General features: G+C 38.9%; 1 protein-coding gene across 1 annotated transcript; it reads left to right on the top strand.

Annotated features, from left to right (window-relative positions):
* Nucleotides 1–30,309: 30,309 nt before the first annotated feature.
* LOC100295645 (uncharacterized) lies at nt 30,310–59,521 on the top strand. The gene is made up of 4 exons (XM_002690542.6): nt 30,310–30,559; nt 30,675–31,183; nt 58,726–58,780; nt 59,226–59,521. Exons 1-4 carry the CDS (start codon nt 30,511–30,513, stop codon nt 59,519–59,521), a joined length of 909 nt encoding a protein of 302 aa, XP_002690588.4. The 5' UTR covers nt 30,310–30,510.
* Nucleotides 59,522–72,089: the final 12,568 nt, after the last annotated feature.

The raw sequence follows: 72,089 nt of genomic DNA, 5'->3' as shown, positions 1-72,089 counted from the left end.
AAACTTCAAGACAAGAAGCTTGCACCACTTACGTAGGCCGCAGGCGTCCTTCCGTTCTCCCGAAGGAGAGGAGACACTGAGGCCTCCCCAGTCGAATCTTAGAAGCCCAGGCATAAATAGCAAGCATGGCAGGTTCTGCGCTCCAGATGGAGACTCAGCAAGAATTTGAGAGAGAGAGAGCGACATGGGGAGACCAAGTTTCAGTGAACAAGGCCCGCACTTTATTTTCCAAAGTAGTTTTTATACCTTAAGTTGTGCATAGAGGATAATGGGGGAAGGGGTGGAGTCATGCAAGGACAGCAGTTCCTGGTCCTAACTTATCATATGCAGGCTTTCAAACTTATCATATGCAAAAGTTCAGGTGAATTACATCATCTTCTGGCCAGGAGGCCTGTTAACATTTTAAGAAACTTATCTTTCTCTAAAGGTGATTATTCCAAAGTCAGGCACCAGCCTCCAAAAAAGCATTGGACAAAGCTGCATTCCTATAGTGCAAAGGTGAGGTGGGCTCAATCAAGAAAAGAAACAAAGATGCCACAAAAAAAGAAAACTACAGGCCAATATCACTGATGAACATAGATGCAAAAATCCTTAACAAAATTCTAGCAATCAGAATCCAACAACACATTAAAAAGACCATACACCATGATCAAGTGGGCTTTATCCCAGGGATGCAAGGATTCTTCAATATCCGCAAATCAATCAATGTAATACACCACATTAACAAATTGAAAAATAAAAACCATATGATTATCTCAATAGATGCAGAGAAAGCCTTTGACAAAATTCAACATCCATTTATGATCAAAACTCTCCAGAAAGCAGGAATAGAAGGAACATACCTCAACATAATAAAAGCTATATATGACAAACCCACAGCAAACATTATCCTCAATGGTGAAAAATTGGAAGCATTTCCTCTAAAGTCAGGAACAAGACAAGGGTGCCCACTTTCACCATTACTATTCAACATAGTTTTGGAAGTTTTGGCCACAGCAATCAGAGCAGAAAAAGAAATAAAAGGAATCCAAATTGGAAAAGAAGAAGTAAAACTCTCACTATTTGCAGATGACATGAACCTCTACATAGAAAACCCTAAAGATTCCACCAGAAAATTACTAGAAATAATCAATGACTATAGTAAAGTTGCAGGATATAAAATCAACACACAGAAATCCCTTGCATTCCTATACACTAGTAATGAGAAAACAGAAAGAGAAATTAAGGAAACAATTCCATTCACCATTGCAACGGAAAGAATAAAATACTTAGGAATATATCTACCTAAAGAAACTAAAGACCTATATATAGAAAACTATAAAACACTGGTGAAAGAAATCAAAGAGGACACTAATAGATGGAGAAATATACCATGTTCATGGATTGGAAGAATCAATATAGTGAAAATGAGTATACTACCCAAAGCAATTTATAGATTCAATGCAATCCCTATCAAGCTACCAAGAGTATTCTTCACAGAGCTATAACAAATAATTTCACAATTTGTATGGAAAAACAAAAAACCTCGAATAGCCAAAGCGATCTTGAGAAAGAAGAATGGAACTGGAGGAATCAACCTACCTGACTTCAGGCTCTACTACAAAGCCACAGTCATCAAGACAGTATGGTACTGGCACAAAGACAGAAATATAGATCAATGGAATAAAATAGACAGCCCAGAGATAAATCCACGCACATATGGACACCTTATCTTTGACAAAGGAGGCAAGAATATACAATGGATTAAAGACAATCTCTTTAACAAGTGGTGCTGGGAAATCTGCTCAACCACTTGTAAAAGAATGAAACTAGACCACTTTCTAACACCATACACAAAAATAAACTCAAAATGGATTAAAGATCTCAACGTAAGACCAGAAACTATAAAACTCCTAGAGGAGAACATAGGCAAAACATTCTCTGACATACATCACAGCAGGATCCTCTATGACCCACCTCCCAGAATAGTGGAAATAAAAGCAAAAATAAACAAATGGGACCTATTAACCTTAAAAGCTTCTGCACATCAAAGGAAACTATTAGCAAGGTGAAAAGACAGCCTTCAGAATGGGAGAAAATAATTGCAAATGAAGCAACGTACAAACAACTAATCTCAAAAATATACAAGCAACTCCTACAGCTCAACTCCAGAAAAATAAACGACCCAATCAAAAAATGGGCCAAAGAACTAAATAGACATTTCTCCAAAGAAGACATACAGATGGCTAACAAACACATGAAAAGATGCTCAACATCACTCATTATCAGAGAAATGCAAATCAAAACCACTATGAGGTACCATTTCACACCAGTCAGAATGGCTGCGATCCAAAAGTCTACAAATAATAAATGCTGGAGAGGGTGTGGAGAAAAGGGAACCCTCTTACACTGTTGGTGGGAATGCAAACTAGTAGAGCCACTATGGAGAACAGTGTGGAGATTCCTTAAAAAACTGGAAATAGAACTGCCTTATGATCCAGCAATCCCACTGCTGGGCATACACACTGAGGAAACCGGAAGGGAAAGAGACACGTGTACCCCAATGTTCATCACAGCACTGTTTATAATAGCCAGGACATGGAAGCAACCTAGATGTCCATCAGCAGATGAATGGATAAGAAAGCAGTGGTACATATACACAATGGAGTATTACTCAGCCATTAAAAAGAATACATTTGAATCAGTTCTAATGAGATGGATGAAACTGGAGCCTATTATACAGAGTGAAGTAAGCCAGAAGGAAAAACATAAATACAGTATACTAACGCATATATATGGAATGTAGAAAGATGGTAACAATAACCTGGTGTACGAGATAGCAAAAGAGACACTGATGTATAGAACAGTCCTATGGACTCTGTGGGAGAGGGAGAGGGTGGGAAGATTTGGGAGAGTGACATTGAAACATGTAGAATATCATGTAAGAAACGAGTTGCCAGTCCAGGTTCGATGCGCGATACTGGATGCTTGGGGCTGGTGCACTGGGACGACCCAGAGGGATGGTGTGGGGAGGGAGGAGGGAGAAGGGTTCAGGATGGGGAACACATGTATGCCTGTGGCGGATTCATTTTGATATTTGGCAAAACTAATACAATTATGTAAAGTTTAAAAATAAAATAAAATTTAAAAAAAAAAAGAATTAACTCAAGGATCCAAGGTTAAAAACATTGAGGCTACTACTTACATTTCTATACACCCATTATATCAATCAATACACTGCCAAGGACACAGTAGGTAAGGAGTATGGAGACTTAGCAGCAAACATTGGCCCAATAAGTGAAAAACCCTTCACCAATACAATTTCTAATCAATCTTTTAACTACTCAAAGGAATCTGTGTTTAGACAGTTTAGAACATCTCCTGCCTCTCACAGTTGGGAGGCTCTGAACAATCACATGTGGCTGGAAAAACCTATTCAGGCAGGCTAGAAGATTTCCAAAGGAGTCTGTAGGTTAAACACTGTCACACCCAGGAATTATTAACTGGAGCTGTAAGCTAACTCTTTTTTCAGAGAGAGGTAGTGGGAGACAGCCCCCTGTAAAGTCAGAGGTGTAGGTGAAAGCACAAAGCAGAAAATAGGCAGACTCTGGTTTTGGGGGTAGATGCTCGAGAAATTCCAGGGAGACTCCTGAGGCTTGATCCCGCCTTTGCGTATGCCAAGCCTCCTTCCTCATGACCTTTGCCACGGGCAGAGCTCGCTCCCCACAGATGAGAATTTTTATCTCTTTACAATGCACAGCTCAGTACAGTTTTCTGGGATTAAACAATGTTTTCCACAAGCTTCATGGAACATTAGAAAATGTATTTAAAGAAGAAAAGAAAGAGCAATGGTTCTGGATAGGCACACCATCATGATCAGTGTTCCTTTTCCAGAGCCAGACTTTAAACTTCACAGAGGATGGCAGCACACACCCTGTGAGTTGGGGATATCTCTCCTTCTCTGGGGGACTAAAATAGGGCAGGAAGACCTAGACAAGGAACTGCTTGATCATTGGCTAACAGATCCTGGCAACAACACACTGCAACAGATACCTGCACTGGTTGTAAGTCTCTAACAGCAGCAGTTGTTTCTGTTCTCTGGAAACAAGCCTAGAAGCAGACACAAGTGTGAGCTCTGAGCCCACAATCCTGATTTGTCCTTGAAATATGAGGCTGGTGATTGGAGTAAATGTTTTTCTGACCTTGGTAAGTGTTCTGTGTCTACAAGGGATGACTTTGAGGCCAAGGAACTGTAAGGGTCATTTGCTCTCTACTCCTCTCCCTGTGTTTTATTCAGCATTATAGCAATAGAATTGAGAACAGATCTATGCATTTGGTAGGGAGTACAAACTTCTACATGACAGGTTAATTCATAGCCATGATGTGGAAGAGACCTTAGCAGTAAGCAGGTTGGAAGAACTCTCTGGGGTTATTGAGCCAAGGACCCCGGGATAAAGCCTATAGAGTTCTCAGATTCTTGCCGTGTGTCTTTGGTCCCTATAAAATAAGCACCAATAATATTTCTCAGGACATAGATAAAAACACTGGAGTAGGGGGTAGGTCCAGACAGTTTGGGGAGTGTTGTGCCCTTGATCCACAGAATTACACTGATTTGTTGTCAGGGGATAATTTTATTTTCTTGACCCTTTAGGGACTGTGATTGATGCTAAGACCACCCAGCCCAGCTCCATGGATTGTGCTGAAGGAGAGGATGCAAACCTGCCTTGTAACCACTCTATCATTGGTGGAAAGGACTATATACATTGGTATCGGCAAAATCCCAATCAGAGTCCACAGTATGTCATTCATGGCTTACGAGGCACAGTGAACAGAAGCATGGCCTCTCTGACCATAGCTTCAGACAGAAAGTCCAGCACCTTGGTCCTGCCCCAGGTCACCCTGAGAGACGCCGCTGTGTACTACTGCATCCTGAGAGAGGCACACTGGGACAGACGGGGCTGCACCTGTGCAGCATCTCTGGTGGGAAGAAGTGGGGACAGAGTGGGGAGAGCAGTCACAGAAGCAAATCTAGAGTCATCTAGAAGGAGAGTCAGAGAGCAGTAAGAGATGAGGAAAATGAAGGGAAAGGAAAGGGAAGAAGATGCATAAAGAAAAGAAGAGAAAAAGGACAAGGAATAAGCACCTAGTTTACTGATGAATCTGAGAAGAATTTTGAGGCATGTCAGAATCATAATTTTAACATAGCAATAAAGTAAGAGGTATTAATAATTTTTATGGCTCCTCCTCATGTCAATCAAATGTTGGTTTCAGTGTGCTAGTCCCAACATAAGAAGTGGGAAACATACAAATAATTCTCCTTGTACCAAAGGCTTCTCTCATTTGGCTCCAAGGCCAAGTCTAGACTCTGATGTGTTACAGTTGTTCCACTTACCAGAAACAAATTACTCTCTCTGAGAAAGATCTGAAATGTTATTGTTGCTAGTCTAGAACATTCATATTTCCCATGAAGAAGTTTTTTGAAAGAAACAAAAATTAAGTGAATAATAATTTTTCACTTCCTAGGCAGGTCTGGAAACCCTGCCTTTATAAGGCATTTTCATCAATTTGATAATCCCTAAGCAGCACATGGGGGTTCCACCGTGGCTTAGCAGTAAAGAGTCCACCTGCAATGCAGGAGCTGCAAGAGACCCGGGTTCAATCCTTGGTTCAGGAAGATCCCTTGGAGGAGGGGATGGCAATCCATTCCAGTATTCTTCTCTGGAGAATCCCATGGACAGGGGAGCCTGGCAGACTACAGTCTTTGGAGTTGCAAAGAATCGGACATGACTGAAGTGACTTAGCATGCAGGCATGCAAGCAACACATGGGGCTTACCCCGGTGGCTCAGTGGTAAAGAATCTGCCTGCCAATGCAGGGGACATAGGTTCGGTCCCTGGTTGGAGAACTAAGATCCCACATGCCTTGGAGCAACTAGGCCTACGTGCTGCTACTACTGAACCATTCTTGAACTGTCCATCTGAACGTTAGTGTCTGCAGATCACTTTACTTTCACTGCAGTGAAAATATACAGGTCTTCATCTTCCATCCCTTTTACCCCCAAATCTACTGATAGAGAATTGATATTATTTATAGAGTCTGAGATAAGAGCACAAACTAAAATTATCATCATATGGTTTCAAAAGCACTTATTTTTCTCTAAAATAGCCTACTAAAATTAAAAAGCATAATACAAAACTAGTAATCAACAGTTTAAAAATGTATTTACAATAGAAATTTAAAAAAATAATTTATTCACTTTCACTTTAATAAAAATAAAACTATTACAATTCAATTTTCGATGTCCACCTGGTGGTTAAGATAACTAATATTGCTCTCAATGCAGGCTGAGTCTAAAATAAATATATATAACTTTTAAAGTCATCAGTACCGTTTTTATAGCATCCATATATATGCACTAATATATAATTTTTTTTCTCTTTCTGACTTACATCACTCTGTTTAACAGGCTCTAGGCTCTCCACCTCACTAGAACTGTCTCAAATGCTTTTTTTTTTTTTTTTATGGCTGAGAAATATTCCTTTGTATATAAGTATGGCAAATTCTTTATCTGTTCATCTGTTGATGGACCCTATTTGTGGGGCAAAAATAGAGACACAGACATAGAGAACAGACTTTGGACACAGTAGGGGAGGGAGAGTGAGAAAAATTGAGAGAGAGGCATTGAAATATATGCTTTACCATATGTAAAAGAGATAGCTAGTGAGAAGTTGCTGTATGAAGCAGGGAGCTCAACACGGAGCTCTGTGACAACCTAGAGGAATGGGGGGAAGACTCAAAAGGAGGGGACATATGTATACTTTGATTCACATCATTGTATGGCAAAAGCCAACACAATATTGTAAAGCAATTATCCTCCAATTAGAAATAAATTAATTTAAAAAAAACAAATTTTAAAATAATACTGTTTAATAGAGCAAAGTGTTCCAGCCAATAGAAGCAACTTCTGATCATGCTGATTTCATAGGCAGCCTTCAGAACCACAAGTAAATGCATAAGAGAAGCAAAAGCTTCATCCTCAGCATTTGTAAGAAACAGTATTTCATTAAGGAAGAATCTACTGCATCCATGCCATGTGAGAGAAGGATGGGGCTATATAATTAATTTTCGCTTTCTTTCCCATAAAATTCTCCCAAATTCCTAATCAAGGTCTGCCTTCTCCAAAATGTTCTCAGAAAGTATCCCTTAAGTCATAAAATAATGACCTATTTCCTTCTCTCACTCTACCCCTGCCCGCACATTCTGAGTTGGTTGCAGTGGGAGGGTGGGGCGTCCTGTCAGTGTCACCTGAGCAGGATTTGTTGGGTAAGCTGATTGGCTGCAGGAGCAGGAATGACTTATGACACTCACTCCCTCAGGGTTTAGTCAAGTATCTTGCAGTGAAAATGTCCCAACAAGAAGAGGAATCATCATGAAGAGGCTAGCAGGCACTGTGCTGGGGCTTTTGTTTGCCCAGGTTTGCTGTGAGTTGGGGCTGACCCACAAGGAATCTGAAGGAATGAGGCACTGCTCTATTGTTGGGGGAGGGAGAGGAGCTGACAAGTCCTGCAGACTTTTTATCCTTCTCATCATCTATGGGGATGGGGAGGGCACTTTCAGGGTTTAGTAGGAGTTACAGTGACCCTCACCAGTGACTGTTTCTCTTTCCTCATCAGATGTGTGAGGAGTGGATGTGGAGCAGAGTCCCCCAGCCCTGAGTCTCCAGGAGGGAGCCAGCTACACACTTCGGTGTAATTTTTCCACTTACTCACAGAGTGTGAATTGGTATCTTCAGAAACCTGGGGGCCACATCATCCACCTGTTTCACATTCCTTCAGGGACAAAGCAGGATGGAAGATTACATGCCACGACAGTTCCTAAAGAAGGCCGCAGCTCACTGCACATTTCCTCTTCACAGACCACAGACTCAGGCACTTACTTCTGTGCTGTTCAGCACAGTGCTCCCCAGGTACCTGCAGCCTCTACACAAACCCTCCATGGGGCTCAGCCCCTCCTCCAGCCACAGTCACACCGTGAGGCCACCACAGGGCACCTGCAGCGCTTAATGTTACTCACCTTTATCAGTACAGTTTTAACCACAGACACCTTTTGGCCCTACAGATTATGGAGTTTGGTCTTTATCTTTCCTTCTCAACATGTATCTCCTTATGCACTAGAAACTTCTAACCGGGAACTGGCAGAGTAGTTGATAAGAGGATAGAATTAAAATAAATATTTGACCACAGCTTCCCAGTGGTAAAGAATTTGCCAACCAAAGGAGGAGATGCCGAAGACATGGGTTTGATCCCAGGGTTGGCAAGATCTTCTGGAGGAGGAAATGGTAACCCATTCCAGTATTCTTGGGAAACACTGGGAAATCTCATGGACAGAGGAGCCTGGCGGGCTCCAGTCCATGGGGTCTCAAAGAGTTGGACTGACTGAGTGACTAAGTACACATGGTGAACTCAAAAATGTTAAAAAGTGAAAGGAATTAAATGAAATCATTCCAATAAAGATATTATCCAGTTTGTGAGAGGGTGGGGCCTACTGAAAGAATTAAAGCAGATATGAACTTAGAGTTCTAGCTGGCTGAGAAGAGCAGAAGAGGAACTTGAGTTGCCACTGAGCACTGATGCCAGAAACGATGGACAAAACACGGGGCATCATTTTCGCTTCTGTGGCTTCAACTAGGCTGTGAGTTGTGGAGGAGAAAGCCTAGGATATCTCATCAATTAAGTGGACCCAGAAAACTGGATTACAAACAAGCTCATGCAGACAGAAACTCCAAGAAAGAAATAGATGTCTGTGGAACTAACTACTTTTTAATCTCTTTAAGTAGGGGTGAGTGGACAACAGCAGGAAAAAAGTGATCAAGAGCAGGTGAAACAGAGCCCTCAGTCTTTGACAGTCCAAGAAGGAGAGATTTCCATTCTGAACTGTGGTTATGAAAGGGTGTGTTTGACTATCTCCTGTGGCACTGGCAATATCCTGCTAAAGGACCTGCATTCTTGATAGCCATATGTTCAGTTATGAATGAAATGGAAGATGGAGGTTTCACAGTTTCCCTCAATAAGAGTGCCAAACAGCTCTCATTGCACATCGCAACTTCCCAGCCTGGAGACTCAGCCACCTACATCTGTGCAGCAAGTGCCAGGTGCTCCCCTGCAACCTGTACCCAAACCTGCAGCTGAGCTGCAGCCACACCCTGCTGTGTAGATGAAATACACAAGCACACACACACACACAATCTGTTTGGTCATAAAAATCTTAATATATTTAAGAAAACTGAAATTATATAAAATTTATTCTTCAAAATGGAGATAATACAGAATATCTAGTACAAAGAGATGTCTGTAGAAACTTTCAAATATTTGGAATACATACACTAACTTAAAAATAACCATAGGCTAAAGAAACAATTACTATGACTTTAGAAAATATTTTGAAAGTAAATATTGTGAAAGCACATTATATAAATATGTAGGAGATGCAGCTAAAATAATACATAAAAGGAAATTTATCTTTTAAAATGGTTATTTAACTCAAGAAAAAAGCTTGAAAAACTATCATCTAGGCTTTCAGCGAAAGATGATAGAAAAGTGAATTAAACACAACATAAACTGAAAGAAGTAAATAATAAAATGTTGGATTGGTGAAATACAGAGAAAGCTATAGGAATAGCTATGAAATACAAAGTTAATTTTGTTACAATGATCAATAAGATTTAAATATTTCTAGGTAGAATTTTCAAGGGAAAAAGAAAAAAACACAAATTATAAATACAAGTAACTAAAAAGAAAGTTATTCTACAAGTTCTATAATGTTAAAAGGGTAATAAAAGAATATAATTAACAAGTTTATGTCAATGAGTAAGTGTATAGAAGTAAATTTACACAAGTAGGGAAGATTTTTTTTTTTTTGACAAAGTGCAAAGACAATTCAATGGAGGCAACACAGTCTTATGAGCAAATGATGTTGGGACAATTGGATATTCTTGGGAAATAATTGAAACTCGGCCTAAATATCACACCTTATACAAAAATGTGGGTACAGCCTCAAAATGAACCATACATCCAAGTGTAAGATGTAAAATTGCCAAGTCTTTTAAGAAAAACATAAGAGAATATCTTCATGACCTAGGGCTAGACAAAAAGAATTTTGACATGACACCAAGAGCATGATCCATGAACAAACTTAGATTTCATCAAAATTAAAATGTTTGCTCTGCAAAAAGACACTGTTAAGAGAAGGAAAAAGATAAACCACAGAATGACAGGAAATATTTGCAAAATACATTTTCATCAAAAGATTGTGTTCAGAAAACAATGAACCTTCTAGACTCAGCAGGAAGAAAACAATCTAGTTGAAAACTGGACGATAGATTTACACAGACACTTCATCAGAGAGCTATGTGGTAAGGAAATAAGCATATAAAAAGATGGTCAGGCTAAGTCAAATATCTCTCTTAGTAAATGTCACATTGCACTGGAAAATATGTGGTTATTTTCAAATACCTTTTGATAGTGATTTCTAACATAATTCCAAGGTGATTAGAAAACAGACTGTAGGATTTCAATACCTTTAGACCATGAAATTTACACCTTGTTTTATGTCCCTGGATGTGTACCAGTGTCTCCTAGTTTATAGTCTATGGGACCTTGAATAGAATTTGCATCCTACTATTGTGTCAAGGCTGTATATTTTTACCCTGCTTATTTAACTTATATGCAGAGTACATCATGAGAAATGCTGGACTGGAAGAAACACAAGCTGGAATCAGGATTGCCAGGAGAAACATCAATAACCTCAGATATGCAGATGACACCACCCTTATGGCAGAAAGTGAAGAAGAACTAAAAAGCCTCTTGATGAAAGTGAAAAAGTGAAAGTGAAAAAGTTGGCTTAAAGCTCAACATTCAGAAACTAAGATCATGGCATCTGGTCCCATCATTTCATGGGAAATAGATGGGGAAACAGTGTCAGACTTCATTTTGGGGGGCTCCAAAATCACTTCAGATGGTGATTGCAGCCATGAAATTAAAAGACGCTTACTCCTTGGAAGGAAAGTTATGACCAACCTAGATAGCATTTTGAAAAGCAGAGACATTACTTTGCCAACAAAGGTCTGTCAATCAAGGCTATGGTTTTTCCAGTGGTCATGTATGGATGTGAGAGTTGGACTGTGAAGAAAGCTGAGTGCCGAAGAATGGATGCTTTTGAACTGTGGTGTTGGAGAAGACTCTTGAGAGTCCTTTGGACTGCAAGGAGATCCAGCCAGTCCATCCTGAAGGAAATCAGTCCTGGGTATTCTTTGGAAGGAATGATGCTAAAGCTGAAACTCCAGTACTTTGGCCACCTCATGTGAAGAGTTGACTCATTGGAAAAGACTCTGGGGCAGGAGGAGAAGGGGACGACAGAGGATGTGATGGCTGGATAGCATCACCGACTCGATGGACATGAGTTTGAATGAACTCCGAGAGTTGGTGATGTACAGGAAGGCCTGGTGTGCTGCAATTCATGGGGTCTCAAAGGGTTCAACGTGACTGAGCGACTGAATTGAACTGAACTGAACTGATGCCCAAGGAAGCACAGTGCTTGCCAACCCAAAAGTAGTGAACAGATTTTAAAAAGCCTTTTTTGATTTCTATTTTTTCATCTCTGTTCAGAAATAATCCTTACCAAAAAGAAAAAAAATCAAGTGCCATTCTTATACCAAACGTGTCCTGCTTTAAAACATTCTACTGAACTTATCTTTAGAAATTACAGAATTAATGAGTGCTGTTTAATAGAACTGTTGTTAGTTCTATCACTAATTCTACCAATAGAGATTCATGAGTATATGATCTCATGAGAAAAATAATAGGAGTTAGTAACTTGGAGCTCCATTGGCACACTGTGTCTTTTAACTGTTTTTCCCTGTAGCTAATACATTAATAAATTGAATCAGGAAGAGATTGTTGGCAGTGCACACTGAGGATTCTAATGTTTCACAAATTCTAGCTGTTTGCACATCTGAGGGACTGAATCTAAAGTTAGAAGAATATCTAATTTGTTCATTACACCAGAATTGCATAAAACTGGCAACACACTAAGTGATTTTTAAATAAACGAGTAACAAGTGTATACACAATGCAGAACATAGAGAAGAAGCATCCTGGGCACAAAGATGATGAGAAAACTTCAGAAAATAATTCATTTTAGTAGTTAGAACAAAAACTCAGAAAACTACATCACCCATGGAATAAATACACGATAACTATAAAAGGTAAAGAAAAATTCTAAAAATAGAAGAAAACCTGAAATAAAGGAGAATGATATGACCAGATGAGGAGGGTGACAAAGTAAAATTTTGTGATAAAATTGATACTGGAAAGGTATTACACTAAAAATTGGAAAACATTTGCATCCATGTGCCAAGGATAAAGGATTTATAAATAGCAGTCAGAATGCAGGTCTGAATGTAAGAATAATGCATGAAGTTAATAGAAAAAATTCAGAACTTGTTCATTACTTTGTGTTAGATACCCATTTCTTAAGCAAGACACAAGTATCGCTAAGCATCAAAATGAATCTATATTCATATATACATTCATTTTTTGTCACTTTTCTGTACAGCAGAGATGGGCACAACATTGTAAACCAACTACGCTTCATTAAAAAACTGATCTATATTAAAATTATTTCAAAAGTTAAAAAGATAACTGGAAAATCTATTAAAGGATAACTAGTGAATATATTTACAGTATTATTATCTTATGAAATTTAATATTGATTATCAAAAATAACATATTATCAAATATCGATCACATACATCATCAAAGGGATCATTTTAATTTAAAAATATCTCTTTCAAATCAACAAGAAACAAACAAATTGATAGAAAAGACAAAAGTCTGAAGTAGGTTTTTGACAACAGAAGATATGCAGATAGTCAATAAACATGTCATTCCTATAGGATACATAAGCTGATGTAGCTAATTTACACTGGCAGAAATCAGAATATTGTTATATGTGGGACAATATCATAAAGAGAGCACTGAAGGGCTGGTAATGCTCGTTTCTTGATCTGAGTGCTGGTTATAAGAGTGTTGGTTTCATGAAAATTTACCAGGCTGTACCCTTATATTACATTTTCTTACATGAATATAATACTCCAATAAAAACTAAAATGATACATGAGGACCTCCTACTAATTATAAGGTAACAAGAACTAAAACTGAAATTTAGGTGCTTTCATTCTAGTCTTCCTTTACTGCTCCTGAAATATTTAAGTAAGAACACATTTGTGAAACAAGCATGACTTCCGACCATGGGTAAGCCTTCTCTTAATAGACCATAGATGAGAAATGTGTTATTGGTCTTTTTCATCTCTCTGGGATACAAATGTGACTTTTGCCCTTTGGTATATAGTATTAGGACTCCCCTGGTGGCTCAGCGGTAAAGAACCCGCCTGCAATGCAGGAGCCGCAGGAGTCTCAGGTTCGATGCCTGGGTCGGGAAGATCCCCTGGAGAGGGTATGGCAGCCCACATCAGTATTCTTGCCTGGAGAATCCCATGGACAGAGGAGCCTGGCAGGCTACAGTCCACAGGATCAGAAAGAGTCCATAGAGTCGCTTCATGACTGAAGTGACTTAGTATGCATGCACTCATGTATTAGCAAGGTACTAACCCATTGACATTTGGCATTATTAGGAATGGATGGAGAAGCCTGGTAGGCTGCAGTCCATGGGGTCGCTAAGAGTCGGACACGACTGAGTGACTTCCCTTTCACTTTTCACTTTCATGCATTGGAGGAGGAAATGGCAACCCACTCCAGTGTTCTTGCCTGGAGAATCCCAGGGACGGGGGAGCCTGGTGGGCTGCCGTCTATGGGGTCACACAGAGTCGGACACGACTGAAGTGATTTAGCAGCAGCAGCAGCAGCTAGTAAACATTCAAGGTGTCCTTGATTTCACTATTTTTATGGAAATCAAAGTCAAACCTCACCGTTCCATCGGTGTCTTTTCAGCACCCTGAGTGTATCAATGTAGCTAGCTGGCTATCACACCAAAAGAATAGGGAAAATAATGACTATCTCCAGGAAAACAAGTGATTAAATAAATTTCCTAGAAGCGTCCATTACTGAACTGATGTGGAGGTGAAAAATCAGGTCACAGCCCTGGACATTAATGGAAAGGAGGTTTTAGTAGAACATAGAAAGTTGGTATTTATTAAGCTTACTATATGTCAGGCACTGTAGGATGCATTTCCGATTCATTATCTAAGTTAAATATTAAAACCCTATGAGACAGATTTTACTGTTCCAATTTTTTAATCTTTGAGAAATGAGACATAACTTTCCTAACTGTGAAAAGCATCTTAAACTTTTATTGTCATCCTGAGTGTACTATTTAGAGGGCTCCTTGGAGAAGATTTGGGTATGAGGAAGCACTTGACCCAGAACAGGGTGACTGGATGTCTCAGTGATGGTGACATGATGGGTTTAAACTGGAACCTAAACGGATCTATGAAGAACAGTTCTATGAAGATCTATAAGACCTTCTAGAAATACCACCAAAAATAGATGTCCTTTTCATGATAGGGGAATGGAAACAGGAAGTCAAGAGATACCAGAATAACAGGCAAGTTTGGCCTTGGAGTACAAAATGAAGCAGGGAAAGGCCAAGAAAATACACTGGTCATAGAGTTTTGCCAAGAAAACACACTGGTCATAGAAAACACCCTCTTCCAACAACACAAGAGCCCACCCTACACATGAATATCACCAGAGGGTTAATACAGAAATCAAATTGATTATATAGTTTGCAGCCAAAGATGGAGAAACTCTACACAGTCAGCAAAAACAAGATCTGGAGCTGACTGTGGCTCAGATCATGAGCTCATTATTGCAAAATTCAGGCTTAAGCTGAAGAAAGTAGGGAAAACCACTAGACCATTCACTGGATCATAGAAAAAGCAAATGAATTCCAGAAAACATCTACTTCTACTTCGTTGACTATGCTAAAGCCTTTGACTATGTGGATCGATCGGAAGAAACTGGAAAATTCTTAAATAGATAGGAATACCAGACCACCTTACCTGCCTCCTGAGAAACCTGTATGCAGGTCAAGAAGCAACAGTTAGAACCAGACATGGAACAACAAACTGATTCAAAATTGGGAAAGCAATACATCAAGGCTGTGTACTGTCACCCTGCTTATTTAAATTATATTCAGAGTACATCATGTGAAATGCTGGGTTGGATGAATCACAAGCTGGAATCAAGATTGTCAGGAGAAATACCAACAACCTCACATATGCAGATGATACCACTCTAATGACAGAAAGAGAAGAGTAACTAAAGAGCTTCTTGATGAGAGTAAAGGAGAACACTGACAAACTCAAATTTTAAAAAACTAAGATCGTGGCATCTGGGGTCCCAACACTTAATGCAAATAGATGGGGGAAAAGTGGTAGCAGTGACAGACTTTATTTTCTTTGGCTCCAAAATAACTGCAGAAGATGTCTGCAACCATGATATTAAAAGACACTTGATCCTTGGAAGGAAAGCTATGTCAAACCTAGACAGCATATTAAAAAGCAGAGACATCACTTTGCCAACAAAGCTCTACAGAGTTGAAGCTATGGTTTTCCAGTAGTCATACTGATGTGAGAGTTGTACCCTAAAGAAGGCTGAGTGCTGAAGAATTAAGGCTTTCTAATTGTGGTGCTGCAGAAGACCTTTGAGAGTTTCTTGGACAGCAAAGAGATCAAATGGGTCAATCCTAAAGGAAATCAACCCAGAATATTCATTAGAAAGACTGATGCTGAAGCTGAAGTTCCAATACTTTGGCCATTTGATGTGAAGAGCCGACTCATTGGAAAAGACCCTGATGCTGGGAAAGATTGAGGGCAGAAGGAGAAGGGGGTGACAGAGGATGAGATAATTGGATGACAGCATCCACACAATGGACATGGGCTTGAAAAAACTCTTGGAGACAGAGAAGGACAAGAAATTGTGGTGTGCTGTGGTTCATGGGGTTGCAAAGAGTCAGACATGACTTAGAGACTGAACAACAATGCTTCCAGCAAGTATTTATGAATATTTGTTAAATGAACAAAGCATGATTAGTGTAACATTACTCCTATGTCTTCAGTACAATTTTCCTCCATGCTAGACTTGGATTTATTGTTTATATTCTATTGTTCATTCTTCACAATAATAACCCTCTGTTTATACTATCAGAGTCTTTTATTTGGCATGCATCCCATAAAGTTGGAAGATTGTTTTCAGAGTAATTTAAACAGGTTGTTTAATGCAATTTCTCATCAAATTCATGAATAATGATTCATCGGCTCACTCAGAAACCATGTAATTCTTGAGTGCCTACTATGTATCAAACTCTTATAAATATTGAATTACATGGGCTTTGAAGTAAATTTTAAACATAGGAAGGTTAGAGACAAATGAAAAAGAGATCAACAAATGAGAATCGTATGACTGCAGAGGCCTGGTGTGCTGCGGTTCATGGGGTCGCACAGTTGGACATGACTGAGCAACTGAACTGAACTGAACTGAAAGCAAAGATAATTAAAATCTTCTATGGGATATTTAGGAACCAAGAAAATACAGATGAGTACAGAAGTATTACAAGTAAGTTGTGTGTATTGTGTGGTAAGTTGTTTCAATCGTGTCTAACTCTGGGAGTCATGGATTGTAGCCCACCAGGCTCCCCAGGCAAGAATACTGAAGTGGGTTGCTAAGCCCTTCTCTAGGGGATCTTCCTGATCCAGGGATTGAACATGGGTCTCTTAAGTCTCCTGCATTGGCAGGTGAGTTCTTTACCACTCACACCACTTGGGAAGCCCATTTACCTTCAAATTTGAGGAGCTTTTCAAAAAGTTGCTTGCTGACTTTTGGTGCAGGTTTAGCTCTGCAGTTCTTCTATTCAGTCACAAGAGGAGGCTGATTCATCTGAAAACAGTGTTTCTGGGAGAAAGGGAGGGAAATGTGTTTTCCATTGATGTGCCCAAAAAAAGGAAAATGACATGCTTTCATCTTCTTTACACAACTTGAGCTTTTTATCCCTTGTTGACTGTGTGTGGTCAAGGATTAAGGGGATCTTAGCCAAATAGCCTAAGCCCTTTCCATGTACCTCCCTAAACACTGCTTTCCTATTTCCCTGCTCTGATTATCCCTTCACTTTTCTATTCCTTACACGCTTTTTTCCCTCCTCTGACTTTTTATATTACTCACACCCACCTCCACCCCACCCCCCACCTACTTTGCCTGCCTTTCTGTCTATTCCTCTGCCTTAGCATCCTTGCTATACAACACCCACAAGCATCAGCATAGGGAATATGAGGATTATGGACCACTGTTCAAAGAGGATGAGGTGAACTCTATCTATGTCAATCAGTTAGTATATTAAGAACAGATGCATGAAAAATGTCTACCTAGATGGTGATAGATGCATGATTCCAAGAACACTTACAAGAGCTCCAAGCTCCAGGATGTGTAGCTTTTAGTCTCAGCCGTTATTTTTTCCATCTCCCAGAGCACATCACTGCCTACTTTTGAATCTTCCTTACATTTTCTGGAATGTGGATGGAAATTTTCATTATCTTACTACACAGAGCTCAGTACATTTTCCTGGGATTAAATATTATGCTCTGCAAGCTTCATGGAGCATCAGCCAATTTCTTAAGAAACAAATGAAAGACCAATGGTTGTGCATAGACACATCATTGTGATTGGTATTCCTTTTCCAGAGGCAGACATTAAACTTCAGAGATGATTTCACTGTGAGCTGGGGATGTTTCACCATCTTTTGGGGACATGACTAAAACAGGGGAGGAAGACCTAGATAAGGGATTGCTTGATCATTGGCTGAGAAGGTCCTAGCAACAACACAGCGATATCTGCACTGGTTGTAAGTCTTTACTAACAGCTGTTGCCTCTGTTCTCTGGAACCTCCTTAAGCCAAGGATCAGACCCAAGCCTGAACTCTGGGCCCATGATCCTGGTTTGTCCCTGAAGTATGGGGCTGGTGACTGGAGTAACAGTGTTTCTGACCTTGGGTAAGTGTTCTGTGTCTACAAGGGATGACTTGAGGGCAAAGGACCACAAAGAGTTATTTGCTCGCTACTCCTCTCCCTGTGCTTTATTCAGCACTATAGTGATGGAATTGAGAACCAATCATGGATTTGCTAGGGACACAAACTTCTACATGACAGGTTAAACCTCGGCTATGATTCCAGAAGAGTCCTTAGCAGTAAGCAGGTTGTAGGAAATCTCTGGGTTTATTGAGCCAAGGACCCATGGAACAAAGCCTATGGATCTCTGATTCTTGCCACGTATCTTTGGTCTCCATAATTTTGTTGTTTTTCAGTCACTAAGTTGTATCCAACTTTTATGACCAAATGGACAGCAGTGTGCCAGGCTCCTCAGTCCACTATTATCTTCTGGAATACGCTCAAATTAATGTCCATTGAGATGGTGACACTGTTTAACCACCTCATCCCCTAACGCCCCCTTTTCCTTTTGTCTTCAATTTTTCCCAGCATCAGGGTATTTTTCAATGAGTCAGCTCTTCTCATCAGGTGTACAAATTATTGGAGCTCCAGTTTCAGCATCAGTCCTTCCAATGAATATTTAGGGCTCATTTCCTTTTGGATAACTGGTTTGATCTTCTTGCAGTCCAATATTGAACACCAATAATATTTTTCCAAGATATAAATAGAAACACAGGAGTAGGGGTTAGGGCCAGACAGTTATGAGAGAGTTATACACTTGATCCATAGAATTACGCTTATTTGTACTCTGGAACTAATTTGATTTCTTAACCCCCCAGGGACTGTGACTGATGCTAAGACCACCCAGCCCAGCTCCATGGATTATGCTGAAGGACAGGATGTAACCCTGCCTTGTAACCACTCTACCATTGGTAGAATGAGTATATACATTGGTATCAGCAAAATCCCAGAGTCCACAGTATGTCGTTCATGGCTTACGAGGCACAGTGACCAGCAGCATGGCCTCTCTGACCATCGCTTCAGACAGAAAGTCTAGCACCTTGGTCCTGCCCCAGGTCACCCTGAGAGATGCCGCTGTGTACTACTGCGTCCTGAGAGAGGCACACTGGGACAGATGGGGCTGCACCTGTGCAGTATCTCTCTTGTGGGAAGAAGGGGGGACACAGTGGGGGAGCAGTCACAAGAGCAAATCTAGACTCATCTAGAAGGAGAGTCAGAGAGCAGTAAGAGATGAGGGAAATGAAGGGAAGGAGAAGGGAGGAAGATGGATAAAGAAAAGAAGAAAAGGACAAGGAAGAAGTGCATCATTGGTTGATGTGGCTGAGAAGAATTTTGGGAATTATGGGAATACTAAGAATCCCAATTGCAATATAGAAATAAAGTGAGAAGCATTATCAATTTTTCATGGTTCTTTCTCATGTCAATAAAATGTTGGTTCCAGTGTGTTAGTCTCAACCTAAAAGTGAGAAAAATACAAATAATTCTCCTGTTCCAAAGTTTTCTTTCAGGTCCGACTCTTTGAGACCTCAAGAACTGTAGCCTGCCAGGCTCCTCTGTCCTTGGGATTTTCCAGGGAAGAATACTGGAGTGGGTTGCCATTTCCTTCTCCAGAAGATCTTCCTGATCCAGGGATCAAATCTTGTCTCCTTTGTCTCCTGCATTGTAGGAGGATTCTTTACCACTGTGCCACCTGGGAAGTGGTCCAGTTCATTCTTTATAATGCCTGTGTAGTACTCTGAAACGTTCTATTATTAATTATGTTTACCTTAATAAGTATTTGTTTCTATTACTGTGCTATCCTAAAGAGTGTTGTCTTTATACAACTTTGTAGATTGACTTTTGCATGTATGAGGACATGTCTACTGTAATGAAATTTCTGAACTGGAATGGCTATTTTCAAAACAAGGTACATTTAAAAATTTTTTGATAAAGTGACAACTTTCCATTCAAATGGTATAAACGATTATACTTCAACCAACAGGGAGTGAGAAGGTATACTTTGCACCCTCTAAAAATTGAGAATTACCAGCCTTTTTCATTTTAACAATCCAAATGCACTTTATCTATAGACATCTTACTGATCCCTAGTGCTTTCTAGCAACGTTTTCTCTGTATATTGGCACTCTGTCATCAACCTTGTTCATATGCTTGTTCCTATCTTTTGACCATTTTTTCCATTAACTTAGCTTTATTTTGTTTGCTAGAATTATTTTGACATCTTACATGATATTTTGACTTTCATATTTACTTGTATGTTTTATTCTAACATACTACCTTTCTTACACTGTCAAATCTATCAAAAATTTATTTCTTTTTAGCTTTAAAATCAGTGTCTTTTAGAAAGCCCTAAATGTACCTTTTAATCCTCGTTACCATTTAGGGAGTTATTCTGAGATCTCTGGTACCTCTCAGAAAGCTAATCCTCAATGAGATTTTAAAGTTGCCTATCTTTGTCTTAATATGTCTTAGACCAACTGTTATATTTATTTTTAAATCTGCTAATGTCAAGCTCCAAAATCTGAGCATGTGTAGTTCAATCTGGCCTTCCTGGAAGCAACAGTAAGAAGAAAGCCCTGAAATAGTGAGTCAACTGGAAAGTCAGTGGAATGAATCACAATTCCCATAGCTGAAGGTGACACACATTTCAGGGCAAAATGTCAAGTGTTAAAATAAAAGGCATATGTTGTGACTCAAGAAAATTAATAATCCTTAATTCTGTAAAGAGACATGCTAGTCCTCTAAATATCCAAATAGCAGTAGAAATATTTTTTACTGATTGTAGCAGGATTCTGAAACATCCTTAGCTCCTTTTTAGCCACACATTTTCCCCAAGAGAAAAGATATCGAGGAAATTAGAGCACAAGATAGAGAAAGTAATAGGGAGGCATTCTGGCCCTTGATGTGAGCGGCATCACTAACATAATATTCTTGGATCATCAAAAAGATTGAGAAATCTATCCTGCTGCATAGGATGTGTACCTAAACGTATATTGCTGTGTTTATGCTTTGGAAATTGCTTTGATTTGTGAGTCAGAGATGAAGGAACAGATACTTGTACTCAATCTTGGAAAGTACAATGAGAGGTGTCGTAGCCTTTTCCAAAAATCAGCATATCCCTCCTGTCACGTTTTCACTCATTTCCTCCTCTTCACAGCCTTTGAGCTCACTTTCTGTTTCCTTACTTCACTTTTTCTGAAACATATCTTTTCATTCCTTTTGTTTATTGAAGTTCTCAGTAATCATCACAGTACCCAACAAATAGTAAGTGTTCAACAAATATTTATTGAGTAAAGAAATATTTATGACTGACGTTACTAATAATTGCTAGTTCAGTTCAGTTCAGTTCAGTTCAGTCTCTCAGTCATGTCTGACTCTTTGTGACCCCATGAACTGCAGCACGCCAGGCCTCCCTGTCCATTACCAACTCCTGGAGTCCATTCAAACCCATGTCCATTGAGTCAGTGATGGCATCCCACCATCTCATCCTCTGTCGTCCCCTTCTCCTCCTGCCCTCAATCTTTCCCAGCATCAGGGTCTTTTCAAATTAGTCATCTCTTTGCATCAGGTGGCCAAAGTATTGGAGTTTCAGCTTCAGAATTAGTCCTACCAGTGAACACCTAGGATTGATGGACTGGTTGGATCTCCTTGCAGTCCAAGGGACTCTCAAGAGTCTACTCCAAGACCACAGTTCAAAAGCATCAATTCTTTGGTGTTCATTGCTAGGGATGCAATAAAATATTGAAAGGGTGAGTTATATCTTTTTTAAAAATAGAAGAGAAAGTCAACATCACATGGATTTCACAATGAAGATGGGTTATATTTGAAAATACTTATTCATTCATAAACTCATTAATCCTATCCTTCTATTTCCCTTTCTTTTCCTTCCACCCTCCCTCTTTTTTTTCTTCTTTCCTCTCTTACTCCTCTTTCCTATCATTGTTAGTGAGATAGGTCCCCAAGTACTTTGTTAAGGTCTTCCTGTGAAACTTTAGTTTATTCCAACACAAAATTCTTTCTTCCATTAAAATTCCCAATACATTGTGTTTCTCATAAAGTGGTCAACACTAGATATTTTTAAAGATTTAAATTGTGCTTAACTCATTCCCTCAATGAGGCAGGGAATTCTCCTAATTTTAGAAAAATGGATAAAAAAATAGTTATTTGGATATCAACTGGTATTCTCATTCATGTCATCTTCCATAACTATAAGCCAACAAAGGTGTAAAAAGTCCATATGGTATTTCAGTAACCCATGGCCATTGGAAACACAGTGCTTGCCAACCCAAATGTAGTGAACAGATTTTAGAAAGTCTTTTCTCATTCCTGTTTTTTCATCTTCGTTCAGAAAAAATCCTTACCAATTAAAAAAAAAAAATCATGTGCTATCCTTATACCAAATGTGTCCTGCTTTAAAACCTTCTACCAAATGTATCTTTAGAAATCACAGAATTAATGAGTGCTGTTTAATAGCACTGTTATTTGTTCTATCACTAATTCTACCAATAGAGATTCACCATGAGCAGATGATCTCACAAGAAAAATAACTGAGTTAGGAACTTGGAGCTCCATTGGCTCACTGTGTCCTTTAACTGTTTTTCCCTACAACTAATACATTAATAAATTGAATCAGGAAGAGTCTGTTAGCAGTGCACACTGAGGATCCTAATGTTTTTCAAATTCTACCTGTTTGCACATGTGAAGGACTGAATCTAAAGTAAGAAGAATGTCTAATTCATTTGTTACACCAGAATTTCATAAAACAGGCAACATGCTAAGTGATTCTCAAATTAACTAATAACAAGTGTACACACAGTACATCATATAGAAAAGAAAGCATCCTGGGCACAAAGAGGAGGAGAAAACCTCTGAAAAAATTCATTTTAGTAACTAGAACAAAAGTTTAGAAAACTGCATCATCCAACTAATAAATATGTGATAACTATAAAACGTTTTAAAAAATTCTACAAACAGAAGAAAAACTGAAATAAAGGAGAACTATATAAGCAGATGGAGAGGGTGACAAAGTAAAATTCTGTGGTAAAATTAATACTGAAATTGTATTACACTAAAAATTGGAAAACATTTGCCTTTATGCACCAAGGATAAAGGACTTTCATTTCAATAAGTGACATTCCATCATTTTTCCTATGGAAAAGTGTATTATGGCCTTCAGATCATATATAAATAGCAGTCAGAGTGCAGATCTGAATGTAAGAATAATATGGAAAAAATACAAAACTTGTTCATTACTTTGTATTAGCTACACATTTCTTAAACAGAACACAATCATGGCTAAGCATCAAAACTAGTCTATATTCATATATACATTCATTTTTCGTGTCACTTTCTGTATAGCAGAGATGGGCACAACTTTGTAAACCAACTACCCTTCATTAAAAAACTGATGTATATTAAAATTGCCATTAAAAGTATTCAAGAGTTAAAAGGATAGCTAGCAAATCACTAAAGGGTAACTAGTGAATATATTTACAGTATTATTATGTTATCCAAGTTAATATTATTAATTATAAAAATATTATATTAGCAAATATTAGCTATAAAATATACTATCAAAGGGCTCATTTTGATTTCAAAATATCTCCTTCAAATCAACAAGAAAACAAACAAATTGATAGAAAAGAGAAAAGCCTGAAGTAGGCATTTGACAATAGAAGATATTCAAATGGTCAATAAACATATCATTCCCATAAGGTGCATAAGCTGACATAGCTAATTTACACTGGTAGAAATCAGAATACTGTTATAATGGGTCAATATCATAAAGGGAGCTCTGAAGGGCTGATAACGCTCTGTTTCTTGATCTGAGTGCTGGTTATAAGGGTGTTGCTTATGTGAAAATTTACCATGCTGTACCCTTATATTACATTTTCTTACATGAATATAAGACTCCAATAAAAACTAAAATGATGCATGATGACCTCTTACTAATTATTAGTTATAAGGTGACAATAAACTAAAACTAAAATTTCAGGTGCTTTCATTCTAGTTTTCCTTTTCTGCTACTGAAATATTTAAGTAAGAACACATTTGTGAAACAAGCATGACTTCTGACCATGTGTAAGTATTGACTTTCTATTAATAGATCATAGATGACAAATGTGTCATTTGTCTTTTTCATCTATCCGAGGTACAATGTGTGATTTTGATCTTTGCTATCAGGACTTCCCTTGTGGCTCAGTGGTAAAGAATCCGCCTGCAATGCAGGAACCGCAGGATCCTCGGGTTCGATCCCTGGGTCAGGAAGATCCCCTGGAGGAGGGCATGACAACCCACTCCAGTATTCTTGCCTGGAGAATCCCATGGACAGAGGAACTTGGAGGGCTACAGTACATAGGGTCAGAAAGAGGCAGACATGACTGAAGTGACTTCACACACATGCAACGCATGTAGTTTCAAGGTACCAACACGTTAACATTTGGCATTATTAGGAAAAGTAGAAAACTCTAGTGAAGTCGCTCAATCGTGTCCAATTCTTTGAGACCCCATGGATTCATGGAGCCTGCCAGGCTCCTCTGTCCAAGGGATTTTCCAGGCAAGGGTACTGGAGTGGGGTGCCATTTCCTTCTCCACTAGTGAATAGGAAAGGGTAATAAATCGCTCAAGATGCTTACATCTTATTGATTACAACAGAGTTCAAGCTGATCCCAAGCTATGAAATTCTGGGAAAGGTACGCATTTTTCTCGAGGAACATTGCTAACAAACAGAATGTTGGGATTCTGGTAAGGATGAAGAAGTAAATCTACTCGAGGAAAATGAACAGTACCTGCTATATCCTTAAATATTAAAGGGCTCCTGAAACACTGTGGCACGCTATGCAGTCAATGAGATTTATTAGCCAACATCTTTATCATTAACATTATCCCAGAATCTGGTGCTTGGTTCTGGTTTGCTGTAATAACAGATAAGGAAGTTCATCTTGTCTTTGGACTTCAAAGTCTGGTGAAATGGAAGAGAGAGAGGAACATTTGTAAAGGAACTTTGGAATGATTATCTTTACACTCCATTTTAGTTAAGGAAGCAATAGCCTCTGTGAAAATCCCTTCCACATGGCCTTAACTAAAAACTGGCCAGTGTAATATATTTCTCTCTCTTGTGGTTGCTCCTTAGTCTCCCTCATCTAAAACATTTTTAATTTAGAGATGGGAGCAGCATTCTCTTCACAACCACACCTGTGCAAAAATAGACTCTTGTCTTTACTCTTAATTTCAAACAGAGCCCTCAATCATGGACAGTCCAGGAAAGAGAGATTTCCACTCTGAACTGTACTTATGAGAACAGTGCATTTGACTACTTCCCACGGACTTCCCTGGTGGCTCAGACAGTAAAGCATCTGCCTACAATTCGGGAGACCCAGGTTCGGTCCCTGGGTCAGGAAGATTCCCTGGAGAAAGAAATGGCAACCCATTCCAGTATTCTTGCCTGGAGAATCCCATGGACAGAGGCGCCTGGTGGGCTATATTCCATGGGGTCACAAAAAGTTGGACACGACAGAGCATGCAAGGAATATTAAAGGAATGGTATCAGCAACACCCTGCACTCTTGATAACCATATGTTTGGTCATGAATAAAAAGGAAGACTCACTGCTGCTGCTACTGCTAAGTCACTTCAGTCGTGTCCGACTCTGTGCGACCCCATAGACTGCAGCCCACCAGGCTCCCCCGTCCCTGGGATTCTCCAGGCAAGAACACTGGAGTGGGTTGCCATTTCCTTCTCCAACGCATAAAAGTGAAAAGTGAAAGTGAAGTCGCTCAGTCGTGTCCGACCCTTCGAGACCCCATGGAGTGCAGCCTACCAGGCTCCTCTGTCCACGGAATTTTCCAGGCAAGAGTACTGGAGTGGGGTGCCATTGCCTTCTCCCGGAAGACTCACAGTTCCCCTCAATAAGAGTGTCAAACAGCCTTCACTGCACATCACAACTTTTCAGCCTGGGGACTCAGCCACCTACTTCTGTGCAGAAATATACTCACATACACACACACACATCAGTTTGTGCATAAAAAGTTTTAATATATTTAAGAAAATTGAAATTATATAGAATTTATTCTTTGATCAAAAGTGGAATTGACTTAGAAAATCAATAGCAAAATGATATCTTTAGAAATGCCCAAATATTTAAAATTGAGGCCTTAAAATTTAGAATAACTCATAGGTTAAAGAAATAATTACTTGGCTATTAGAAAAAATTGTGAAAGAAAATATAGTGAGAACATATACATATAAATATTATGAGATACAGCTAATATACATAAGAGGAATTTCTCTTTAAATACCTATACTACTAAAGAAAAAGGCTGCAAAACAATTATCTAAGCTTTCAGCAAAAAAGATAGAAAAAGAAGAACAAATTACAACTAATATAAACTGAAATAAGAAAATAAGAAAAATGTCAAATTGGTAAAACAGAAATAAAATAATAGAAATAACCATGAGATACAAAGTTAATTTTGCTAAAAAGATTAATAAACTATATTCCTAGGTAGAATTATCATGGTGAAAAAAGAGAAAACACAAATTAGAAATTAAAGAATGAAAAAGTAAACAATAGATGCTACAGTGTTAAAAGGATAGAGTCCCTCTGCTGTCCACCTGAAACTATCACAACATTGCTAAGTGGCTCTACTCCAATACAAGACAAAAAGTTCAGTTAAAAGAGATAATAAAAAAAATCACTAACAGGATAATGCTACTGACTCATCCCAAGTGGGGATATGAGAAAGTGGGGAAATCTGATTTTTTGGCAAAGGTGCAATGACTGTTCAATGGAGAAATGATAGTCTTATGAGCAAATGATTTAGGGACAATTGGATATTCCTAGGCGAATAATTGAATCTTGGCCTAAATCTCATACCTTATACAAAAATTTGAGGAAAATCGCAAAATGGACCATACATCCAAGTGTAAAATCTAAAACTATAAATATTTTTGAAAAAAAATCTTCAAGACCAAGTGTTGGACCAAATGATTTTTGTCATGACATCAAAGCATAATCCATAAAAAATAAAATATTTCATCAAGAGTAAAAATGCTTGCTCTGTGAAAGATACTATTAAGAGAATGAAAAAGACAAACCACAGAATGGCAGGAAATATTTTCACAATGTATTTTCATCAAAGAATGGTATTTAGAATACAATGACTGTCTAACTCAGCAGGAAGAAAACAAGTAGTCCAATTGGAAAATGGTTCACCCAGACATTTCGTGGAAGAGTTATGTGTTAGGGAAATAAGCATGTAATCAGATGTTCAACATCATTAACCATCAGGGAAATGCAAATTAAAACCACAATGAAATACCACTCCACATCTTTCTTAATGGCTAAAATGAAAAATAATGATGATACCAAGTTCTGGCAATAATGTAGAGAAATTGGATCACTCATACATTGCTAGTAGGTAAATGGAACAGTCATTCTGGAAGACAGCTTAGCAGTTCCACATAAACTTAAATATTCACTCACCTTACAATTCAGCAATCACACTCCTTTATGGGCATTTCTAATGGAATGATGAAAAACTTATGCTCACACAAAATTTGTACTTGAATATTCATGGAAACTATATATGTGATGGCCAAAAACTGGAACCCAGCCAAACGTTCTTCATTGTGTGAATAGATAAATATGCTGTGGTACACCCATTCAGTACAATATTATTCATAGATCTATCTCAACTTCGATAAGGTTAAGTCTAAATAAACCATTTTAAGTTGAAAATGTTGTAAGTGGAAAAGGCATATAATATACTTAACCTACTGTGCATCAGAGTTTTGCCTGGCCTAATCTTAAAGGTGTTGTACTTAAAGTGAAACCCAGAATGGCTGAATGGGTACAGAATGGTTGTATGTGGATCAGTTGTTTACCCTCAAGATCCCAGGGTTGACTGAGAGCTCAGCTTGCTGTTGCTGCCCAACATCACTAGAGAATGTCATACAGCATGTTGCTAGCGTGGGAAAAGACAAAAATTAAAAATGCAAAGTGTGGTTTCTAGTGAGTGCATATGTAGGTTTCTCACTACCGTACCGTGAAAAACCCTAAGTTGATTCATCACAAGTTGGGGACGGTCTGTAGTGATTAAAAGAAACTTACTATTGATTCATGCAACAGCCTAAATGGATCTCAATGCTGAGTTAAAAAGGTATCTCAGGAGACTACTTGATACACGCTTACATACCATATTATTACAATTGCATGCATAATGTATGAATTTACTTACACAGCATTCTCAAAAGGACAAAATATAGAGATGAAAAGATCAGTAGTTGTTAGGAGTTGTAGGGGTGGAGGCAGTGTGAAAGTGGTTTGCTCTAAGGAGGTGAAACAATTCTGCATCCTGATTTTAGTGATGGTACAAAAACCTGTACCAGTGATAAAATTTCAGAGCTATGCATAAAAAAGAGTGCATATAAAGCTAATATATCAGATTATCATCTGTATTTTAGTAATACTGTATCAATATCAATTTTTTAGTATATATATAATATCTATAATTATATATGTTACAATACAATACCATGCTGCTGCCCAGTTGCTGTGGACATTCGTGATCTCTTGTACTTAAATACAAGTAGGTTTGGTAATGCAAACCATATATCAGCTGCCTGTCAACACTCAGGGGTGAAATGGGACAGAGGAGATGTCTCAACTAGACGTGCAGTCAACACTCAGGGGTGAAATGGGACAGAGGAGATGTCTCAACTAGACGTGCACTCTCCTCCATGCATCAGTCATTAACAACACCACTCAAGCAACTTAAAAGCAAGGAGTTGGCACTGTTTTAGAGACCTTGTCTGTACTTTCTTTTCTTTGGTATTTTGCCATTGGTTCTTTTATATTAATTCATCCATTAAAATGGTAAAACCAAATGGAAAGTTGACAGCTACATTCAAATGAACAGGTAACAGTTTACAGAATTTCAGTCATCGCCTTCTGTGCTGTAGAGGTATAGTGTGTGCTTGCAGTCTGTAGACACCAAGTTTTGTTGGAGTGCATTATAGTATTATGGCACAGAAAGAACTGACATGCTTATCTTAATTTTACTTAACAAAAAGAAACAAGAACAAGCAACTAACTAGTGAGACTGAACACTTTGGGCCAGTGAAACAGAAAAAATAACATGAGGACAATTCTAGAACACATGATCTAAGAAGGACAATTCTACTTGTGGAAGGAACGGGATTGAATTTCCTGATCCTCCTTAAAGTCTGATAAATAAGATTCAATGTCAAGTTTCAAAAGAATAATTATTTTATTCTTGTTATAAATTCATACAAACATAAAAAAGAGAATAGACTCTGCAAGTTAGAAGGACTGATATTTTATCATTTGATGTCAAAATGATTTTATGTATTGAAAAAACCAAGTAGAGCCCTAAAACCTATAAAAAAATATGTTAAAAATTTTGGATAAGACTGCCTTTCGCCAAAAATATGTGAGTTTTTAAATAGAGTATTTAGAATTTGGATGGAGAAATGTAAGTAGAGGCTAAACGAATGACTAATAAATAAGTAGATTATAAGAAGGGTTCATTGCTTATACTAAATCTTATTTTAGGTCTGCTCATTTTGTTACAAACAGCATTATTTTGTTCTTTTTCATGGCTGAGCAATTTCATTGTGGGGTTTCCCCAGTGGCTCTGCGGTAAAGAATCCACCTGCCAAGCAGGACACATGTGTTCGATTCCTGGCTCAGGAAGATCCTTGGAAAAGGAAATGGTACCTCACTCCAGTATCTTGACTGGGAAATCCCACGGAAAGAGGAGCCTAGCAGGATACAGTCCATGGATCCAAAGAGTCAGACACTACTTAGTGATTAAAGAACAACAATTGTACATAAGTAACACATTTTATTCATTCCTCTGTCATTTGAAAAGACCCTGATGCTGGGAAAGATTGAGGGCAGGAGGAGAAGGGGACGACAGAGGATGAAATGGTTGGATGGCATCACCAAGTCAATGGACATGGGTTCGGGTGTACTCTGGGAGTTGGTGAAGGACAGGGCGGCCTTGCGTGCTGCGGTTCATGGGGTCTCAAAGACTCGGACACGACTGAGCGACTGAACTGAACTGTCAAAGCACATTTCATTTTGCTGTAAACAAACACCAATAAAAATGTAAAACAAACAAACAAAAATCCTATATTAAATGGGATGGCAAAATTATTCTGTGGAATAATTATAAGTGAAAATCAACTTGTTTGTTTTTTAGTTCCACTCAGTTCAAACCTTTAAAATAATTGCTTTTGAAAAGCCCCCTTTCAGGCACAGCCTACTTTAATTACCTGTGGGGAAAAAAAATTGACAAAGAAAGGTTTGTGGTGAGCTAGACTTTTTTTCCTGTCTGTGCACAGACCGTGTTACCTATGAACACGACAAATCCCACTTCCTGTTTGAAGGAGTCACACGGGAACCAGATACTATGTATATGCGCTGCCAGGCACACAGACATTGAACTCTAAGCTTGAGGCAGAACTAGGCACATTTGTGCAGGGGAATCCATGCCTCATGCTGCTCTCCAGTCTGCCCTGGGTGTTCCTGGCCTTCATCTTCTCTGGTAGGTATTCTAAAAGAGAAGCAAATATCTTATGATTTCAGCTTGGATTATTTCAGTCTAATTCCTATACTATTTTATTCACTGCTCCATCTCTGTTTTCTGATTTTCCCCACAGGATCCAGTGTAGCCCAGAGAGTTACTCAAGACCAGCCAGAGATTGCCAGTCAAGTTGGGGAGGTAGTCACACTTAGCTGTCAATATGAGACAATTCAGAGCCGTTACAACATTTATTGGTATAAACAACTTCCCAGTGGAGAGATAATTTACCTTATTGGTCAGGGTTCTTCTAGCCAGAATGCAAGGTATGGCCGCTACTCCGTAAATTTTCAGAGATCACATAAATCCATCAGCCTCACGATTTCAGAGGTACAGCTGGAAGACTCTGCAAAGTACTTCTGCGCTCTCTGGGAACTCACAGTGCTTGAAGTAATAGGAAAAGCTGAACAAAAACCCCAGAGCTTAATAAGAGACAGCCCGGCTGCTGCGGAACCCAGGCTGAAATACACACCTGCAGACCCCAGACAAGAAATGGTAGTCCTGCGGTTGCTTCATCTGTGGTCTGGATCAGAAGATTTAATTCTAAATAAAAGCTCCTTGTATGTCATTTGGAAGCAGGTGCCTAGAGTAACTTTCTACTGATACATTCTCCTTCTGAATTTTTGGCTTTAAATCAGCCACACAGAACATGTGCAAAAGTTGTCTAAATTTGAAAACTTGTCCCATAAAAATATAGAATGGCAGTTTCACCTAAAGAGGCTCACATCACAAATCTGGATCTAGAAGCTGAAATTGTCATGAAAATCACCTCCTTAGTCCTTTCCCCTCAGACTTCATGTTGGGGCACAATTGGAGGAGAACCACCAGTGATGTAGAGTAAGAGATAAGTTATAAGGATTAGAACATAGGCAATGGCTAGAGCTGGTGGAAGAGTCCATAAAAATGGTTATATTTGTATTTGGTGTTGAGTTGAATTCACTGTAAGTCAACTAGAGTAACATTTGTGAAGGAAACTTGGATGTGGACACAAGCACGGAGAAACTGTGACATGTGTGGAAGTGTATGAGGACAATGGAACCCACAAGACACACTAAAACTTGTCCGTCTCTTACCTCCTTCATCGCACAGTGGTGGGGGGCCTTCAGGAGGAGTGGATGCCATTTGCCATCATGCTACATGCACACTTGGTCCAGTACAAAGAGAGCATGAGTAAGAGATCCGATGGGAGGTAGAGGGGTTATGAGTCAATAATAAGTTGAACTATCAGATCATCAGCAACATTATGTATTGCCAGTCCCTGGAGCTCTGCACCAACCTGCGGAACATAAAAATATGGCTACTTCATCACAAGTACCTTCCAAAACTTACACAAATCTCTTTCATGGCCAACCCTAACCCAGAACAAAAAAGGGAAGCAAATTCAAGGAAATAGATTTCCAGATAGTTAAGGTGAAACAGTACAAAGCTACCATAATACCTTAACTAGTTACCTAGTATTCATCAGTACCTCCTTGAACAACACTACTTTTTAATAAGGACAACAGGAAAATTATGCTTCCTGTTAACATGATGTAATTATTTCTTCAATCAACCAAAGCAACCTATCTCCCTCAAAGAGAATACCAAGTATATTTATCCATTTAGGGGTGATGCTCTTTCCTCTGATAGCTGAATCAGAGGATCCATTGAATTCTTTAACTTGACTACTGAGATACAAAGAGATAAAAATTAACTTGCAGTAACACATTTTATGCTACTATAGGCAGGAAAACTGGAGATGGAAGTTAAAAATGGTTAATGTATACATAAATATATTCATATAAAATGAAAGTAATTTCATAACTATTATATTTTTGTTACTGCAAATGGCCACAACGTCATAACTGGTATTTACAACTACCTCCTGCATTACCTATTCTATAATCTCTGCTCATAGCAAGAATCTCCACTCACTGTTGTACTTAACTTCATATAAAACAAGCCCCTTATTCAGGAACAACACTATATGGAAAGTAATAAAGATGAATAAGGAATTCTGCAATTCTACCTCTGTGGTTTTGGCAGAAGTTTGCAAAGCATTGAAGACAAATCCAAGTGTCCATTTTAGTGAGTAAAACTCTTACTAATACTCAGGGGAAATTGATATGCTATATTCTGGGAAACATCATTAATAATGATACCTGACTTATCACAGGCAATAACAGTCACAAAAGGTAAGCATTTCTAAAGAAAACAAACATGTAAAAGTTTCAAGAGCTTCTTATGAGCATGTAAGTATATTTTAAAATTGTTTTTGTTTGTTAAAAATCACTGCAAAGAGAGGGAAAAATCAAGGCCCGACTGGAAGGCTATGTATGCAATACACAGTCCTGAAAAAGGACTCAAATGCAGGCTATATTAAAAGCGCATAAATCAATAAGAAGAGAAAATAGCTAATAAAAATAGCAAAATCTTGGAGATCCAAATCAGGAATATTATATCCAATAGGTAGTAAACATGCAATATGACCTTGATTTTACTGTTTTTACAGAAACCAAGATCAAACCTCATCTGTTCCATCCGTGTGCTTTCAGCCTGAGTGTATCAATGTAGCTAGATGTATATGACACCAAAGGATAAGGAAAAAGAATGACTGTCTCCAGGAAAGGAAGTGATTAAGTAAATATACTGGAAGCTTCCATTACTGAACTGATGTGCGGGGGGCGGGGGTGGGGTGCGGCGGGGAAAGTAGGTCACAAAGTGGACTTTGAAGGAAAGGTATTCTTCAGTAGAATAAAGAAAGTTGATATTTATTGAGCTTATTATAATATAGTAAGGCATGGGAAGAATTTACAATCCATTATCTAATTTAAGTGTTAAAACCCTATGAGACAGGTTTTATTGTTCCATTTCTTTTAATCTTTGAGAAGTGAGACATAACTTTTCTAACTGTGAAAAGTGTCCCAAATTTTATTGTCTTCCAGAGTGTACCATCTTAGAGGGCTCCTTAAGAGAAAGTTTGGGTATGGAGAAGGACTTGGATCTAAGACAGGGCGGCTGGATGTCTCAGGGATGGTGACATTATACTAGTTTAAACTGGAAACTAAAGGCAACTAGGAAAGAAGATGGTAAACCTAGGTACAAATTGCCCCAGGATCAGTAGATGAGGAAATCATCCACTATCCAGTTAAGTGCTAAATGCTTTAGCAAGTTTATTAGTTGTAGTGTGCCTGGAAAAACAAGAGGCTACAGGAAAAGAAGAGATATCACTCCTTAAACACTCCAAGCATATCCCTATATCAAGACCTGTGCCCCTTGCCTTTGTTGCTGTGACGTTATCCCTCAAAACATTTACATGGTGCACCTCTGAAAACTCAAATGTCACACCTTTGTGACTGCTTTATCTTAATGTTACTATTTGCATTCCCAGAGAATCAGGCTCCAGCGACTGCATAGCAAGAATGAAAGCTGAAGCACTGCCACCTGGTGTCCTGCTAAATGTTTTGTGAGGCTGACACTGGGCACTTTGCTGCCATCTAGTGGTCATGGGTTAAATTGCGGGCAAACCCTGTCACTTGTACTCTGTGCCTGGAGAATCCCATGGACTGAAGAGCCTGAGTGGCTATAGTCCAAAGATTTCAAAGACTAAGAGGCTAAGCATGTACGCATGCACGCTAGTCACAGTAGGGTCTGCCAATGTTCAACCAAAGTCAGTAAACGTCTCAATGCAGAAATCATAGGAGAGAGAAGATTTGGGACAACTGGCTGGTTTTTAATCTTTGCCTGCTGCTGCTGCTGCTTGCTGCTGCTGCTGCTAAGTCGCTTCAGTCATGTCCGACTCTGTGCGACCCCATAAACGGCAGCCCATCAGGCTCCCCCATCCCTGGGATTCTCCAGGCAAGAACACTGGAGTGGGTTGCCATTTCCTTCTCCAATGCATGAAAGTGAAAAGAGAAAGTGAAGTCACTCAGTCGTGTCCGACTCTTAGCGACCCCATGGACTGCAGCCTACTAGGTTCCTCCATCCATGGGATTTTCCAGGCAAGATTACTGGCCAGATGTGAAAATGATTGACTTCAAATGGCAAATATTGGGTTGGCCAAAAAGTATATTCATGTTTTCTTGTAACATCTTACATGCTATGATTTTGGCTGGCAAGTAATAGGCTACCTTGGAAAGGAAGCTCAGAATTATTGCACAAAGGGTTGTTTTCTTTTTCCCTTCTTCTTCTGCTAAGTGAAATAGTTTCTACTGCTCTGTCCTTTCTTGTAGTATACTATAGAAATATTCTGAGAATGGGAGCAAGACCCAAAACTGGGGAAAAAACTAAGCAAATACTGCTTAGTATACTCACTTCAACAACAACTCAATCTCTCAATATAACACCCTAATGAACTGATTTTCCCTGAACAGTAAGAACATGATAGACCATGGAACCTTATGAAAATACATAAAATCTACCATTTAAACTGCCAAATATACCTCAAAAAATATTAAGCTCTATCTTATGGAGAGACTCCTTTGCAATTTGAGAGTCTGGCTCCCCAGTCCTCAGCGTTCCGTGCATTGCCTGTAGCTGACTGAGAGCCCACGCTGGGGCAGTGCTGTGCGAGGCGATTTTCAGGTGTGTTCTCACTCAGCTCCTATCCTAACCCTTCAAGTTGGGTCCACACTACTTTAGGGAGGCAGTGTAACAGTGCTTGAGATGGAAGACTTGGATTATGTTTCCAGACCTACCACTCATTAGTTGAGTGATCTTGGGAGTATCACTTAATTATTTTTATGCATCAGTTTCTTCATATCTGCAAGGTGGATATTGATAGACTCTACCATGCAGGGTTCTTAGGAGAAGTGAATGAGATGATGAATGCCACTGTGAGCCCAGTGCCCAGCAGAAGGATACTGACTATTCACAGAAATGGAAATTGAACATGAGAGAGGTTCAATACCTTGCCTGGTGTTACAGAGTAAGGGTCAGAGTGGAGCCCTCCCTCCATACCTTACTTAGAGCACAGGCCTTTCCTTATCCCAAGAGTAGCTCTCTATCTTAATACAGTATTGTATTGTCCTTGAAGTGCTTATCCAGTGCAATGGATGCTGTGCTGGTTTGATTCTTGATCAGGGAGCTAAGATCCCACATGCCTTGTCCCCACCCCCCCAAAAAATTAAAAAACCCAGAAGCAACATTGTAACAAATTCAATAAAGTCTTTAAAAATTATTGACATCAAGAAAATTCTTTTTAAAAAAAGAAAAATCAACAAGAAGACTCCTATTATTGTTAAAACATATAACCTCTGACATTTAAAACATTTACAGAATATCATTAACGTAGGGGCATGACAAATTCCAAACACGATATGCTCCATACCAGATAGATAAGTGTTCTAATTCTTACTACGCCACTTCCCTGATATTTCACCTTGAGTTAATCACCCAAACTCTTTGAGCTATTTGTTATTTGTAAATTAGGAATAATAGTATCTGTATTGTGTGACTTTCATATTAGAATAATGTACATGCAGCAAAGGAAAATTCAGCACATTATGTGGGTGAACATTTCTATTTGGGGAATTTGAAAGTTTTAAAAATTTTGTTTAAAATACATATAAAGATTCTTAACCAAAGCAGGATTCATGTCACATATTACCATCCCACTCTCTGAAGGTGAATAGTAGCAGTCCATGATTAAGCAGCCCACTTCTGAAAGGTTGTCAGTTCTCTTTGTATAGTGAGCTCATCTCAATGTTTGTGAAGTTGGTCTCAAGAAAGCAGTGTTTGATCCCTCATTTTGAACCACAGTCAACTGATTCTAGGGCAGAAATGGTTGGTGTGTTTTTAGCACATGTGTGTGGTCTTGTCTCTGATTGGTTGGGCATCCAGGTACAGAAACCTATTTTCTGAAGCAGCATGTTTCACAGATCTAGGCTGCAGAACGTTCCTCTCCTGAGGATACTTGATCAAGACAAATGGAGAGGAACACTTTGCTAGCCTCATGGCTGATCCCGTGGCTTCATCTTGGCCATAAGTCCTGGGGCTGCTGAAGACATTCTGAACAGTCTGGGGTGGTGATGGGGAAGGAGGGAGATGCAGTCAGGCACCTCAAGATTCGAATATTTGGGAATGTATGAAAGCAATGAACACTGTAGAGAAATCAGTTTCTATGTGTGACCTTATCTTTCTGAACAGGAGTGAGCAGCCTCTTGACTGTGGAACAGCGTCCTCCCTTGCTGTGGGTTCAGGAAGGAGAAAGCACCAATTTTACCTGCAGTTTCCCTTCCAGCTCTTTCTATGCTTTACACTGGTACAGATGGGAACCTGCAAAGAGCCTGAAGAACTTGTTTGTAATAAGTGTAAATGGGGATGAAAAGAAGCAAGGACGAGTGAGAGTCACTCTGAATACTAAGGAGGGCTACAGCTCCATGTACATCAGAGGATCCCAGCCTGAAGACTCAGCCACATACCTCTGTGCCTCCACATAGTGCCCCTCAGCGCTCTGCAGCCCATACCCAAACCTGTGCCTGCTGCTGCTCTGGGACCAGCATTGACGAAGAGCCATTGTCTGGAGGAAAAGGGAAATTCAATGAATGACAGTGCTTTTGTAATCAGGGGGAAATGCAGACATAGATAAACAGGCATTCCAGTCACTGTAGCTTCCTCAACTAACTGGACTGTTCCTAAACATCACTAATCTCCACTACCACCAGTATACTGGCCATATCATTAATTCCAATTCCTAGCCTCCTCTTTCCCTGTGATTACAAGTAAACTAGATAGTTTTCAAACCTATCTAAAATAATGTGGTTATACCTGGGTAATATTTACCCCTCACTATTGCTACATCCTAAGAGCTAGTCTTTATGGTATTTCCTTATGTGCATGAATGTAATATGGGGATATGCTGTCTCACACATCTGGCATGGAAGTCTGCATGTTTTATACCAGAACAGTCAATTCTGTCTCATTTAACTCATTGGAGATTTTGGTTTTGCTTTGGTTCAAACTTCCCACTACAGGGACTTCTGTATGTCATTTCTTTACTATGTGGCTGTTTGCATTTTGAAAAATTGCTGTGAATTCTGGAAGAAGCATTGATAGGGGAAATTCACTACCAAACTTGGTCTCTCCCCCAGTTTATATTGTAATTGTGATTAATGAATAAGTAAGGGAACTCTAGGATCTGAGTTTCTTATTTAGTAATTTCCGGGTATATGAAGCTGATGAATTATCTGATCCTGTGCTCATTTTTCAGATTTCCAAATAGCCCACCAGTTTAATACCATATTGGGCTCCTCTGATGGCTCAGATGGTAAAGAATCTGCCTACAATGGAGGAGAGCCATGTTCGATCCCTGGGTCAGGAAGATCCCCTGGAGGAGGGAATGGCTACCCATATGCTTGCCTGGATAATTCCATGGGCAGAGGAGCCTGGTGGGCTATAGTCCATGGGGTCACAAAGAGTTGGACACGACTGAGTGACTAACAGTTTCACTTAATACCACATTGGTGCTTTGCTGCTGCTTAGTCGCTTCAGGTGTGTCCGACTCTGAGCTATGGACACTATGGACGGTAGCCCGCCAGGCTGCTCTGGCAGAGGCTGCTAATTCTGGGGTCTTTCTGGGGTTTGTCAACATGAATTAACTTGCTTCTGGGCCTCTTCATCTTATAGCTTATGTTTTCAGGTTTCTCTGAAGAATCCCAGGGATAGGGGAGCCTGGTGGACTGCTGTCTATGGGGTCACACAGAGTCGGACACGACTAAAGCGACTTAGCAGCAGCAGCAGCAGCCCCACCATACACATCAGTAATTAATATCCAGCCTCTGTCCAGCCCCCTGAATTACGTTGTTATTGTGCTCTCTCTCTTTCATAAATTTATACTTTAAAAAATCTGTTAGTGTCATTATGTTTAGGAAAGATAATACATATTATAAAAACAATACTGGTTTGCATACAAACCCCTCAGACCAAAACTATCTAAGAGACATTCATGTGAAAGATTTCTTTGTCAAAGATCATTCACAAGGCAGTAATGAATCTGTTTGTCCATCAGATTGCAAATGGTTGAATCCGTTTTGCTATATGCACATGCATAGAACTGGAAGGTAGAGCATAGAAGTGAGAGAGGTGAACCTGTAGTTCATTGTACAGTAGTGTTGATGGAATTAAACAACACGCAAGAAAAGAGCTGCTGGTCAACTTCCCAAACTGGATCTTCAACATTATGGGCATAAAGATCAATGGAAGAAATTTCTAATACTATCAGTGAAGACCCTCTGTTTTAGCTAACTCTGAATTGGTAGAAACAAAAAGCACAGAGAAAAAGCAAGGACAAAATTTGTCTGTACTGTGTGTTGCTGCAACACAGTGCTTCATGTATTTTTCATACCAAAGAACATATAGAAACTGATTACATTTGTACAGCACTTGGATATAGAATGCTGCTTGAAACTGACCTGTGATTCCACATTCCCTGGGTTCTTCCTCACCTTAGGAGGTAAGGAGATAAAGCACTTTCCACACAGGTAATCAATTCCTGGATGCAGAGGCACATAATTTGGAAAATCTATTCTTATAAACCTAGGGAAAATGCAAACCTGGAAATGAGATTCCTTAAAAAATACCTGTGTCTTTATGAAAGTCATATACAACCAAGAAAACATGCACCAAACTTTTCAGTTTCTTTGGGTTCTCAAATGGATTTGAAATTGAAAATATTCTGTTGTGTTAGTTATAGAGATACAGATCTGACCTCTTAAATAGTCCCTCATTTTTTAAAGTCACATGGAGTGATAAGAATGAGTGAAATATAAAAATCAAATTGAACAAGGAAAGCTCACATCTCCCTGTTTACTGTAGGGCCCCAACATGAGCAACAAACCACCTGCTCCTGTTCTGTGGGGCCCAAGGCTCTCATCACACCTGAGCTGATGCTGCTACTGCTGCTACTGCTGCTAAGTCGCTTCAGTCATGTCTGACTCTGTGCGACCCCGTAGATGGCAGACCACCAGTCTCTCCCATACCTGGGGTTCTCCAGGCAAGAACACTGGAGTGGGTTGCCATTTCCTTCTCCAGTGCATGAAAGTGAAAAGTGAAAGTGAAGTCTCTGCCATGTCCGACTCTTAGCAACCCCATGGACTGCAGCCCACCAGGCTCCTCCGTCCATGGGATTTTCCAGGCAAGAGTACTGGAGTGGGTTGCCATTGCCTTCTCTGATCACACCTGAGTATCACCAGCTAATCTTCTGTGCTAAGGCAGGAGCACTCAGACCACACGTGAAATGAAGTTTGGTGAAACAGACAGATGTTTCAGGTCCAGCTCTTAGAGACAATCAGAAATTAGAGAGAGGAAAAACACATTTCATTTTTGCTAATATCTCACAAGTCTTCAACAGGATTCTCTTCATGAGCTTTAGTGTCATCACATTTTGCTGCACAACAAACCACCTCAAAACTTACTGTTTAATTATCTCATGATACCTCTGCTCCATGCGGTGAAACGGGGCTCAATTGCACTGGAATCCCTCAATTTACTCACTTAATTAGTGGGGTTGACTGGAAGCTGAGGCTCAACTGAAATCTCAGAGGCCCGGGCTCATCTCTTCTTCAGACATTCTCAGGAGTGACCATGGCCCGTACATGTGATCTCTCTCTGTGATCCTGAGGGAAGCTGGGCAGCTTACACTCTGCCTCGGGGCTTCCAAAATTGCAGAAGTGTCAACTGCCAAAGAGTCGCCACCTTTCGCCTCAGAACTGGCATGATGTTAACTTCTGCTCATCTGTTTACTACAGTAAGTCATGCAGCCAGCCTGGACTCAGTGTGTACGGGGGCTACACAAGGTCCCAGATATCAGGGAGCAAGGATCACTGGAGGTAACTTTGGCCACTAGCTTCCATGTGAGCTGATAGGATAAATACATTCCTTGTGGCAAACTGGCACCAGAGTGCTAATGAAGCACATAAACCTTAATAGTCATCAAGGTCATGTCAGTTTACTTCTCAAATAGCACCCACACCCACTTCCTCATCTCTATACTCCTTGCAGCTCCCCTAATCCAAGCATTTAGCACCTCTGACTTGGATAACTGCAAAGGCCTCTTCACACTCTTCTTGCCTTTATTCTCAACTCTTTGGCTCTGACTTCTACATGACCACAGAGTTTATACATATATAGGAGAAGGAAATGGCAACCCACTCCAGTATTCTTGCCTGGGAAATCCCATGGACAGAGGAGCCTGGCGTGCTGCAGTTCATGGGGTTAATAAGAATTGGACATGACTTAGTGACTGAACAACAATAACAATAACTGAATAACAATAGCAACAATAATAATAATAACATAAAATTAGTTCTCTTCCTGCTCATCTTTGGATAATGAGGAGCCATTAGAAATTGTAAAGATCAAACTTTATATTAAGAATTACAAGGCAATGTACAATTTTTCCCTGAGTTACTTCTAGTTTTCCCATTCACCCTTTTCTGCCTCATACTCTAGATGTACATCAGCCATTTTAAAATAAAACCATTTATGCTGATATTAAGCTTTTTCCTTAATCTGAACCTTTGTGGATGTTGTCCTCTCTGGTCAGAATAGTTTTTCCCAGGTACTTGTATAAAACACATATATGTTCTCAACCCTTACAGCCGAGTTCAAGCAACATTATTTCTTATGTGAAATCATAGAGGATAATATTGCTAACTTTTAATTATAAATATCCTTGGATCTGGTCCCCTCTTGAGATGGTTTGACAAGAATATTTGCTAATGAGGTCCATCTTATATTTATTATATTTGTCATTCAAATTGTTTTTGAATTTTCAAATTTATATTTATTATATTATTATATTTATCATTCAAATTGTTTCCTACAAGACATGAAGAGATTCCTTTTAGTCCACAAACCAAAGCACGGTCAGTTTCCCTTCTTTTCATTTAGCAAATATTCCTTCACAGCACAAGACCCAGAGATAGGCTATAGCAAATACAATGGTGTGAGTTGGGAAAGGGCAATCTTCTCCAGTGGGTAACTATTCTGTCTTGGTTTACATTCTTCTGTGTAAACTGCGGCAGGGCTCCTGATCTGCATGAAGACGAGGGAACTTTTAAAGCATCCCCAAGTGCTGCTCCAGACCCACTGCTCTTTTAGGGTGGAGGTGGAGCCTTTATCAACATAGCATTGCTAGATTTGTCTTCATTTGGGGGTCCAAATCCAACATGGCTAAAAAGGAAAAGTTATCCCAATTATGTGCATTTCAAAGAACTTTGTTAGAACCCCAGGGTTACTAGAAGGAAAGAAATCTTAAAAATTAGGGCAGAAATAAATGCAAAAGAAACAAAAGAGACCATAGCAAAAATCAACAAAGCCAAAAGCTGGTTCTTTGAAAGGATAAATAAAATTGACAAACCATTAGCCAGACTCATCAAGAAACAAAGGGAGAAAAATCAAATCCATAAAATTAGAAATGAAAAAGGAGAGATCACAACAGACAATACAGAAATACAAAGGATCATAAGAGACTACTATCAACAATTATATGCCAATAAAATGGACAACGTGGAAGAAATGGACAAATTCTTAGGAAAGTGCAACTTCCCAAAACTCGACCAGGAAGAAATAGAAAATCTTAACAGATCCATTACAAGCACAGAAATTGAAACTGTAATCAAAAATCTTCCAGCAAACAAAAGCCCAGGTCCAGATGGCCTCACACCTGAATTCTACCAAAAATTTAGAGAAGAGCTAACACCTATCCTACTCAAACTCTTCCAGAAAATTGCAGAGGAAGGTAAACTTCCAAACTCATTCTATGAGGCCACCATCACCCTAATACCAAAACCTGACAAAGATCCCACAAAAAAAGAAAACTACAGGCCAATATCACTGATGAACATAGATGCAAAAATCCTCAACAAAATTCTAGCAAACGGAATCCAACAACACATTAAAAAGATCATACACCATGACCAAATGGGCTTTATCCCAGGCATGCAAGGATCCTTCAATATCCGCAAATCAATCAAGGTAATACACCACATTAACAAATTGAAAAATAAAAACCATATGATTATCTCAATAGATGCAGAGAAAGCCTTTGACAAAATTCAACATCCATTTATGATCAAAACTCTCCAGAAAGCAGAAATAGAAGGAACATACCTCAATATAATAAAAGCTATATATGACAAACCCACAGCAAACATTATCCTCAATGGTGAAAAATTGAAAGCATTTCCTCTAAAGTCAGGAACAAGACAAGGGTGCCCACTTTCATCATTACTATTCAACACAGTTTTGGCCATGGCAATCAGAGCAGAAAAAGAAATAAAAAGAATCCAAATTGGAAAAGAAGAAGTAAAACTCTCACTGTTTGCAGATGACATGATCCTCTACATAGAAAACCCTAAAGACTCCACCAGAAAATTATTAGAATTAATCAATGAATATAGTAAAGTTGCAGAATATAAAATCAACAAACAGAAATCCCTTGCATTCCTATACACTAATAATGAGAAAACAGAGAGAGAAATAAAGGAAACAATTCCATTCACCATTGCAACGGAAAGAATAAAATACTTAGGAATATATCTACCTAAAGAAACTAAAGACCTATATATAGAAAACTATAAAACACTGGTGAAAGAAATCAAAGAAGACACTAATACATGGAGAAATATACCATGTTCATGGATTGGAAGAATCAATATAGTGAAAATGAGTATACTACCCAAAGCAATTTATAGATTCAATACAATCCCTATCAAGCTACCAACGGTATTCTTCACAGAGCTAGAACAAATAATTTCACAATTTGTATGGAAATACAAAAAACCTCGAATAGCCAAAGCGATCTTGAGAAAGAAGAATGGAACTGGGGGAATCAACCTGCCTGACTTCAGGCTCTACTACAAAGCCACAGTCATCAAGATAGTATGGTACTAGCACAAAGACAGAAATATAGATCAATGGAACAAAATAGAAAGCCCAGAGATAAATCCATGCACATATGGACACCTTATCTTTGACAAAGGAGGCAAGAATATACAATGGATTAAAGACAATCTCTTTAACAACTGGTGCTGGGAAAACTGGTCAATCACTTGTAAAAGAATGAAACTAGAACACTTTCTAACACCATACACAAAAATAAACTCAAAATGGATTAAAGATCTAAATGTAAGACCAGAAACTATAAAACTCCTAGAGGAGAACATAGGCAAAACACTCTCTGACATACATCACAGCAGGATCCTCTATGACCCACCTCCCAGAATATTGGAAATAAAAGCAAAAATAAACAAATGGGACCTAATTAAACTTAAAAGCTTCTGCACAACAAAGGAAACTCTAAGCAAGGTGAAAAGACAGACTTCAGAATGGGAGAAAATAATAGCAAATGAAGCAACTGACAAACAACTAATCTCAAAAATATACAAGCAAATCCTACACTCAATTCCAGAAAAATGAATGACCCAATCAAAAAATGGGCCAAAGAACTAAATAGACATTTCTCCAAAGAAGACATACAGATGGCTAACAAATGCATGAAAAGATGCTCAACATCACTCATTATCAGAGAAGTGCAAATCAAAACCACTATGAGGTACCATTTCATGCCAGTCAGAATGGCTGTGAGCCAAGTCTACAAGCAATAAATGCTGGAGAGGGTGTGGAGAAAAGGGAACCCTCTTACACTGTTGGTGGGAATGCAAACTAGTACAGCCACTATGGAGAACAGTGTGGAGATTCCTTAAAAAACTGGAAATAGACCTGCCTTATGATCCAGCAATCCCACTGCTGGGCATACACACTGAGGAAACCAGAAGGGAAAGAGACACCTGTACCCCAATGTTCATCACAGCACTGTTTATAATAGCCAGGACATGGAAGCAACCTAGATGTCCATCAGCAGATGAATGGAAAAGAAAGCTATGGTACATATACACAATGGAGTATTACTCAGCCATTAAAAAGAATTCATTAGAATCAGTTCTAATGAGGTGGATGAAACTGGAGCCTATTATACAGAGTGAAGTAAACCAGAAAAAAAAAAAAAAACACCAATACAGTATACTAACGCATATATATGGAATTTAGAAAGATAGTAACAATAACCCTGTATGTGAAACAGCAAAAGAGACACTGATGTATAGAACAGTCTTTTGGATTCTGTGGAAGAGGGAGAGGGTGGGATGATTTGGGAGAATGGCATTGAAACATGTATAATATCATATATGAAACACGTCGCCAGTCCAGGTTTGATGCACGATACTGGATGCTTGGAGCTGGTGCACTGGGACGACCCAGAGGGATGGTATGGGGAGGGAGGAGGGAGGAGGGTTCAGGGTGGGGAACACGTGTATACCTGTGGTGGATTCATTTTGATATATAGCAAACCAATACAATACTGTAAAGTTAAAACAAAAAGAACTTTGTTAACTCATGGCATTTTCCTTTTCCATTACATCTGAAACCTGCTATTCTTTCTGTTTCTATGTATAAAGTAATTCAGATTCAGATTTACTTTTGACTTTAAAGAAGTTTTGAGATGTCTACCATTTATATAACTGCATGGCAACACTTCAAAGACATTAAGCATCCTATAGTGAGCTGGAGGGCGGGCCCCGAAAACTACATTCACATCCTAATCCACGGAAACTTTGAATGTGAATTTATTTAACAAAGAAACTTTTCAAATGTAATTGAGAAAAGGGTATCAAAATCAAATCATACTGGATTATCTTGGTGGGGCCTCAATCCAGTGACAAGTGTCTTTTTAAGAGACACACAGGTGAGGCCTTGTGAGGTCTTCTCAATGGAGGAGGAGGTTGGAGGTATACAGTCACTAGCAAAGGAGGACCTGGGGCCACCAGAAGCCAGAAGAGGCAAGGAAGGATTCTCTCCTAGACCATTTAGAAGGAGTATGTTCCTGCTGACACCTTGTTTTCAGACTTCTGACCTCCAGCTTGTAGGGAACCAATTATTTTTTGGAGCCATCAAATTTGTGATAATTTGTAATGGTAGAACAAGGGCTACTGGGGCTAACACAGTTTTCCAAAGGTAACATTTCTAAATATCTACAAGCAACTCCTGATAGTTTGTATTCATGGAAAGGCATTTTTTAATTACTTTAAAAAGTAATTAATTAAATTGCTCTTTGGGACATTTGCATTCAAATTCTCACATAAGTAAACATACACATTTATTTATCATTCAACAAATGCTTGAGTAACCACTATTTACCAGGTATTACTGTATCCCAAAGAAAGGCAATGTCAAAGAATGCTCAAACTACTGCACAATTGCACTCATCTCACACGCTAGTAAAGTAATATTCAAAATTCTCTAAGCCAGGATTCAGCAGTACGTGAACCATGAACTTCTAGTTGTTGAAGCTGGTTTTAGGAAAGGCAGAGGAACCAGAGATAAAATTGCCAACATCCACTGGATCATCGAAAAAGCAAGAGAATTCCAGAAAAACATCTATTTCTGCTTTATTGACTATGCCAAAGCCTTTGACTGTGTGGATCACAATAAACTGTGGAAAATTCTGAAAGAGATGGGAATACCAGACCACCTGACCTGCCTCTTGAGAAACCTGTATGCAGCTCATGAAGCAACCGTTAGAACTGGGCACGGAACAATAGATTGTTTCCAAATAGGAAAAGGAATACGTCAAGGCTGTATATTGTCACCCTGCTTATTTAACTTCTATGCAGAGAACATCATGAGAAATGCTGGGCTGGAAGAAGCACAAGCTGGAATCAAGATTGCTGGGAGAAATATCAATAACCTCAGATATGCAGATGACACCACCCTTACGGCAGAATGTGAAGAGGAACTAAAAAGCCTCTTGATGAAGGTGAAAGAGGAGAGTGAAAAAGTTGGCTTAAAGCTCAACATTCAGAAAACGAAGATCATGGCATCCAGTCCCATCACTTCATGGGAAATAGATGGGGAAACAGTGGAAATGGTGTCAGACTTTATGTTTTTGAGCTCCAAAATCACTGCAGATGGTGACTGCAGCCATGAAATTAAAAGACGCTTACTCCTTGGAAGAAAAGTTATGATCAACCTGGATAACATATTGAGAAGCAGAGACATTACTTTGCCCACAAAGGTCCATCTAGACAAGGCTATGGTTTTTCCAATGGTCGTGTATGGATGTGAGAATTGGACTGTCACGAAAGCTGAGCGCTGAAGAATTGATGCTTTTAAAGTGTGGTATTGGAGAAGACTCTTGAGAGTCCCTTGGACTTCAAGGAGATCCAACCAGTCCATTCTAAATGAGATCAGCCCTGGGTGTTCTTTGGAAGGAATGATGCTAAAGCTGAAACTCCAGTGCTTTGTCCACCTCATGAGAAAAGTTGACTCATTGGAAAAGACTTTGATGCTGGGAGGGATTGGGGGCAGGAGGAGAAGGGGACTTCAGAGGATGAGATGGCTGGATGGCATCACTGACTCATTGGACGTGAGTCTGAGTGAACTTTGGGAGTTGGTGATGGACAGGGAGGCCTGGTGTGCTGCGATTCATGGGATCGCAAAGAGTTGGACACAACTGAGCGACTGAACTGAACTGAACCGTATCAGCAATTTTTGATCCAGTCACAGAGGGGCAGCATCTGCAAACATAGACACTCCGTGGGGAAGATGGGTGGGTAACATGTTGGTAAGTGATGGGCTGTCTCAAACTGCAGTCACTCCTTTCTTTTTTATTTCCCAAAGGCAGTCTAGACCAGGTTTCTATAGGTCTGGAAGAAGCTGATACAAGGGAAACCCTTTTAGGAGCACGCAGACTCAGCAACTCTTTCTGAAGAGGAAGAAAAGGGAGATGCTACTGTTACCACCAGTGTTGATCTTATGGATACAAATATCACGTGAGTTTGGGGTTTCCTTGATTGCTCCTAGAAAATTCATCACAGCGGAATCTTATCTGCAGGCAACTGTAGGAGTGGGATTTTTCTGATTGAGAGCAGGATGTTGAGGAAAAAAATGAAAACCAAAAAGTGGGAGATAGAGTTGGGGAGAGAGACATGGAAAGAAGGAGAAAATACACAAGAAGAATGAGAGACCATGACAGCTGAGAGAATGAACATCTAATCAGACTTTCTCTGTTACTTCCCTCTGTTTTCCTGAACAGAAATGAATAAATAACAGATAAAGCATTTTCCTGAATTCTTGCTTCTTCAAGAAGGAGAGAACTTCACCAGGTACTGCAATTCCTCAAGCATTTAAAGCAGCTTACAGTGGTATAAGCAGAGGCCTGGGGGCAGTCCTGTCCTCTTGATGATATTAGCTAAGGGTGGAGAAGTGAAGACGCAGCAGAGACTGACAGGTTGGCTTGGAGAGTCCAGACCAGCACAGCTCCCTGCACCTCACGGCTGCCCAGCTCTCAGATGCAAGAACCTACTTCTGTGCAGGGCACAGTGCTCTGGAAGCACCTGCTGTCTGTCCCCAAACCTCACTGTGGGCTCCAGGGTTTGCTCCTCCTCATCTTTCCTCAGCGCAGGGGCCACAGAAAGCTGAAGTCATGATGTCTATGAAGAAATTGAAGTTTTAATTAAAAAAAATCCCCAGACTCAGTGTCACTGAAGAATTCTGTCAAACATTGAAGCAGAATTAGCATGAATTATACACAGTTTCTTCTTTTTTTTTATTATTTTTAAATTAATTTTATTTTATTTTTAAACTTTACATAATTGTATTAGTTTTGCCAAATACCAAAATGAATCCGCCACAGGTATACATGTGTTCCCCATCCTGAACCCTCCTCCCTCCTCCCTCCCCATACCATCCCTCTGGGTCATCCCAGTGCACCAGCCCCAAGCATCCAGTATCGTGCATCGAACCTGGACTGGCGTCTCATTTCACACATGATATTTTACATGTTTCAATGCCATTCTCCCAAATCTTCCCACCCTCTCCCTCTTCCACAGAGTCCATAAGACTGTTCTATACATCAGTGTCTCTTTTGCTGTCTCGTACACAGGGTTATTGTTACCATCTTTCTAAATTCCATATATATGCATTAGTATACTGTATTGGTGTTTTTCCTTCTGGCTTACTTCACTCTGTATAATAGGTTCCAGTTTCATCCACCTCATTAGAACTGATTCAAATGTATTCTTTTTAATGGCTGAGTAATACTCCATTGTGTATATGTACCACTGCTTTCTTATCCATTCATCTGCTGATGGACATCTAGGTTGCTTCCATGTCCTGGCTATTATAAACAGTGCTGCGATGAACATTGGGGTACATGTGTCTCTTTCCCTTCTGGTTTCCTCAGTGTGTATGCCCAGCAGTGGGATTGCTGGATCATAAGGCAGGTATATTTCCAGTTTTTTAAGGAATCTCCACACTGTTCTCCATAGTGGCTCTACTAGTTTGCATTCCCACCAACAGTGTAAGAGGGTTCCCTTTTCTCCACACCCTCTCCAGCATTTATTATTTGTAGACTTTTGGATCGCAGCCATTCTGACTGGCATGAAATGGTATCTCATAGTGGTTTTGATTTGCATTTCTCTGATAATGAGTGATGTTGAGCATCTTTTCATGTATTTGTTAGCCATCTGTATGTCTTCTTTGGAGAAATGTCTATTTAGATCTTTGGCCCATTTTTTGGTTGGGTCATTTATTTTTCTGGAGTTGAGCTGTAGGAGTTGCTTGTATATTTTTGAGATTAGTTGTTTGTCCGTTGCTTCATTTGCTATTATTTTCTCCCATTCTGAAGGCTGTCTTTTCACCTTGCTAATAGTTTCCTTTGATGTGCAGAAGCTTTTAAGTTTAATTAGGTCCCATTTGTTTATTTTTGCTTTTATTTCCAATATTCTGGGAGGTGGGTCGTAGAGGATCCTGTTGTGATGTATGTCGGAGAGTGTTTTGCCTATGTTCTCCTCTAGGAGTTTTATAGTTTCTGGTCTTACATTTAGATCTTTAATCCATTTTGAGTTTATTTTTGTGTATGGTGTTAGAAAGTGTTCTAGTTTCATTCTTTTACAAGTGGTTGACCAGATTTCCCAGCACCACTTGTTAAAGAGATTGTCTTTAATCCATTGTATATTCTTGCCTCCTTTGTCAAAGATAAGGTGTCCATATGTGCGTGGATTTATCTCTGGGCTTTCTATTTTGTTCCATTGATCTATATTTCTGTCTTTGTGCCAGTACCATACTGTCTTGATAACTGTGGCTTTATAGTAGAGCCTGAAGTCAGGTAGGTTGATTCCTCCAGTTCCATTCTTCTTTCTCAAGATCACTTTGGCTATTCGAGGTTTTTTATATTTCCATACAAATTGTGAAATTATTTGTTCTAGCTCTGTGAAGAGTACTGTTGGTAGCTTGATAGGGATTGCATTGAATCTATAAATTGCTTTGGGTAGTATACTCATTTTCACTATATTGATTCTTCCAATCCATGAACATGGTCTATTTCTCCATCTATTAGTGTCCTCTTAGATTTCTTTCACCAGTGTTTTATACTTTTCTATATATAGGTCTTTAGTTTCTTTAGTAGATATATTCCTAAGTATTTTATTCTTTCCGTTGCAATGGTGAATGGAATTGTTTCCTTAATTTCTCTTTCTGTTTTCTCATTATTAGTGTATAGGAATGCAAGGGATTTCTGTTTGTTGATTTTATATCCTGCAACTTTACTGTAGTCATTGATTAGTTCTAGTAATTTTCTAGAGGAGTCTTTAGGGTTTTCTATGTAGAGGATCATGTCATCTGCAAACAGTGAGAGTTTTACTTCTTCTTTTCCAATTTGGATTCCTTTTATTTCTTTTTCTGCTCTGATTGCTGTGGCCAAAACTTCCAAAACTATGTTGAATAGTAATGGTGAAAGTGGGCACCCTTGTCTTGTTCCTGACTTTAGAGGAAATGCTTTCAATTTTTCACCATTGAGGATAATGTTTGCTGTGGGTTTGTCATATATAGCTTTTATTATGTTGAGGTATGTTCCTTCTATTCCTGCTTTCTGGAAGGTTTTTATTATACATGGATGTTGAATTTTGTCAAAGGCTTTCTCTGCATCTATTGAGATAATCATATGGTTTTTATTTTTCAATTTGTTAATGTGGTGTATTACATTGATTGATTTGTGGATATTGAAGGATTCTTGCATGCCTGGGATAAAGCCCATTTGGTCATGGTGTATGATCTTTTTAATGTGTTGTTGGATTCTGATTGCTAGAATTTTGTTGAGGATTTTTGCATCTATGTTCATCAGTGATATTGGCCTGTAGTTTTCTTTTTTTGTGGGATCTTTGTCAGGTTTTGGTATTAGGGTGATGGTGGCCTCATAGAATGAGTTTGGAAGTTTACATTCCTCTGCAATTTTCTGGAAGAGTTTGAGTAGGATAGGTGTTAGCTCTTCTCTAAATTTTTGGTAGAATTCAGCTGTGAGGCCATCTGGACCTGGGCTTTTGTTTGCTGGAAGATTTTTGATTACAGTTTCAATTTCTGTGCTTGTGATGGGTCTGTTAAGGTTTTCTATTTCTTCCTGGTCGAGTTTTGGGAAGTTGTACTTTTCTAAGAATTTGTCCATTTCTTCCACGTTGTCCATTTTATTGGCATATAATTGTTGATAGTAGTCTCTTATGATCCTTTGTATTTCTGTGTTGTCTGTTGTGATCTCTCCATTTTCGTTTCTAATTTTATTGATTTGATTTTTCTCCCTTTGTTTCTTGATGAGTCTGGCTAATGGTTTGTCAATTTTATTTATCCTTTCAAAGAACCAGCTTTTGGCTTTGTTGATTTTTGCTATGGTCTCTTTTGTTTCTTTTGCATTTATTTCTGCTCTAATTTTTAAGATTTCGTTCCTTCTACTAACCCTGGGGTTCTTCATTTCTTCCTTTTCTAGTTGCTTTAGGTGTAGAGTTAGGCTATTTATTTGACTTTTTTCTTGTTTCTTGAGGTGTGCCTGTATTGCTATGAACTTTCCCCTTAGGACTGCTTTTACTGTGTCCCACAGGTTTTGGGTTGTTGTGTTTTCATTTTCATTCGTTTCTATGTAAATTTTGATTTCTTTTTTGATTTCTTCTGTGATTTGTTGGTTATTCAGCAGGGTGTTGTTCAGCCTCCATATGTTGGAATTTTTAATAGTTTTTCTCCTGTAATTGAGATCTAATCTTACTGCATTGTGGTCAGAAAAGATGCTTGGAATGATTTCTATTTGTTTGAATTTACCAAGGCTAGCTTTATGGCCCAGGATGTGATCTATCCTGGAGAAGGTTCCATGTGTGCTTGAGAAAAAGGTGAAATTCATTGATTTGGGATGAAATGTCCTATAGATATCAATTAGGTCTAACTGGTCTATTGTATTTTTTAAAGTTTGTGTTTCCTTGTTAATTTTCTGTTTAGTTGATCTATCCATAGGTGTGAGTGGGGTATAAAAGTCTCCCACTATTATTGTGTTATTGTTCATTTCTCCTTTCATACTTGTTAGCATTTGTCTTACATACTGCGGTGCTCCCGTGTTGGGTGCATATATATTTATAATTGTTATATCTTCTTCTTGGATTGATCCTTTGATCATTATGTAGTGACCTTCTTTGTCTCTTTTCACAGCCTTTGTTTTAAGGTCTATTTTATCTGATATGAGTATTGCTACTCCTGCTTTCTTTTGGTCCCTATTGGCATGGAAAATCTTTTTCCAGCCCTTCACTTTCAGTCTGTATGTGTCCCCTGTTTTGAGGTGGGTCTCCTGTAGACAACATATGTAGGGGTCTTGTTTTTGTATCCATTCAGCCAGTCTTTGTCTTTTGGTTGGGGCATTCAACCCATTTACGTTTAAGGTAATTACTGATAAGTATGATCCCGTTGCCATTTACTTTATTGTTTTGGGTTCGAATTTATACACTATTTTTGTGTTTCCTGTCTAGAGAATATCCTTTAGTATTTGTTGGAGACCTGGTTTGGTGGTGCTGAATTCTCTCATCTTTTGCTTGTCTGAAAAGCTTTTGATTTCTCCTTCATACCTGAAGGAGTACCTTGCTGGGTACAATAATCTGGGCTGTAGGTTATTTTCGTTCATCATTTTAAGTATATCTTGCCATTCCCTCCTGGCTTGAAGAGTTTCTATTGAAAGATCAGCTGTTATCCTTATGGGAATTCCCTTGTGTGTTATTTGTTGTTTTTCCCTTGCTGCTTTTAATATTTGTTCTTTGTGTTTGATCTTTGTTAATTTGATTAATATGTGTCTTGGGGTGTTTTGCCTTGAGTTTATCCTGTTTGGGACTCTCTGGGTTTCTTGGACTTGGGTGATTATTTCCTTCCCCAGTTTAGGGAAGTTTTCCACTATTATCTCCTCAAGTATTTTCTCATGGTCTTTCTTTTTGTCTTCTTCTTCTGGGACCCCTATGATTCAAATGTTGTAGCATTTAATATTGTCCTGGAGGTCTCTGAGATTGTCCTCATTTCTTTTAATTTGTTTTTCTTTTATTCTCTCTGATTCATTTATTTCTACAATTCTATCTTCTAATTCACTAATCCTATCTTCTGCCTCTGTTATTCTACTATTTGTTGCCTCTAGAGTGTTTTTAATTTCATTTATTGCATTATTCATTATATATTGGCTCTTTTTTATTTCTTCTAGGTCCTTGTTAAACCTTTCTTGCATCTTCTCAATCCTTGTCTCCAAGCTATTTATCTGTGATTCCATTTTAATTTCAAGATTTTGGATCAATTTCATTATCATTATTCAGAATTCTTTATCAGGTAGATTCCCTATCTCTTCCTCTTTTGTTTGGTTTGGTGGGCATTTATCCTGTTCCTTTATCTGCTGGGTATTCCTCTGTCTCTTCATCTTGTTTAAATTGCTGAGTTTGGGGTGTCCTTTCTGTATTCTGGCCGTTTGTGGAGTTCTCTTTATTGTGGCTTTTCCTCGCTGTGTGTGGGTTTGTACAGGTGGCTTGTCAAGGTTTCCTGGTTAGGGAAGCTTGTGTCGGTGTTCTGATGGGTGGAGCTGTATTTCTTCTCTCTCCTTTTGAAGAGTTGGGTTGCTTTTCTGGGTGCCTGATGTCCTCTGCCGGCATTCAGAAGTTGTTTTGTGGAATTTACTTGACGTTTAAATGCTCTTTTGATGAATTTGTGGGGGAGAAAGTGTTCTCCCCGTCCTACTCCTCTGCCGTCTTCAGTTTCTTCTTTTTTTATTTACTAAAATCTTTATTGAACTTCTACTACTTAAACATTACTTGTGCTATGCTCAAAGATCTCTTTTTTTGATGTTTTAAATTTTTTTTAAGTTTTATTTTATTTTATTTTTTAACTTTACAATAGAAAGAAAGTAATTCTTCACTCATTTTATGAGGCTAATATTACCCTGATGCCAAAGTCAGACAAAGACCATAAAGAACTGAAAAGTTAAGGGAAATATCTTTTATCTAGAAGATAGACACAAATTTCTTAAAATATTTTAGCAAGTACAATTCATTGTTATGTAAATTGAGTAATATACGAAGCACAAATGTAATTTCTTTCAAGGGTGCAAGACACTTTAATATTGAAAATCAGTGGATAGAATTCATCATATTACCAGGGTAGAAAAGAAGAATCATATCATCATATTAATCTAGTCAGAAAAAAAGGATTTGCAAAAATTCAGTAGTAAATTATGGTGAAAACTCTGAGAATCACAAGAATAGTGGGGAATTTCCTCAATAGCTAATGGTATTCTTACTAATAAAAGACTATAATTTTTTTCTAAGAAAGAGAAAAAAACCAGAGTGTCCATTCTTGTCACTCTTTTGGTACAGTGCTAGATGTTGGAGCAAGAAATAAAGAAAGTAGATGTAATGATCTTACAGAGTTGAAAGAAGAAGTAAAACTGCCACTATTTGCTGGTAACATGATTATCTATGTAGAAAATACAAAGACTATACCCCTAAATTTATATTAGGGAAATCCAAATTAAAACTACAAAGAGATATCACTTCACATATATCATAAGGGCTAAAATTAAAAATACTGACAATACCAAGTTCTGGCAAGGATGCAAAGAAGCTGGATCACTCAGGCATTGCTGGTGGGTGATTGGCCCAGTCATTCTAGAAAAGTCCAAGAATTTCAAATACACTTAAATATTCACTTCCTGAATTCTTAATACTGCAAATCAACCAGTGATCTTCACTGAATGAACAGATAAATATTCTGTAGTACATTCACACAATTAAATATTATTTATACATCTTTCTCAACTTCAAGAGGATTGTTTTGCAATAAATCATTTTAAGTTGAAACAATAGGAAGTCAAAAGTTCATTTAATATGGGAAGAAAAATCTAAAAAATATATATATATATATAACTGATTCACTTTGCTGCACTGCAGAAACTAACATTGTAAAGCAACTATACTCCAATAAAAATCAATTAAAATTTAAAAAAAAGAAAATCCATCCAATATATTTAAGCTAGCTTCCCTTAAATGTGGCTAATACTTGCATTAGCCTACAGTTGGGAAAAAATAATCTCACACAGTATATTTTATACTAAAATGATGAAAATCTTATAAATGTGTTGAGTACTGTACTGAAAGTGAAAATCAGGATGGTTATATGGGTATGAAATGGCTGTAAATGTGTTGGTTGTTTACACTCATGATTTTGAGGCTGGCCAGGAGCTCAGCTCACTACTGCTACCCAGAATCACCAGGAAACATAATACTGCATGTTGCTAGCCCAGGAAAAGATAAAATTTCAATATTCCAAGTATGATTTCTACTGAATGCATACCACTCTCTCACTACTGTAAAGTCAAAAATTCTAAATTGAATTATCATAAGTTGGGGACAGTCTGTAGTGATTAAAAGGAAAAGACTATTGATATATGCAGTAGTCTAGATGGGTCTCAGGATGTTATGCTGAGTAAAAAAAAAATCAATCTCAGAGGCTACATGGTATATGATTACACTTATTGGATTATTATGACTATATACGTAGTGTGATTCTACTTATACAACATTCTCAACAGGACAAAAAAAAGATGAAAGGAGATCAGTAGGGACCTGGATTGTAAAGAATTGTAGGCCTCGGGAGGGTGTACAAAGAGAGTTTCTTTAGAGAAATGGAACAACTCTATATCATGATTTTTATACATGTGATAAAGTTTCACAGAGCTATGCATCAAAACCAGATTGCATATAAAACTGATGTATCAGATTGCGACCTGTATTTTTAAAAAATTTTGGCAATATCAATTTCCTGGTATGTACATGTAATTATTATATTAGCATATATATTTTAGAATATCAAGCTGCTCTTCAGGCTGTCGTGGGCTTTGTGGTCTCTTCTGCTTAGTTACAAATAATTGGAAACCAGGACATGAGCAGATTTCAGGGATTTTCAAGGGTTGTGGAGGTGGGGATGGTCTGCAAAGTAAGTTCTTTAGGGTGATGGAATGATTCTGTATCTTAATTTTAGTGGTAGGAACAAGAACCTACAAATGGGATAAATTTCACAGCTATGCATAAAAAGGTGGATATAAAAACATGTGATATATATAATAAAATGATACATTGTATTATCATTCTGCTCGCCAGACTTCTCTGGGCATTTGTGTTCTCTCCTGCTTCCTTGTAAACAATTAGAAGCCAGGACATCAGCTGCCTGTCACTCAGAGTTGAAATGGGACAGAAGAGTAGATGGTTCAACTACATATAAACTCTCCTCCTTGCATCACTCATTAATGAGTTCTTTTGACCTTAAATTTTAAGAACTGGCACTGTTTTGGAGACTGTGTCTATACTTCCTTTTCTACTTGCTTATTTGCTTTTGATTCTTTTAAATTAATTCATCAATTAGGATTATCAAACTAAGTGGAAGATTGAGAGATACACACTTCATTATCATGCACAGTATACAAAACTTCAATCATCAACTTCTGTGGTATTGACATATGCTAAGTGTTTGAATGGGACTTGAAAAGATCAGTTTTCACTCCAGTCCCAAGAAGGGCAATGCCAAAGATTGTTCAAACTATTATGCAATTGTGCTCATTTCACATGCAAGTAAGGTTATGCTTAAAATCTTTTAAGCTAGGTTTCAGCAGTGTGTGAACCAAGAACTTCCAGATGTACAGGCTGGATTTCAAAGAGGCAGAGGAACCAGAGATCAAGTTGCTAACATTCATTGGATCATGGAGAAAGCAAAGGAATTCCAGAAAAGCGTCTACTTCTACTTCATCGACTATGCTAAAAACTTTGTGTGGATAATAACAAATTGTGGAAAATTCTTAAAGTGATGGAAATACCAGCCCACCTTACTTGTCTTCTGAGAAACCTGTATGCAGGTCAAGAAGCAAGAATTAGAACCGGACATGGAATAACGGACTGGTTCCAAATCAGAAAAGGAGTCTTTGAAGGCTGTATATTGTCAGCCTGTTTATTTAACTTATATGCTGAGTACCACATGTGAAATGCCGGGCTGGATGAATCACAAGCTAGAATCAAGATTTCTGGGAGAAATATAAAAAACCTCAGATATGCAGAAGATACCACTCTAATGGGAGGAAATGAAGAGGAACTGAAAGGGCTTTTTGATGAGTGTGAAAGAGGAGAGTGAAAAAGCTGCCTTGAAACTCAACATTCAAAAATCTAAGATCATGGCATCTGGTCCCATCACTTCATGGCAAATAGAAGGGGGAAAAGTAGAAGCAGTGACAGATTTTATTTTCCTGGGCCCCAAAATCCCCATGGACAGTGGCTGCAGCCATGAAATTGAAAGATGCTTGCCCCGTGGAAGAAAAGATATGACAAACCTGCAGGTGGGCTAAGTCGCTTCAGGCGTGTCTGGCTCTGCATCCCTATGAACCATAGCCCTCCAGGATCCTCTGTCCATGAGATTTACCAGGAAAGAATACTGGAATGGGTTGTAATGCTCTCCTTCAGGGGATTTTCCTGACCCAGGGATTGAACCCACATCTCTTATGTCTCCTGCATTTGCAGGCAAGTTCTTAACCACATGCCACCTAGGAAGCTTAAGATAACATATTAAAAAGCAGACACATCACTTTGCTGACAAAGGTCTGTATAATCAAAGCTATGGTTTTTCCAATAGTCATGTGTGGTGTAAGACTTGGACTATAAATAAGGCTGAAAGCTTAAGAATTGATGCTTTTGAACTGTGGGGCTGGATAAAACTCTTGAGAGTCCCTTGGACTGCAAGGAAGACAAACCAGTCAATCCTAATAGGAATCACCTGTGAATATTCACTGGAAGGACTGATGCTGAAGCTGAAACTCTAATACTTTGGCCACCTGATGCGAAGAGCCTACTCATTTGAAAAGACCTTGATGATGGGAAAGATTGAAGGCAAAAGGAGAAGGGAAAGGCAGAGGATGAAATGATTAGATAGCATCATTGACTCAATGGACATGAATTAGAGCAACTTTGGGAGATATTGAAGTACAGTGTAGTCTGGGGTGCTGCAGTCCATGGAGTCACAAAGAGTTGGACACGACTTAGCAACTGAAAAACAACAACAAAGTGTTTGAAACCTGTAGATACCAACTTCTGCGGGAGAGCATTACAGCATTATGTCACAGAAAGACTTGGCATACTTATCTAGAATTTATTTTACAAAGAGAAAAATAATGAGCCACTAACAAGTGAGACTGAATACTTTGGACCAATGACATAGAAAATGTGACATCAGGACAATTCCAGGACACATGGTCTAATAAATGCAATTCTACTTGTGGAGGGAACAGGACTGAATATCCTGATCTTCCTCAAAGTCTAATAAATAAGACTTAATTTCAAATTTCAAAAGAATATTTTATTCCTGTTATAATTTCATTCAAAATTTAAAACTGCACATACTCTGAAAGTCAGATGGACTGGTTTTTTTTTTGTCATTTATGGTGAAGTAACTTTATCTATTGAAAAACCTAAATAGAGTCATAGAACTCAATACAAAGAGATACAATAATTATTTTGAATAAAATTTCCATTCACCAAGAAGCCTAAGATCTGCAACTTTTTTTAAAGAATCATTAGATTCTGGATGGAGAAAAGTAAGTGTGGGCTAATAAATGACCAGTTAATAGATAATAGAACATTTCATAGGCTATAGTAAATTATATTTTAAATCATCTGGAAAAAACATTTTGCTGAATAATTATTAATGTATGTCAACTTGCTTAATATTCAATTCCCCTCAGCTCAAATTTTAATACTGATGGTTTTTTTCATGGCTTCTTTCAGGATCTGATTAATTTAATGACCAGGGAAAAACAAGTAGACAAAGTAAAGGTTTGTGGTGAGCCAGACTTTTTCCCATGCGTGCACAGACCACGTGGTCTATGAACATAACAACCCCCACTTCCTGTTGGGGGGAGTCACACAGGTACCGGGTAGTATGTATATGTGCTGCCGGGCACTCAAAGACACTGAACTCTCAGCTTGAGGCAGAACTAAGCACATTTGTGCAGAGGATTCCATGCCTCATGCCACTCTCCAGTCTGCTCTGGGTGTTCCTGGCTGTCGCCTTCTCTGGTAGGGAGGCTTCCAAACATGGGTGCGAGTATTCAGGGTGAAAGGACTGCACACAGGCGCATGGAGCTTCACAGGGACTTGGGGAGGAAAGGAGGACTGGGGAAAAGCAAGCATCTTATGATCTCATTTTTTTGTCTTTGGATCCTAAATAACTCCTATACTATTTTATTCATTGCTTCATCTTTGTTTTCTGATTGTTTTCCCCACAGCATGTGGTGTGGCCCAGAAAGTTACTCAAGACCAGCCAGATATATCCACCCAAGTGGGGCAGTCAGTCACCCTGAATTGTCGGTATGAAACAAGTTGGCGCTATTACAACCTTTTTTGGTACAAGCAACTTCCCAGTGGACAGATGACTTACCTTATTCAACAGTATTCAGAATACAGTAATGCAAGGAACGGTCGCTATTCTGTAAACTTCCAGAAAGCAGATAAATCCATCAGCCTCATCATTTCATCCTTACAGCTGGAAGATTCTGCAAAGTACTTCTGTGCTCTCTGTTAACTCACAGTGCTTGAAGTAATAGGAAAAGCTGTACAAAAACCCCGGAGCTTGATAAGAGAGAGCCCCCCTGCTGTAGGACCCCAGCTGAAATGCACACCCGCAGACCCCAGACAAGAAATGATAGTCCTGTGGTTGTTTAAGTTGTGGTCTGGATCAGAAGATTTAATTCTAGATAAAGGCTCCTTCTATGTCATTGGAAACAGGTGTCCAGAGTAACTTTCTACTAATACATTCTCCTCTTGAATTTTTGACTTTAAGTCAGTCATACAGAACATGTGTAAAGTTGTCTAGATTTGAAAACTTGTCCCATAATGCTTTAAACTGGCAGTTTTACTTCATCACAAACCTGGGTCTAGCTGTGTGGAGTCACCATCAAAACCATGTCCTTAGTCATTTCCTCTTAGACTTTGTGTCAGGGCACAATCAGAAAAGCAGAACCATGGGTGATGTAGAATAAGAGATTAGTTATAAGGACTAAATCTCAGGCAATGGCTAGAGCTGGTGGACAAGTCTGTACAAAGCTGTTGTTTTTATATCTGATGTTGAGCCTGAATTCACTTTAAGTGAGCTTACAGTAACATTTGAAAGGAAAGTTTGGTGAGGACAAAAGCTGGACAAACTGTGACACATAAAGTCAGACTTAAACCATGAGGACACTTGGAACCCACAAAGATTTGTCTGTCTCACCTCCTTCAGTCTCACAATACTGGGTGACCTCGAAGAGAGGTGGCTGTCATTTGCCATCATGCTACACCCATACTTGGCCCAAGACAAAGAAGATGAGGAGGACTTCTAATGGGAAGTGGAGGAGTTGTGAGTTAACAATAAGATAAGCTAGTTCATCAGCAGCAATGTGTAGAAAAAGTATTTGCCAAAATCCAATAGTCTACCATGGTGAAAACTCTAAGAAACACAGGAATAATGGAGAATTTCCTCAATAGCTCTTGGCATGTTTACTGGTAAAAGACTCTATATTTTTCCCTAAGGAAGGGAACAAAGGGAGAATATCCACTTTAATCGCTCTTCTTCAGCACAGTGCAGGACGTTGTAGCCAGTGCAGTAAAGCAAGTAAATATATAAACAACCTTTTAAGCCAGAACGGCAGTCAAATTACCACTATTTTCTATCCATGTAGAAAATCCCAAAGAATATACCCTCCAATACTCTTACAACTCAGTAAGTGGGTTCAGAAGGTCTCAGGATATACAAGGTAAACACAAAATCAAATGCATTTCTATATACTAGCAATAAACATGTGGATATCTAAATTAATAATTTAACACTGTTTACAATGGCTCAAGAAAGACCCTAAATTCTTAGGCATAAATCTAAGAAAACATGTACAGAACTTATACACAGAAAGCTACAAAACACTGGTACTTCCAAAAAATACAAATAGCCAATTATTCTAGCTATTATCCTAGAAAGACCAACTTTCCCCCCTTGGAGTTACATAGGCATCTTTAAAAGTGAAAGTGAAAGTCACTCAGTCATGCCCAACTCATTGCAACCCCATGGACTATACAGTCCATGGAATTCTCCAGGCCAGAATACTGGAGTGGGTAGCCTTTCCCTTCTCCAGGGGATCTTCCCAACCCAGGGATTGAACCCAGGTCTCCCACATTGCAGGTGGATTCTTTACCAGCTAAGCTGCAGGGGAAGCCCCATGGAGCTGCATAAGCACTTTTAGAGAAAAAAAAAAAAAAATGATGACACATGCATTATGACCTCTTTTTGGACTTGATTCTGTTTATTGACTTCATTTTATCCAACAGACCATTCTATCTTAATTACTGGGGCTTCATACACGTTTTGAAATCTGGAAATGCAAGAGATGTTTTCTTTGTCTTATTCAAGGCTTATGCTAGGTTTTTGCACTTCCACATAAGTTATACAATAGCTTCTACCACAAGAGATTGAGGTAATTTGCTTGGGATTGTGTTGAATTTATGAATTGATTTGGGACAAATCAAATTTATTTGGGACAATTGACATCTTAACATATGGAGTCTTTGGATCCATAGCCTCTTTATTTATGTCCTCTCTAATTTCTTTCATTAATGTTAAGATTTTTGTAAAGGACATGTATTGTTGCTGTTGTTTAGTCTCTGTCATGTCCAACTCTTTGCAACCCCATGGACTGTAGCCTGCCAGGCTCCTCTATCAATGGGACTTTCCAGGCAAGAATACTGGAGTGGGTTGCCATTCCCATCTCTAGGGGATCTTCCCGATTGAGGGGTATTTTCTACATGTACAAACCTGTAATGTGTAAATAAAAATAATCCACCTGGTTGGCAGGCATACTCTTTACCACTGAGCCACCTGGGAAGCAAGGCTACTTATACTAATTTTATCTTTTATTTCATATAGCTTTTTTACCTTAATTGACCAAAATACCCAGCATCAAATCCAGAGCTAGGGTTAACTGGGTTAAGAAAAATGTGAATACAGGAAATTAATTACACTCTGAAATGGCCAGAACAGAGCTAGATATCTGTCAAAATGAGAACAGATTCAATTCAACAGCCAAATAGACAGTACCAACCTCTTGTTTAGGGTTTTCCAAACACTATTTCATTGAGCAGCCTTAGGAAATGGTCTTTCCTGATACCAGTGTCTGTAGGTGGCAAGGACTGGTCACCACTGAGTACCAGGCCATGATTTATGTTAGTTACCCCAGACCTCAGAAGTGAGGACATTTCTCATCTCCCTAAAATGATCTGTGATTTTTTTCTCCCAAATCAAAACTATTCTAGAGTTACTGAAGAGGAATCAAGAAGAGAACTTGGATACCTTATATTAAATTAGTTCCCAAGCATTTGATAAATGACATCTTAATTGCATTTTCTAATGCTCTTGCTAGAATCTAGAAATAAAATTGATTTTTGTGTTTGGTGACTGTATCAATGCACTAATAGGTTCTAGTTCTTACAGTTTGTTTAGAGGTACTTTGTATTTTCTACATGTATAAACTTATGATCTGTAAATTATAATAGTTTTAATTTGCTTCTCCTTTTCAAACTTAATACATCTTATTTCCTTTCCTGGTTTGATCCCATGCCCTCCATTAGGACAATGAATAGAAGTAGATAGTCTACCTGTCTTGTTTGTAATCCTATAGGAAATAATATTGACTTTGATATTTTCAACGATACCCTTTATTAGATTTGGGAATTTCTCTTTTATTTTTGGATTGTTGGGAGCATTCATCATACTTACTCCCATAACTCCCATCATAAATACATACAAAAGAGACATTAGCCTTTCAGCAAATTCTGTTGATTATTTGAAAGTAAATTAAGTACATAATTTTGGTTTTCATCAAGCAAAGGAAGATAACCTCACCTCATATGGTCAAAATATAATCTTCTAAAATTAAAAATTCTGAAAAGAGGCAATAGGCTAGAAAACTTATTTTTAGATTCTCCATATATTTTTGGTTTTCAATATTATTTAAAATGACACTTTGAAGTGTTTTGTACACTCTTCTAAAAAATAAAGTCAAAGAAACCAACAAACAAAATGTTCATGCTAGTTTTCTTCTGCCTTTTGCTAATATAATAAAATAATAAAATATATTCTTACATAGCTTAAATGAATTCACTTTCATTTGTTCCTATATTTTCAGTAATAGTGGGTGTTGACTTGTGTGTGCATGTGATCCACCAGAGAGAGACTCCCAAAGAATATTTGTGATTATTTGTTAAATGAATGAAGCGTGATTACCATGATATTTATTTCCATATCATTAGTTTAATTTTCCTCCATCCTAGAGTTGGGATGTTTGTTCTTGAATTCTGTCCGCAAATATAACCCTCTATTCATCCTGTTGGAGTCTTTTGTTTAACTTCACTTCCATAGGATTGAAAGATTGCTTTTAGAATAATTTCAAGAGTTGCTCAGCATAACTTCTTTCACTGCTACTGCTAAGTCACTTCAGTCGTGTCCGACTCTGTGTGACCCCATAGATGGCAGCCCACTGGGCTCCCCCATCCCTGGGATTCTCCAGGCAAGAACACTGGAGTGGGTTGCCATTTCCTTCTCCAATGCATGAAAGTGAAAAGTGAAAGTGAAGTTGCTCAGTTGTGTCTGACTCTTCGCGACCCCATGGACTGCAGCCTACCAGGCTCCTTCGCCCATGGGATTTTCCAGGCAAGAGTACTGGAGTGGGGTGCCATTGCCTTCTCTGACTTCTTTCACTAAGTTCATGACTAGCAACTCATCTACTCATTCAGAAAACAGATAACTCTTGAGTGCTTTATATGTAGCAACTTCTCTTTATAAACATTGAATAACCTTAAAATATGGGAAGGTTAAAGATAAAAGGAAAACTACAAAGAAGCCGACAACTGAGGATCATAATGGGGGTATGACAAAATAAAGGAGCCAAAAATAATTAAAGTCTTTTGTGGAGCGGTATAGAACTAAGAAAACACAGCTGAGTACAGAGGTGGTACAGCTACTATGTGTGTGTTCTCAGTCGTGTCCCGCTCTTGGGACACAATGGACTGTAGCCCACAGGCTCCTCTGTCCATGGATTTACCCAGTCAAGAACACTGGAGTGGGCAGCCATTTCCTTTACCAGAGGATATTCCTGATCAGGGATTGAACCCCCATTGCCTACATTGCAGGCGGATCTTTTACCAGCTGAGCCACCAGGGATATTTACCTTTCAAATGAGGAACTTTTCAAAAGGTTGACTTCTGGTGGGAGTTTAGCTCTGCAGTTTGTTTATTCAGTCACAAGAGGGGGCTGCTTTATTTGGAAACAGTGGTCCTTTCTGGCTATAAAGGAAACATGTTTTCCATCTATGTTCCACAGAAAAGTGAGGAAAAATGACAGATTTTCATTGTCTTTCAATAAACTGATTTTATAGTCCTTTGTTGAGTGCATGTGGTCAAGGGATCTGGGAGTCATAGCCTTATAGACTAAACCTTTTCCATGTACCTCCCTAAACCCTGCTTTCCCATTTCCCACCCCTGGGTAACTCTTCCCTTCCCTATTCCTTATGCTCTTTTCTCTTCACTCCTCTTTTTCTGCCAGGATCATCCACCTCCACCCTTCTCCACCTCAGATAGTTTGCTTTCCCTTCTGTCTTTTGTCTCAGTGTCTGCATCCTTGGTGCAGAGCACCTACAAACTTGGGCACAGAGGGCATAAGGATTAAGGACAATTATTCAAGGAGGATGAGGAGAATACCATCCTTGTCATCAGTTACTATATCAAGAACCAATGCATTGAGAAATGTCTGCCTAGATGGAGACAGATGCATGATTCAAAGGACCTTTTCAGGATGTTGAGCTCCAATGTCCAAGCTCAAGATGTTTAGCTCTTTGTCTCAATGTTACTAATATTTCCTGTCCCTCTGAACAACCACAGCCTACTTTGAAATCTCACATACATTTACTAGAACATGGATGGGAATTTTCATCTCCTTACAATATAGAGCTCAGTAAAGCTTTCTGGGATTAAACAATGTTTTCCACAAGCTTCATGGAGCATCAGAAAATTTCTTTGAAGAAGAAATGATAGAAGACAGGTTCTGGATAGACACACCACTGGGATTGATGTTCCTTTTCCAGAGGCAGACTTTAAACTTCACAAGGGACAGCAGTCGGCACCCTGTGAGTTTGGGATGTGTCGCCTTCTTTGCAGGATGTGCCTAAAACAGGGCAGGAAGACCTAGACAGGGAGCTGCTTGATCATTGGCTGACAGATCCTGGCAACAACACACTGCAACAGATACCTGCACTGGTTGTAAGTCTCTAACAGCAGCAGTTGTGTCTGTTCTCTGGAAACAAGCCTAGGAGCAGACACAAGTGTAAGCTCTGAGCCCACAATCCTGGTTTGTCCTTGAAGTATGAGGCTGGTGATTGGGGTTACTGTTTTTCTGATTTTGGGTAAGTGTTCTATGTCTACAAGGGTTGACTTTGAGGCCAAGGGACCATAAAGATTCACTTGATCTCTACTCCCCGTGTTTTATTCAGCATTATAGCAATGGAATTGAGAACAGATCTATGCATTTGCTAGTGAGCGCAAACTTCTACATGGCAGGTTATTCCATAGCCATTATCCCAAAGAGACCTTAGCAGTAAGTAGGTTGGAAGAAATCTCTGGGGTTATTGAGCCAAGGACCCCGGGATAAAGCCTGTAGAGTTCTTAGATTCTTGCCGTGTGTCTTTGGTCCCTATATAGTAGGCATCAATAGTATTTCTCAGGACATAGATAAAAACACTGGAGTAGGGGGTAGGTCCAGACAGTTTGGGGAGTGTTGTACCCTTGATCCCGGAGAAGGCAATGGCACCCCACTCCAGTACTCTTGCCTGGAAAATCCCATGGACGGAGGAGCCTGGTAGGCTGCAGTCCATGGGGTCGCTGAGGGTCAGACACGACTGAGCGACTTCACTTTCACTTTTCACTTTCATGCATTGGAAAAGGAAATGGCAACCCACTCCAGTGTTCTTGCCTGGAGAATCCCAGGGACGAGGGAGCCTGGTGGGCTGCCGTCTATGGGGTCACACAGAGCTGGACACGACTGAAGTGACTTAGCAGTAGCAGTTAGCAGTGCCCTTGATCCACAGAATTACACTGATTTGTTGTCAGGGGATAATTTTATTTTCTTGACCCTTTAGGGACTGTGATTGATGCTAAGACAACCCAGCCCAGCTCCATGGATTGTGCTGAAGGAGAAGACGTAAACCTGCCTTGTAACCACTCTACCATTTGTGGAAATGTCTATATACATTGGTATCGGCAAAATCCCAATCAGAGTCCACTGTATGTCATTCATGGCTTACGAGGCACAGTGAACAGCAGCATGGCCTCTCTGACCATAGCTTCAGATAGAAAGTCCAGCACCTTGGTCCTGCCCCAGGTCACCCTGAGAGACGCCGCTGTGTACTACTGTGTCCTGAGAGAGGCACACTGGGACAGGCGGGGCTGCACCTGTGCAGTATCTCTGGTGGGAAGATCGAGGCGGGGCAGAGTTGCGGGAGCAGTCACAAGACAAATCTAGAGTCATCTGGAAGGAGAATCAGAAGAGCAGTAAGACATGAGGGAAATGAAGGGAAGGGAAATGGAAGAAGATGGATAAAGAAAAGAAGATAAAGAGGACAAGGAAGAAGTGCTTCATTGGTTGATGTGGCTATGAATGATAAGGAAACTAAGAATCATAATTTTAACACAGGAATAAAGTGAAGAGGTATTAATAGTTTGTCATGGCTCCTCCTTGTGTCAATAAAATGTTGGTTTCAGTGTGTTAAAGATGAAAAGATAAGGAAAACACAACTAATTCTCCTGTTCCAAAGGCTTCTTTCATTTGGACCCAGGACAAATCCATACTCAGAAACGCATATTATTACAGTTGTTTCACTTGCAGATTGATCTTACTCAGAGGAAAATCTGAAATGTTATTTTGTTACTACTCTAGAACACACGTTTGTGATAAAAAAAATTCTTTAAGGAAACAAAAACTAAGTGAATATTTATTTTTAATCTGTCTAGTTCTGCCTCTATAAAGAGTTTTCATCATTTTCTATATTCTCTAAGCAGCACATAGATCCATCTCATCATAAAAGTCTCAGGCAGAGCAAAAGTGAAGGCGCATAGCTGTATCTCCTTCATTCCACCAAATGAAGGAGATTCCTCCCACTGTCCTTTTCTAACAGTTTAATATATATCATATCAGCCTGTTTATTTCAATTACATATATTTTTGCACAGTTCCACAGGTGAAAGGTTTCCCTGATGAAAGGCTTCCCCTTGATGAAAATGAAAGAAGAGAGTGAAAAAGGTGGCTTAAAACTCATCATTCAAAAAACTAAGATCATGGCATCCAGTCCCATCACTTCATGGCAAATAAATGGGGAAACAATGAAAGAGGGAGAGACTTTATTTTGGGGGGCTCAAAAATCACTGCAGATGGTGACTGCAGTCATGAAATTAAAAGACGCTTACTCCTTGGAAGAAAAGCTATGACCAACCTAGATAGCATATTAAAAAGCAGTGACATTACTTTGGTGACAAAGGTCCATCTAGTCAAAGCTATGGTTTTTCGAATAGTCATGTATGGGTGTGAGAGTTGGACTATAAAGAAAGCTGAGTGCTGAAGAATTGATGCTTTTGAACTGTGGTGTTGGAGAAGACTTTTGAGAGTCCTTTGGACTGCAAGGAAATTAAACCAGTCCATCCTAAAGGAAATCAGCCCTCAATATTCATTGGAAGGATTGATGCTGAAGCTGAAGCTCCAGTACTTTGGCCACCTGATGCAAAGAACTGACTCACTTGAAAAGACCCTGATGCTGGGAAAGATTGAGGGTAGGAGGAGAAGGAAATGACAGAGGATGAGATGGTTGGATGGCATCACTAACTCAATGGACATGAGTATGAGCAAGCTCCGGAAGTTGGTGATGGACAGGGAAGCCTGGCCTGCTGCAGTCCATGGGGTTGCAAAGAATCGGACACGACTAAGCCACTGAACTGAATTGAACCCCAGATGGTGCAGTGGTAAAGAATCTGCCTGCAAATGCAGGAGACACAACAGAGGCAGGTTCAATTCTTGGGTCAGGAAGATCCCCTGGAGTAGGAAATGGCAACCCACTCCAGTATACTTGCCTGAGAAATTCCATGGACAGAAGAGCCTGAGTGGCTACAGTCTAGTGGGTCGCAAAGGGCTGGACACAATTGAACACACATGCGCATATCTTTGCACATCACTTTATGCAACTGCATACACATTTATACACATACATACATATGTACACACAAACAGATCAAATGATTTGCCATTAAATTGAATTTATTTGGATTTTTTACATTGTATCTTTTAATTTTCATTTAATAATGTCCTGGAGCTCTTTCTACAGTTGAAACAAAGTGAAGTGGCCCACTACATTCTTTCTGATGCTTATTTAGTACTTTTAAACATTTTATCATTAAATTAATTAATAATTAATTAATTTTTAACTCATTAATGAATAATTGTTTCTTATTATTTGCTATCATAAAGAATGTTGTCTTACACATCTTTGTAGAATCACTTTGGCATGTACATGAAAATTTTAATTAGATATATGAATTAGATACTAGAAAATTTGATTAGATGTTCAATAAAGAGCGCATTTAAAATTTTTGGAGAAGTGGCATCTTGCCCTCTATATGCTGTAAACAGTCATACTTCAACAGAGTGAGAAGACATATCTTGCATCCTCCACAAATAGGAAATTACCTGTATTTTTTATTTTAACAATCCAAATGTACTTTACTATACACAATGTGCATGTATGCTAAGTCGTTTCAGTCATGTCCGACTCTTTGTGACCCTCTGGACTGTTTCTTGACTGTCTCCTCTGTCCATGGATTCTAGGCAAGAATACTGGAGTGGGTTGCCTTGCCCTACTCCAGGGGATCTTCCCAACCCTGGGATTGATCCCGTGTCTTTATATCTCTTGCACTGTCAGGCAGGTTCTTTACCACTAGTGCCACCTGGGAAGCCTCAGCATAAGAAGAGGCTTTTTATTAATCAAATTGGTTCACTACTTTAGGATTGACAAGCACTGTGCTTCCTTGGGCACGTTGCTGAATCATTATATGCATTGTTTAGATTTTCATTGACTTATAGTTGTGATAATACGCTGACTGTGAGTATCCAACTAATGTCTAAATGAACATTTTTTTGTTATTCTTTTTTGCAAACTTAGGAGAATTCCTTGCGTCTTTCCAGGGGGTTCTATCTAGCTACATGCAATCATAATCTTTCAAACTATGTGGTGTCCACCACCTTATGACAAACACAATAATTCAAAATTTTAATAAAACAAGCAGAAATTTATTCCATTTATCACAATCTATGAAGAATGTCAGAGATAAAGAGAAGTTTGTATTGGAATGAACTGAAGTTCACAGGAAGAGCCTAACAAAATAATTGGGATCTAATTTCACATTTAATAATGATAGGAATGGGGAACAGAAAAAGGACGGAAGGAAAAGAGAGAGGGTGGGAAGAACGAAAGAAAAAAGGTAAATAGGAAGGAAAAATTTAATGAGTCCATGAATGAATAAGGATTTTGGAATATATCCTTGTCTTCATTATGAGATCCCATGTGATGTCCTTAGACTCTTTCTTCTATTTTTATAGAAGATCTAACTCATGCCCCCTATATTTTATTGCATCCCTAGCAATTGTCAGTAAAGTGTTCAGCCAAGAATATTTCTTTATTCAATAAATGTTTATTGAGCAGCTACTATTCATCAGGTACTATGCTAATTACTGAGAACACTTCAATAAATAAAACAGACAGAAAGATATGTTTTAGGAAAAGCAAAGTGAGTTCTAAAGCTGGGAAGAGGAGGAAATGAGGGGAAAGGTGACTGAAAGTGTCCTGAAGGGATATGCTGATCTTTGGAAAGTGCTAGAGCACCTCTCATTGTACTTTCCGAGACTTGAGTACAAGTATTTGTTACCACAGATTTCACTCACAGAATCAAAACAATTTCCAAAGTATCATAAACATAGCCATTTACATTTCCATACACATCCTACACACCAGGACAAATTTCTCAGTCTTTTTGAATATCCAAGAATACGATGTGAACGATGCCACATTGAGGATTCTAATGTTTCACAAACTCCATCTGTTAGGCACATCTGAGAGATTGATTCTAAGTTAGAAGAATATCTAATTCATTCTATCAGAATTGCATGAAATGTGCAACATACTAAGTGATTTCAAATTGACTTGCCCCCAAAGTAGATAAGATGTAAGAGGGTTATAAGAAACAAGTAACAAGTGTATACACTCATGGCACATGGAAAAGACCATTTCCTGAACACAAAGAAAAGAAATCCATTGGGAGAGCCAAAATTTACTGACTTATGACGTCTTCTTACAGACTTGAGCGCCACTTGATCTGGTTGTGGCCACATTCCTCTGTATTAGGACCTTTGAAGGCACATTTGTTTCTACCTCTGATTGACTCCTTGCAGAGAGGAATGATTCACCAAGGAGTCTGACCCATTTAATTTTCTACATTGACCTAACTACCTCTTACCATCCCAAACTGCTTTCTATTTTGCCCTCTAAATCCTCACTCTATTGAAAATAAACATTCAGTAGCCCCTGCAAAAATTCCTTCCACATATCCTAACTGAAACCTGACTGTTTGTAATAGAGCTCTTTCACTTGTGGTTACTTCTGGTCCTCCCTCATCTAAAACACTTCAAATTTAGAGATGAGAACAGCATTCTTGTCACTACCACATCCCCCAGAAAAACAGACTCTTGTCTTTGACCTTTTGGGGCTTTGCCTTTTCCCCTACTTTTCCCTATTCCTTTTGTCACTCTCATCTTTATAAACATCACTCTTCTGTGGGAACCTTGTTTTACTGTTTTCTCAGAAATGTCTCCTGGAATTGAATCTTACTCATTCCCTCTTCCTTGCTTGCTCTCCCCTGCCTTTAAGTTAGATGTTCTGGTTGACAGGTCAGCATTGCAAGATGCTGTTCTGCATAATAAACAAATCCCCCTTTTTTCAACGACCTTTCTTTACAACTCTCATGTGATTTCCTGCAGACCTCCAGGAGGTATCTTCCTTAACCCCAGAGTGCTGGTCTCTGTCTTGCTTTACTGATCTTAGTTAAAGATTATACCATAAGTTACCAATAAATATGCGCTCAGCGTTTTCTCAGAGAGTTGCTCTTCCACGAACTCTCCCTGCACCGTCTCTTACAATCCTGTGTGTCTGTGAGAATTATTCAGTGTGACACCGCCACACTCTTCCTTATATATTGAAGATGTAAACACATAAGATTCTACTGTAACCTAAAATACTCCTTGACTTAAATTCAGAGAGGACAATTCAGAGAGAAGCCTGAACTCATCAACTCTGAAGTCTATCAGTTAGGATCCTTCTCAGTCACAAACTCCCAGGGCCACACTTCAGACAGATGTGATGATATTTCTCCAGTTAGATGCCGCTCCACCTCTGAAATCTTTTATCTGTCTAAATCTTGCATCCTCAGATTCTTACACTCATAAACTTCTGCTGCATTCATTCTTTGACTCTTTATGATCATTTAGCCCCCAGATCTCTTTATTGTTATCTTATTTCTCAGAAGTTTCCAATCTTTTATTTCTCTTTCTACAATATCTAAACTTCAGTCCTCCTTCAATCAGTCTTCAGTCACTAACTTCATTGTTTTGAGTTAATTCTATGTCATATCAATGATCTTATTAACTCCTAATCATGGATTAATATCTGCCTTTTTATGTTCCTCATTGGGGTAACGATTCAAAACACTATATTACACACATACCATGGAATACTGTTCGGTCATTATAAAGATCAAATTACAAAAAAAAAAATCTACTTTCTTATATACTTTGATAAAGCAGAGTTCAAGAAAATCACACACATGGGCAGACTGGTGTCATTGAAATTGTTATTACCTCCAACACTAACTAGACCCACAGTGCTTCCAAGAAAGTATTCTTTTTCTCTGTAATCATTTCTCATTGTCAATTCCTACAGTGACTTTTTCAAAACTTCTCACACTCATCACATTTCTTAACCC

This window comes from Bos taurus, chromosome 10 (genome assembly GCF_002263795.3).
Source record: "Bos taurus isolate L1 Dominette 01449 registration number 42190680 breed Hereford chromosome 10, ARS-UCD2.0, whole genome shotgun sequence".
In the NCBI taxonomy this organism is placed as follows: domain Eukaryota; kingdom Metazoa; phylum Chordata; class Mammalia; order Artiodactyla; family Bovidae; genus Bos; species Bos taurus.
The sequence above is the reverse complement of the archived record's forward strand: the minus strand, read 5'-3'. Positions and strand labels throughout refer to the sequence as shown.

What these genes read in the sequence shown, in the direction of transcription:
- LOC100295645 (XM_002690542.6), top strand. Translation starts at nt 30,511, where the DNA reads ATGCTGCTCTCCAGTCTGCCCTGGGTGTTCCTGGCCTTCATCTTCTCT. An exon ending in CCTGGCCTTCATCTTCTCTG is followed by an intron (nt 30,560 to 30,674) that starts GTAGGTATTCTA and finishes TTTTCCCCACAG; the next exon opens with GATCCAGTGTAGCCCAGAGA. An exon ending in TTTGGAAGCAGGTGCCTAGA is followed by an intron (nt 31,184 to 58,725) that starts GTAACTTTCTAC and finishes GGCTTCTTTCAG; the next exon opens with GATCTGATTAATTTAATGAC.